Raw genomic sequence first — 60,948 nt, 5'->3', positions numbered from 1 at the left:
TAAGAACACCTAATATTTAATTTCTAACAAAAGAATTGCATAAGATAAAGGAAAAAAAACTGAACAAGATATATCGATGGCTAATAAATTGAACATAAACAGAAGATATAAATTTAAGAACTCCTTCGAAAAGATTTTAAAAAATGCATGGACAGATTAAGCAATCAAAATTTTGCAAGCATAAAAGATTACATATTACTTATATAGCATCCCGAAATAATTTTTGCAGGTAAGAATGCATGAAAAGCAATCAAAACATGTAAATATAATTGGAATCACAAGCAATATAAGTTGATCCAAACGTTCATGCTTGCAATCACTAGAGTATTTAAAACTTTTCATCAAGTCAGGGAAAGTTCAAAGTGAAAATTACACGAGTAAGTTTAAGCCGAACTTGAGCTTGATTACTTAATTTCAACTGTGATTAATTTAGTATTAGACAAATTTTGGCTCCAAGGACCCTGAAAAAAAAAAAGTTCCTAGGTCTAGTTACTTCACAAAGAAACACACCTTGGAACTATTTTGCTTCTTGTCAGTAAGGAAGAAAAGAAGAGAAATGGAAATTTGGGTTCTTCAAGATTGAAGACAGCAATGATAACTTCACGCATGATAGATTGAAGAAGAAGAAACATGACATTTGCGAAGAAGCCTCGTTATCTTCCTAAACTCCAAGACACGATTTTACTATAATACCAAACCACAGCTTTTTTTTTTCCCTTCCTTTTCTCTTCCAAACTACCAAACTAGGCGTTGATTTCAATTGCAATGTTTCACCCCAAGTGATAGACATAGATATAAAATATTAAGATTGCTAAACTGTAAGAAACTCGTAACAGTACTGAGTACTCAGTTTGGTTATGGCCACGAGCGAATTTACATAATATCAAACTTTGGGGATAACAGAACCAACATCCTCCTTTTTCTCTCCTCTTACTGTAGAAAACAACACTGCATTTACTCATTTCAAGCCTTTTTTATTGTAGGCCCCGCCCCCGCGGCGCCCGAAGGTGGGGGGGTGGTGGTGGGTGGTGTGTGCGTGTCATTTGAACTGCATTTACCATCAAAGTTGGAATACAGATGCAGGGATAGAGGGGGCACTGAGCCATTCTGAATCCAGAATGCTTGTCAAACTGAACATTAAAGAAAGAATGTGCTAGTATTCCTCAAGTATCATGCAAGTGACAAATATAGGTTTTATCTTGCATACATTGATGTATCAATCACTTGACAAGCCAGAGAGATGGGGAAAAGAACTTTTGGAACTATTGCTTCTTGACAAGTCTACTAGCCCCTACGAGAGGAGACAGCACAAAATTGAAATGTCTCGACATCAAATAGTGTTTGCTTCACTAAGTTTTTGAGCAGCCAACATCTTTGTCAAAAAGGCCTTCAAGCTGGTAGCTCTAGTTTTACATTATTCTTCCAACTGCAGCAATTCACAAGGAAGAGTTAAGTTATTTTCCCTGTCAAACATCAAACAAGCTTGCAGGTAAATGCCTAAGCTGGAATTTCACCTTTGGAAGTAATAATAGAAGAAATCAGCGTAAAGTGCAGTCTGAACAAGCCCTGCTACCCAAGCTGCCAGGAATTAACCATCAGAAAGGTATTAGCTTTTCACAAACAGAGCAACATAAAAACCCAACTGAAATGCAATCAAGCAAGGTATGGTTAGACCTTGTGCTTGGACATGTTATGACAAACACAGGAAAAAGAGCAGGGGAGAGAAAGAGAGACATACTTATCCAGTGGACATAGTGGGGCTCAGTGAAATAGCGGTAAATCCAGTTCAGAATGTATAAGCTTCGATAAGCTCTGAAACAGAAGAAGACCATAAGCTAGGTTTTAACCTGAACTTCAACGAGAAGATAAAATTCAAGACAACAAGTAAAATAAGAGATCAGAAAGCCTCTCATAGGGAAAAAAAGAAAGAAAAAAAAACTCAACTTCATTTCTGTATGGCCATTTGTATAAATGCAATGCACATAAAAAGTCAGAAGCAATAGAAGTTTGACAAACATTTAGATGTATGTACTTCATTTAAGTGAAGATCATCTACACATGAATTTCTCAACAAATTTAGAGCCCCAAAAAAAATTGTCTTAGCAAGACCAATAGCAGCTAATCCGCTCAACCTCAATGAAACAACTGACCAGCACAAGATGCACCTAAAGATATAAAGAGACAACGACAATTTTCCAGATACAACAAGAGGTACAGCTTTAACTATCATAAATGGGAATTTGAGAATGCTATATTACCCAAGGAGAAAAACATATTGCCCAGTCAGGTTGTCAATATTTCTTGTCCTTTGCAACAAGACCAGCTGAGGAAGGATGGCAACAGCTTCCAAGAATATGGAAAAGGCCCACATTACCTGAGGTAACATATCAAGCAAAATTATATAGTGACATACAGTGAAAGCGGAAGACACAAACATATGTCTAGTTACCAAGAAGAAAACATCTTCACCGGATACAAGAATTCTAACATTATCACATGTTAACGGCAAAATGGAAGCACCAATACCTCCTTGAAGTTAAACTTTTCATGTATAACCAGAGCCAAAAGCAAACATGGTAGCACAAGGAAAAGATGGCGAAAAGTGTCCTGATCCCTATCGTAAGATCTCCGGACAACCTTGTGATGCCTCATGTACCAGACAATTGAGAAAGAGCTTCCCAAGAATATTAACTTCATTATGGTATTGTATAGGGAGATATAGTCTGTAAATATGTCCAAGTAACGAGTAGCAAAGACAATAGCATAGAGCTCCTGGGTCTTCAAAGAAATGCCTGCACATTTTGTAGGATGGCAACAATCAGCAAATATATGATAAGGGAACCAGAAGAAGCATGATAATAACAAACTGCAGCATAAAATGCAGAGTTGCAAATGCCTTGTGGAATGCAGCAGGCATGTAGATCCAGGTCCAAATTCCACCCAGACATGTTCCATGCAACGGGCTTAAATTGACTTTTCGACACAACAATACTTTCCATGTATTAAAAAAAGAACACATGCATATCTTAGTTCCTGGAAAAATTAAAGTTTTAACTTTACCGTCAACTTAAGAGCGAAAAATTCATCTGAAGCAATAATGGAATTCTTGATAGTCTCAGGTTTCTCACGTTTACCTCTCTAAACAATAATGGATTCATGAGAAGTACATTTGTCCTAACCACATAGTAAATTCCTTCTGCACACAGTTTATCTTTTGCTTCTTGGCATGATTGGACCTCTCTGACAACAGAGAACAAAAATCAATATTCCATAACACACTCCAATTAAATTCTAACTCATATATAGTAAATCTGAACTGATCTCATCTCTGGCATGCAATGTTTCCTTACTTAAAATCTACCTAACTTTTTAGAATACCCAAGGAAGAAGAGAACGAGAAAACTGGAAATGAGGGAATAAAGAGATAGCAGTCACTGTATCCAATTCACAGCTTTCAAAGGATCGAAACTTGCTTTATACCGTACATTACATATCTTTCTGATAAAATGTAGACATTACTCTAGGTAACAATTTACAACAATTTTTTTGTCATTCTACCAACTCTTTTCTGTGGCATTTTACCAGCTCTTTAACACTATGTCTATGAAGCACATTGTAAAGAATGATAAACTTAACTATCAAGCAAAGTAATCCCCCTGTGCATTACAAAAACAACAATTGTGCTTGTTATTAGTTCCTCAAAAACCACTTTCTTTCCAAGCCCTACTTGAGACAACTGAGTGAGGACCAAGGCAGAAAATGGAACCACATGACCTATAAACTTCAGAAGGGACGCATTCCTGAACAAGTATAGAATCCAAAAGGCAAATTGGAACTCAGGAGATAGAAAAATAGTGATATGAGAACTGAATAAAAAAAGGATTCTATGATTGGCAAATAATTGATGTAAAATGAAAAATAGGAAAAACAAAAGCTAGAAAATAACTACATCCCAAAAAGTAAGATGCACAAAAAAATGTAACTAAAAAGTTGAATGAAACATGTAAATTTTTAATCTTTCTTGACTTTTTCGAATTTCTTTTTGTGGCCTTCCTTTGCATTGGTTAATTGGGAGAAGGATGTCTACAGGTGTGTGTTGGAGGTTGGAGGAGCAATCAGAACTTTTGAAGGTCAGCATAGCAACAACTGAAGTCGCCCCAAAAAAGATTGAAGTGTACCCAACTTGCTTGCTATATGGATTAGCAACTAGTAAAAGTACTATCAAACTGTCTTAGACCTAAAAGAAACCATTTTTACATTTACTATCGACCTCGGTATCATGTTAAAGTGTCTTTATAGCTGTTCATGACTTCCAAGAGCCCCCCAGATGAATTCCATCAGGACCGTATTGCAAATATCACCAGATAAAACAATTATTAGCCATTTTACACCTATAGCAGCTATTTGTAGTTCCACTTATTTCCAACGCATTTTCGTCTAAACTCCAAAAACAATACGTTATCCTACCCTCCTTAAAAACATACTTCCAGCTTAAACTCCGAAACCTTCTCAATACCCAACAAGAATACACTAACCACTACCAAGCACTGCACAAAATAACCTTAAAATCTCAGAAAGAAACAATCTTTACCCTCACTGACCTCAAATCACTTGATTACAAAAATCACAGCTTTTTCCAGCAAGCTTTCTTCGTGTTTAAGCTACCATCAACCACTACCTTCCCATTTAAACCAAACCCGCATAAAATATACCAAAACCCAGTTCCCAAGTTACCTCATTGCCTCAGAAATTAGTTAAATCTTAACGTGAACAGCTTTCCAACAGAAAAAGAGAAAACCCAGATCAGAACAAAAACAGAAGGAAAAAAAAATCCATGAGTCACAATTTTATCAATGCAAAATCACAACTTTAGAGCTAATATACACAAAAAAAATCCGAAATACACCAAAAAAAAAAAAAAGAAACCCCCGTATTTCTACACATAAATGTGCAGGGTATTGCTTCGGGGGAAGGAGGTTGAAAAATTCGTACCAGCACAGGATTTGATTGTGTGGATCTTAAGAAGCAAAACAAGCACACTGGCCAAATGGGTCATATCCCCCGCTAATCTGAATATATTCATCTTTGCAATTCCCTCTATTCCCAGTGGCTTCTGCAACCCTGTTCTTTAGAATTGGATCAAGCAGAAATGTGTTTTTACCAACCTTGAATCTAAAACCCAAGAAAGAGATCTGCAAAGTTGCTATCTTCTCTTAAAACAGAGAGATCTCTGTCCTAAGTCGAGAAAGAAAATCTTTTCTAGTTCTGGTTAATGGTAGTTATGGCGCATCCCTATTTAAGTTGAAATTTTAATGTCTTATGTTTAACTCGTAAAAATACTTAGTTGTATTTCTTTTTCTAATTGACTGGTACATGAAATACTCTATTTGTATCTGCTATCGTATCTATTCAAAATAAATAAATTATTTGTCTTGCCTAAATTGCTCCCAAGTTTGTCAAGTTTAGGATTTCGGAAGTTCTGCCCCAAAATTAAAACTTATTAAAAGATGTATGGTTGTAAAGATTTCTCAAAATTCCAATTTTCAATCCCTTTACTTCTCTAAATGTTGGTAATATGTTTTATGGCGAAGAAGTGGAGTCCTTAACAAAATGGTTGTCTAAGTAAAGTCACCATCTATTAAATTTGTTTTAACTAATGAGCTATCCATACTTTTTTGGCTAAAAGAAAGATTAGAGATGCTAAATCCACACTCCTTCCTCATAGGTGCATATTTTGTATAGGTTTTAATTTTAATGATGTAAGTCATAATTGCTGATTTTATAAATTATGAATGTACTGAAAGTTTTGAATTTAGAATGGAGAGATATGCATTTAATGCATTTTAAAAGGTTTTTGTATATCTTAGACATATATTTGATCCCTTATGTGAATATCAAAAAGTTATCAAACAGATCCCTAATGTAAATTTAAAAAGAAATCAAATATTTCTAACCTAACAAAAAATGATTATTTCTCTTTTTCACCTAAGGGAGACTCCAAATCTTATTCAGCATAAGAACAAAAGGAGTGGTTAAAAGTCAAATAAAGAACCTCATGCTCAATTAGCAAATATTCTTACTAGCTGAATTGAGTGGTGGAAATAACGATTAATTGATGAACGTTAAAGAACAGAAAAAAATGGGAGAATTTTATAAAGATTGGAAGAGTAAAGCTAATTTTAGGAGACTCTAAAACATTGGGACTGTATTTGAAATTGAAATTTCTGCTTTGCTGCATCTTTCCCTTAAAATGTTGTAATTTCCACGTGGGGTATGTATTTATGACCTATGAAGCTACTTTTGCGTGTCGTGTCCAATGGGATCACAATTCATTGCAAGCCTAGTACTCCTTCATTTTTGGGCAAGAAATAAGACTCAAGGCTTAGGACTATTATCTTTGTCTTTGGATTCCTATTTGCAAACCTATTTGATAAAATTTAAAATTTAAAATTTAAAGTTTGAAATTTATTAAATTGCTAGATTTTAAAATATTAATATTTTGAATATATTTTAGATTAAGTGATAAGTGAATAATTTATCATTTATTACTTTGAACAAGTTTTTGCCTATGAAATTTAATGTCATTTAATTAATTTAGATATTCTATTTTTTATTACTAAACGCGTTTAAACATATTAAAATTTGAATTTATTAAATTTAAATATTAAATTAAATTATCAAATCGGACCTAAGAAACAAAGGTGGATTAAAATACTCAGGCTAAACAATGTCACCTTTTTTAATCTGCCAAATTCCTCTAACTTTTGCTAACTTTTTTGCCCCCAAAGATCAATAGTGATTTCTACTACCCTAATTCTTGCTAGGTTATACTAGAAGTTCTAAAGTTTAGACCAAATGATTGCAAGACAATTTTTTACAATTTTTTTTTATATTTGCAGCTTTACTTTATATGACTGTCAAGCTGGAGTTGACAGTCCAATTGTTCTTATACACGGACGAGGGGCCTGGACGGTTGTCAGAGACAACCGTCCCAGGCAGTTCACGGCCTGGATGAGGCCTCAAAAATTTGTGCGGCTCAGATCACGTCTTGTAACTCGATTTTCACGCCGTGTGGGACCCACAAAAATATTGTTCTATTGTTACTCGCTGTTGTTCTATTGTTACACCTTGTACAGATGATGTTACACCATGTACAAATGGTGTTACACCTTCCGGAGCGGTTGTTCTGACAACCGCTCCAGCCCCGCGTCCCTTATACACGGATGCTGCAGATTTTATTTACACGGATAACTTTAGATAACTAACACAGCTTTGAACAAAAATCACGCATCTTGTACAAAAAAGTCTATAATCTATTGAAATTTTATAAAATTGTATTAGCAGGATTCTGTAACCTCAAAATGAACATCAAACAAGTTGTGTTTATTTTAACAGTTTGAGAATTTTTTTTAATCCCTGTGGAGACGACACTGTTAAAAAGTTGTGTTTATATTAACTATATCTAACAACTCTTTACCTTTTTTTTTATATATATATTTCCCTCCTGATGTGACATCTATGTGCTGAAAATATTTTTTATAAATATTGGGATCGAATTTCTATAAGGATTTTTCTAACAGATGATGAGCACTTATTAATACTACTATTAAAGGCACATCTAATATGTGTGTAGTTTAGAAATCATTATTAATTTTTATGAGTATATTAATTTGTTTTTACAAAATTAAATTTTATATAAATTCTTCATGAAAGATATTGTACTTTATTAGTTATTTTTCTTTAATACAGTTATAGTTAATTTAATAGTTACAATATTTATGGGAGTTGTGAGAGATTATATTAGCAAATCTGATCAAGTGGTTAGGATAAAAATTAATTTTTTTAAAGACAAAATTAAAAGTTCAAAAAATGACACAGAGTATCTACACATTATTGTATAGACATTTATATATTTAAATTTTATTTAATTTATCATGAATATATATATACACACACAACCTATTATATAAAAAGAAAGTAGAGTTATTGTAGTAACCTCACCTCAATGAATGCCAAGTAGCTCCCCTTCATTTTGACACGTGTCACATTTTTCTTTTGAGGAAGCTATCTTCATTTTTTTTCTTTTCTTCTTTTTCCTTTTTTTTTTCTATTCACCTTATTTCCTTTCTCCTTCTTGCTTAAAGACAACTAAAAAATCCTCATCTACATTGCAGCTTCCTCATTTAGTTTCCACTATGTACTCCCTTCTTCTTCTTTTTTTTTTTGGTTTGCTTTTCATTCTAATAGTTTACTCTACTTTTTTCCTCTATTGGATTAGTTAATGCGTTTTCTTTCATTTGTATCCATAATGAACTAACTGAATGGTTTTGTTGCAAGAAATCAAGGATGGGTTTGATATTTCCTTTCTTACTTAGTCTGCTAATCATGATTCATGATCTTCTACTCTTACCGTCTTTCTCTGGTATGTTGTAATATTTTTTTTGTCATTTTTTGCCTCCTGATTAGAAACCTTTGCTTCTTTTTTTTCTCGTCACTTGCTCCTTCATTTAGCTTTTTTTCCCCCTAAAATAGGTAAGTTGAAGTTTGTATGTGATGATGTGAATACTTTTTGCCCCTAAATCTAAGGAAACATGTTTTTTTTTGCAGTTTTTTATTTTATTTATTCTAAAATTAATTTTTGGCCTTTTTTGGGTTTGAAAGAAAATTCCCTAAGGCTGACAAGAGGACAGGTGGTAATTACATGAAGAATCTTCAGGTTGACAATGAAAGAATTGTAACTATTTTTTCTCTCATAAAATAATAAATGCCATTGTATATATTCATTCCAATTTTAATATTTTATTTATTAAAATTATTATTTGATAATAGGGTGATAGCATTAGAATGGGGAAGGAAGAATTTGACAAGTGAAGGTCTAAGGTAAACGATGATTTGGAAGGAGATAATGAGGCCCGTGGAATTAAAAATTAATCAAAGCCTCTTAATTTATGGATAGATAATTATATTTTGATATTTTGATTTGTATAAAGTTTCTTAATAGTGAAAAATGCATATTTACTGGATAAGATGAAAGGTGTGTAAAATAATTGTTAGGGTCAGCAATTTAGGATGTGAAGAAAATATTTCATATCTCTTCATTTTGAATTGCTAGCTTGTATCCATGATAAATAGTTTATTTTCATGGTTTTTAATTTTAGCAAATAATAGCCTGAGAATAAAAGAAATGTAATATTAGATTTCAGAATTTTTTTTAAACCGGTTCTATCTGACTTTATACTTTTATCCTTTTTTGTTGTTCCAAATGGTAGGTAATGTAATTAGAGTTTGAGATGATTTCTAGGCGTGGAACTAGACATATCGTTACTATTTGGTTGAAGGATTTGGTAATATTTTATCGATTTAATTAGTTGAAATGAGTGTGGCTGTCAAAGGATTATAGTTGGTGGCAGAAGTTAGCATTGAGACTTTCAACTTAGAGTGTCATTCAACAAAATATTATTAGAAAATTTAATTTTGATGAAGAAAACATTTTTGCAATCAAACAAATTGTTGGTTCCGAATTTGTATATGTAGATTTGGAAGCATGACAGTTCATATATTTTTTTTAATCTAAAATTGCTATTTGTATTCTAGAGCTGTTTGGTGAGACAATGAATATGTTTGGATTGCATAATTTGATTTGCCTAATTTAGTCCCAAAAATAAGTTTTCAAAACTTTGTTTGGACACGTCAGTTTTCTTACACTTGGTTTGAGAAGCATTTGGCTTTTAAGGTACCCACCAACTCTGCCAAAACTTTATTGGAGTAAGGGTTCACGTGACTGGTCAGTTTGTTTGTCTAATTTCCACTCAACTGCATAACTTGCCAGACACATGAAACTTTTTCTTAAAATTAACCCGTTGTTATCAAGAGCACTAAAGAAAAGGTGAAAAGTCCGACGGCCAGTGAACGCTTGCAGTTCTTTCGTAGCTTGTGTCGCCAACCTGTCCAATCACCGCTGCAATTTTTAACCCCTTTGAGCAGCCCTCTTTCGACGAGAAGCACGGTGCCAGTGATCCAAACAAGCAGTTGTCAAACCATAGCCTCAAAAGCCAAAGATTGCACACCTCAATTCTCCATTTGGGTTTCGTTTGACACGACTACCAAGCTTAGTGTCTGTCTGACTATCGTTCATGTGATAACCCATTATTCCTGCTTGCTAAAGGCCAAATTGAATTGCATTCCGAAATAAGGTTCCCCAATTGAGAACGAGGTTCGTTGTCTCTCTTTCTAAAATGCGGCATCAGCACACCCCTTACTGGGTATGCATCAGCCCTAATTCATCAAATTGGATGAGTTGTTAAATTTTTTTTTGCTGCCCGTCTATTTTGTTTTGAGTTGGGCAATTTAGGCGTCATCAAAGGAATTTTTTATTTTTGGTATAATTTTTATTTTAACACAGAGTAGTAGCATAGCCAAGTTCCTCGAGATTTTCGTCTCCCTTCCTATTCGGTAACGAAGAACACAAACTAACGAAAGCTTACTCGTCGAATCGGAATTGGCTCTACTTGTCTCTAGTGTAGCCCCTCATGACCTGCATCCTCTTAACACACCTTGACATGGAGTAAATGCCCAACAAGCGTAAGAGATCACTATTTAGTCCACCAACTCCCGCTCGTGCATCTGAGGCTTCTTCCATCCACTCCGTCACAGACTCGAATGACTACATCGAATCCCTAGTTAACTACTTCAGAGTAAGTCCCTATGACTAATAAAACGTGCATGAACGTGTATTGACGTTGCATTTTCATGGTGATCTCTTCAAATTTAGGCCCTGTAAATATTTTCAAACATCCATGTGAATTCATCCTTTACTCTATTGCTTGAACATGGCTAATCCTGAGTTATTTGTGCTGTTCAATATGTGTTGAACTTTTTGGAACTTCTTCTATTACATCCACATTTAATTTGTGGCATGGTATTTGCCATTTGCTACCGGAATTTCAACTATGAGACTTCAAATTACTACTTGGTAGTTTATTTGTTATGTATGGCTACGTGTATCCAAAAGAAAAAAAAAAGTTTTTAGTACGGTACCAAAAACAAATTCGTAGAGTGATAGTTAAGATATTTATGATGTCTTCAACTTTATGATCACTAAAGCTCGCTCTGTCCTAACTAAGAAGCTCTATACCGCCAATGTACTTCAAGATAACTGCAAGAGAAGTAGCGCACAAGGTCAAGCTTATAGGTGATGGAGTATATTCTTTTATTCACACTTCATAGTCTTGTAGAGCTAAACCTGGAGTAGTTTAAAATGGCTTAGAACAAATATAAAGATTATACATCTTCTTTATTATAAAAGGACAAGTATTTTTTAAAGAATTTACAAGAATTAAAAAAAAATCTAAAAAGCGGTTTAAATGTGCTATAGTGCCTCGATAACTGCTGTAGCGAATTTGTAAGGTTAGTCATCTAACTTTAGCATCCAGATTGTCGTTTTGATAACATGTAAATTTGAAAAAACTCAATAAGTAGATGTACATGCACGTATGTGCCTGTTTGGTTAAGGCAAAGATTGCATTTAAATGATCAAAATGTTATAATAACTTGGAATGACAATCCTTAAATTTGATATATAAAAGCTGCTTGACTATACAGCTCCATTGATGCTGTGATTGGAAAAATAGCATGTAATAAAAGTTCCGAACTATGTTGAAATTCTTGGATTGTTTTCAATTTGTTAACAATCCAAGAATTGCAAAGGCTCATTGGAATGAAAACATGGGGATGCACTTCTGTATGACATACGTTGAATGGAAAAAAAAGTGGAGAGTGGAATCTAAACATTGCATCTGAAGCCAATTGGATGAAACTTGATACACACCCCAATTCCACCTGGGGAAAGTAGTATGGCTGAACTGTCTACGATTCGAAGTACACGTGCTTGAAGAGGATTTGGTGTGCCTTTGCCTAGTTAAAAGGTTTGCGACTCTCGTCCGAAACTGGAATTGGTTGGGACGAGAATAGGAGATGCTTCTTGGCCGATGACTCTTAGTGGACCAATTTGCAAATAGTAAAAACCCTTCCAACGTCTTTCTTATTGAGAATGGAACTTTTTTTGATGTTTTACTGTTGACACTTAATACACTATTGTGCTTAATATTAATTGTTAGTTGACTTTCTACTTGTTTAAAATCTGATTTTTGGCTCCCATGGTTCACTTCCTACAATAATACTATATACTTTTGGCTCCTATTCGTTGGGTTTAATAAATGAGATTATAGGGCTCAATTTTGTTAGTTTCTTTTGAATAGGAGAATCAGGATTATAGGAACTTTAGATACCATCAGTGCATCAACAAATATTCGATACTATCTGAGGTTTTGGAAGGAGAAATTGCCACTGGGGGCCAAGTTGTTTCTTCTGCAGTTTCGCTTTTACTTGTCGCTCGACAAAATCGACCTAGTCATTTAGGAGGGCAGTCAAGTTCGCAATTTAGTGAGGAAATGTTCACTGGTGGGCCAAATGCAGAATGCTATGAAGAAGCTCCTAAAGTAGGAAGTAAGCGAGCTTCAAACAATCTAGGGGCCATGATCTCTGTACACGGATCTCATTGAAGCAAATCAAGTAGAAGTTCTGACAATCCTTTCGTTGAGTATGCCAACTGCTCTCCAACCTAGCCTCAGAAAAACTATTGATTAAGGATCACCAAGAAACCGATTTTGAGAAATTCGATATTACAATGGCAAATCAGGTTGTCGACTCGTTCGAAAGCGTTCATAAAGGGAGGAATCTCACTGCTCTTTCACAATTGTAGGACGACAAGTGGCATAAGACTTTCCTAACTATGGCATGCAATCTTCAGGAGTACTAGCTTAACTCTCTGGACATTGCTTCGCAAAAGGGCTCAGGGGAAGAGTAGTGTCATGTATGGATACCTGTGCATCAACATGAAGAGAATTTTCACTGCGCTACTAGGATTAAACAACCTTCCAGCTTTTCTAATCTTTTTTTTTTCATGATGTGGTATGCTACTTGTATTTTAGTTTCTTCCAAATGGGGAAAGTTTTTTTGGTCAATTTAAATTTGACCGAAGTACTTGCTTGCCTGCTGACTCCTCTCCCCTTATTTTATGTATTGATTCAAAATTAGGGGACCAATTCTTAACCATGACTTGCCTGTATAAGATTTTTCTTATGTTTATTGAGCATTACTATGCCAAGTACTAGGCCAAGTTTTCTGGATTACTAGCTTTAGACTTTTGTGCACATTTGCGTATATTAAATGAATTGCACTATGCAAAGTTTAAAAGTCTATACGAATTACAAAAGTTTTGGATGGTAGGTTGTATGTGTATAAGGTGATGCAAAATGATCGACAGGGTATAGAAACCTTTAAAAAATCAAGGTTGTATATGTATAAGTCTTGGAACCCTTTTGAAGATTGAAGTGAGGACAAAATGGCCACCTTCCCATGAATGGAAATACGTACTCTCATAGCAATTAAGGACATCTAAATGAACTGATGTCTGGAGGGCCCAAATTTACTCATCAACCAAATTTATGACTTCAATTTATGTTCCATGAACAGGTTACTAACCAATACGTAACTCCCCAGTGCCGATTGATGTTTTGGACTTTCGTGCATAATTGCAGATTGAAGTGAGTTGGTTTGACAGATGGTAGATGTTTGCCTTTTATTTTATTTAAAACTGGTTTGTATAGATTTTTGCCATAGCATAAAGAAATATGACAATGCACAGACTGAACAATATTTCCATGCTGGCTGGACTGTCGTGCAGCCTTGGCAGGAGTCTTATCTCTTCGATACCAATTACTAAGTGGTGCAATGGCGGACAAGGCATCGTGGAGACTGCGTATATTCGCTGGTACTAACACAGATGAACAGCAAGGTTACTCTATTCGCTGAAGCAGTAAAAGGAATCACAGATTTTTGTCTTTATAAGGATTGACCGCTTGGTGAACTGATTGCTCTATCCCTCAACCACTTTAGGAACCAAACCCATAGTTAGTAGTATATGCTGGTAGTTTCTTTTTTTGCCATGCCAAAAAATGAACGCATGCCGTGATGGCCATGCGACTAGCTCGTCCTTGGACAAAGATGATCTTCTATTTACAGCTGGTGCTGCCCTATTGTTCGAGCCAACTGCAGAAGCATATGGAGACCAATCCAAAAGGTATCCTGTAGGACATTAGCATTAACTGGCCGACAATGAGTTGAAAAACTGATATCAAGTCACCACACGCGAATTATGAATGCAACAAGGTTAAGTGTAGATTCGTTTATGAGATTGTGTAACGTATTGTCCGAATGTGTATTTGTCCCCCAGCATCATCAGAAAAAGGTTACGATAAAGGAGGCACTTGTGATGACTTTAGTTATAATGAGCCATAATATGCGGATGCTAATGATTGCGGACCAATTCAACCACTCGTTGGAGACAATGCATCAGAATATTCATTAAGTCATCGGAAGTCTATGTATATTCACTCAATTCATCATCACTGCAAGGCGCTAGGATGAAGTCCATCCAAAAATTCTGAATGACAGTAGATTTTATCCATAGTTTGAGATATGGCTAGCTAATACACCTGATTAAGTTTGAACAGTTGGGTCTCAAAGAATCTTTATATATGTTTTTGTTATTATATGAGTAGCGTTGGGATTGCTTTTAATAAAAGAAATCTAACAAACGAAATGATAAATACAATAATGACACCACTGGAATGTGGTAAAGAATGAAGCAACTATTACTAGTCTATGCATATAATAATGGCAGCATGCATATTGTTCGTAATAATTGAAGTAATAGTTTAAAACATCTCAATTACTTTTGAAAGTTAAATTCTGGAATTGGTAGGTCATGCGAATTTTAAACATAAAAATTAAGGATTTATCTTTCCTACACTGACAATGTATACACTATCAGTATTGGATGAATGACAAAACCAAATTTGAATTTGAAATTCAACTTTTGCACACGTGTCATGAATCCAATGATGATAGTGTATACACCATCAATGTAGGAAAGATTTACTCAAAAATTAAATGTACAAGGTAATTTGAAATAATACTCTAGTTTCGGCCAAAGATTTGCCCTTCAAGATTCAACACATAATTAAAAGTCTTGCTCTAAAAGTCTCCTTTGACAAGTATGGATTAAACCTTTCTTGGATGAGTAATACATGGGATTTGTCCTACAAGTGCTTCGATTCATATTGGATATATATAATCTTAATATTGTATATCCTTTTTTTATTTTACAAACTAAATGCGGAAAACTCATTGTAGTAAGATGAAAGAAAAACTAAAATGGCTTAGAACGCAAAATAAAAATTTGAACTAGCTCCATGATGTCAAACAATCATTAAAGCATTAATATTATTTGATGTCCTCCTTTTTTTTCATTCATGCTAATATATGAAAGGGTTAGTCAGGAACTTGTTTAATTTTAAATTTTTTATGGAAAGTATGGTGGAACTTGTTATTTTAATTTGATAAGTGATTTGATAAGTGATAAGTGATTGGCTGAATACATCTAATTTCGCAATGACTTCAATTTCTGTTTAAAGGAGGCATTTAGAGCCATTGACGGGACACATATACATGTTTCTGTCTCAAGTGGACAGCAGGTGGCATATACTAATAGACACAGAGTGCAGTCACAAAATGTGTTGGCTGTTTGCGATCACGATATGAGATTTGTATACGTGTATGCAGGTTGGAAGGGAAGTGCCCATGGTGCTCGTGTTTTGGATGGGGCTCTGACGCGCCCAAATCATTTCCCAATACCCCCCTGGTATACGAGAAAATCCATGTATGTAGATTTAGCATGAATTTTTCAAAACTAATTGGGCCCAAAAAACACATTTATGATAAGCAAATACTACTTGGTTGACTCTGCGTATCGAAACTTGCCCGATTTCTTATCACCTTATAGTGGACATCAAGCGGATGTAAGTGGTCGGAGAAGGGGGAAATTTGCCATTACCAAGGAACTTTTTAATTACAGGCATTGTGCTCTACGCAATGTCATAAAGCGAACCTTTGGTGTCCTTAAGAGAAGATTTGCTATTTTACGGGACGCCGTGCCAAACTACATAATGACTACTTAGATAAATGTAATTATTGCCTGTTGTGCTGTGCACAATTTCATTAGAGATCAATAGTCGAATGACCTTTACTTTGCAAACCCTGATAGAGGAGATCCAGATATTCACGGTGCAATTCTTTCCTATCGAGAGATACAGCTTATGCATTCCCTCCCTTCTGTCGCCGCCGCCACCGAAATGATTGACCAATGGATTGGTATGAGAGATGCAATGGCGGTTCATATGTTCAATGCTTATAGAAATACACACCATCGTTAATGAAGAACCATAAAAAATATCCATGGACATTCGGGCAATGCTAGGGGGAAGGCAAGGCCGCTCGACAAAATTGTCCGTTTTTGTTAATCTTGGCAAACAAACACGACTAGTTATAAATATTATGCATATTTAATCTCGACAAGTCTATCAATGCATGGTTATACTCTGTTTGTGATCGTGCATATCTGTAACCTCTTGTAATCAGTTCATGTTTGTGGCTACAAACCTCAATTTTGGAGCCACAAACCTAGGTACTACCCAAATCATGCTAAAACTTTTTTAATTAAAAACTCATTTGCAAATGTAGAATGTTCTGGGTCTTGTCAAGAAATCCGAAAATTTGTTTGAGGACAACAACTACAAATCCCAGGGTAGTAACCATTCGTTTGACCAAAAATGGGTGTGGTGTTATGGCCAGTATCAGTTCAGACTTCAGGTACAAGCGTCCAAGATGAGTCAGCAAGGAAATGAGCAGAGGAAATGTGATCACAGAGGAAGGGTCACGTGACTGAGCATTGTTACAACAGAATTAGAAAGTTAGTTATTGGGCGGGAAAGTTAGTTAACCAATTGCAGATCACTTCTTGTGCTGAAGGCTGTGATCTGTATAAATAAGGGGTCTGTCTTATGGAGAGGTAGCTTGATTGTAATACAGATCTTCTTCCTCAATAATATCTCAGTCTTTCTCCTTCTCCCTACTCTCTCCCCCCTTTTCTCCCTTATTCTGCGATCACCTCCTTTACCTTCTTCTATCTCTTTCTCTAATTCTTATCATTCCATTCTGTGAGCTATTACATGTGGCTGAAATTTAGGTGGTCCCGCAGCTTTGTTACCATACTCCCGGTCTATCCAGCTTTCTGTCAACACAACTATCATAATTGCAAGTCTTTTCATATAGATTAATGAGGGACATATGTTCAAAAAACCCACGTCATGGAACTCAATTTTTCAACGGAAATTATGTAAATCTGGGGTATCCAAACAGACTCATGTTCTCACCTGTTTGTAATGCTATTAGGTAGGATTTAAATGGACTGATTAACTAGCTTTTTCTCTCAAAAAGAAAGAAAAATGTGCAAGTTTGTATGTTTTATTGATGTTGAAAATTGTAATAAGTCTCGGTGGCTCTCTAAGTTTTTTCTAATTATTAAAACGTTAGAAACATTATGGCCATTTTTGTTTAGTTACAACTAAAACTATACTACTGTTAAATCGATAATGCACTCATAATGAATTTGCTTTCTCTTCTGTTTGGTATCATTATGTACACATAAAATTCGTTAAAATTTTTTTGTCCAAATCACAATAAATTGAGAACTAATTTCATAGATGAAATTTCTCTTAATAGCAGACTTTAATTATTTTGATATTTAACTTTTCTCCTATGTTTTTGTTCATTATGTACTAAAAAGTTTTGTTACAATGTATTCAACTAAACTTCTAGAAGCCTTGATTGTGCCTTGCACAAAGATACCTCTAGTGGGTGTGCCTGTATATATCTCATCGATATTTATTAAACTATTTTTTTTTTGTACAAAATTAACACATTAATTTTCTTTTGGGACAAAATTAACAGGTGAGGTCTCTCTCAACGAGGAGCCACGCTCTTCGGATCTGTCTGTTGATTTGTTTACTGCAAGTACAAAAACAAATCTACATCGAATTCGGACAGAATATCCCATTTCAGATAAGAGATTCGTCATTGCAAGAGTAGTACAAGTTGGGCACACTAAGAACGAATTCACATTCACAAAACATGGCCCATACGAAAATCAGTCACCAAAGGAAGCGCCTTCACCAGGAACGGCTGTTCACACTGAACGAGGATTCCCATGTCTCCTGTATTTTTCTCGAACACAGATTAGCTGACATAACCGCCATTTGCCAAATTGCACAAATCTCGTTTCCATCCCTCAAATTCTCACGCCATCTTCGCAATAAAGCAGTTCGTTTTGTTTACTTTTTTCGAAAAGTTTTAAAATTTCTCATATTTTCGTGCGTGTTTTACAATTCTAGATTGAACCCATTTGGTAAATGTACTTGTAATTTAAACTTGGTTCAGAAGTTTTAACGTTTAGCAACTTCGTTGATGCCTGTTTTTAGCGTTTAGGAGGTTCTTTTCTTCTCAAGACTCGACCTTTTCATTTGTGACACCCATTTTTTCCTCTCTTTTTCTTTGTTTCATATCTTTTTGATTGATTTTCTGCCTTCTTTTGTCTTTTAGGAGGCTCTACTCTTCTCAACTCTTGATTTTTTTTTGTCACGCCTATTCTTCTTTGTCTCTGTTCCTCAGCTGTTTGATCAAATTTTCTATGCATAAGTTCTTGATAAGGACGGATTAACTGTTGCATGCAAAGTCTTGAGATGGCTTTGCTAAAAGGGAGAGCTCTTGTTGGGTTGGCTGTGTTTCTTTTGCTGAACCTTGTGCAAGTTGATGGGAGAATTCCGACAACTCTAGAAGGACCATTTAAGCCAGTGACAGTTGATTTGGATAAGAGTTTTAGAGGGAATGCAATTGATTTGCCAGATACTGATCATAGGGTGCAGAAAAATGTTGTAGGTTTTGAGCCTGAACAAATTTCAGTCTCCCTTTCTTCAGATTATGATTCAGCTTGGATTTCATGGATTACAGGTAATTTCATTGATATATGTATGTTCTTGGTTCTGTCTCAATCTAGTATTTTGAAGTCATTTAATTTGTCTGTTTGGAGGAGTATTTAGAAATTGATGAGCTGGAAAAAAATATTCTAGATAAGAACAAGAAGGGAGTTATGGAAGTTTATTGACTGCCCTTTTATAAGTTGATGCTTTCTATGTCTTCTTGAAAAGTTCGAATTAGTTGTGACGTAGGTATCAGTGAGAACTTCAATTGGATTATGAATTGATGTTCATTTTTGAGAGCTACAAGAGAAGAACGCATGTTAGTAGTTAGGATACGTAAGGATGAGCCTGATTTTTGTTAGATGAATCAGAAGAGAGTGTTATAGATGTTTGTTATATCAGTATGATCCTCTCAAATGTGATATTATTTGTTTGCAGGTGAATTTCAAATAGGTGACAACATCAAACCATTGAATCCCAAGACTGTAAAAAATTTTCTATACTATGGGAAATCAAATCTGTTCTTGAATCACAAAATAAAGGGTGATTCATTAATTTATAACCAGCTCTATCCATTTGAAGGCTTGCAGAACTACACCTCCGGGATCATACATCATGTCCGACTTACAGGTGAATTAACAAAATTTAAAGTTACAAATCTGGGAGCAACAGATCATTTCAGCTGTAATGCTTATTTCAAACATAGAATTTTATAATTTTTAGTTGGATACATAAGAAAGGAACCGTCCAAGCTTTATGATTGGATTCTGAGTCCTGTCACATGATTGTCAGCCACATCTCAAGGTCAAAATGTAATATTGCTGGAAGAAGCTAAATAAGGTTCTGTAGCTGGTTCTCAGACTATCTGTCCTGCTGAAACACCCATGAAATAAAGTCAGGGTTTACGTGATGTCTGAGTAAAATATATGCAAGGTGCCCTCTAATAGGATATTGATTGGTTTAATGCCCTGGCATGATTTTAGAACAATGTTTTCACATAACTTGGTTGTGTTAAATTGAGTGGTTTTAAGTTTTTGATCTCTTGTGTTTCTCTTGACTTACTGGATTTCAACGGCAACCTGCCATTGTATTCTTAGTCCGGAAATACAGCCTGGTGATGTTAGGCAAGTCTCATTTGATAGTTTTGCAGCTTGCAAATGTGCGTAATACATTGTTGTTAAGTTTCTTTTCTCAACAATGATTCCGAGACACCTTCCACTTGGTTTCAATTAAATTGAATCAAGCCAACTGCAACATCTAGTTTTTCTAAATGGATGCATGGGTCCAATAAAACCAACCTAATCTTACTTTCAGTAAACATTAAATGGTTGTACATTTACTAGAATCTATTTTAAATTCACATTGTATGTACTTGTTTCTATTGCTACTAATTGCATGCTTTCTTTAAGTAGAATAGAGGAGATCAATTTTGCTCTTGTATTGGTGAAAACGTTTTTTTTTTCGTATGATGGGATTGGTTTTGTGCCCTGCAGGATTGGAACCCAACACTGAATATTATTATCGATGCGGAGATCCTTCAATACCAGCAATGAGTGATATCTATCAATTCAGGACTATGCCTGCTTCAGGTCCAAAAAACTACCCTAGCAGAATAGCAGTGATGGGAGACCTTGGTCTTACATACAATACAACTTCAACTGTTAGCCACTTGATAAGCAACCAGCCTGATCTTGTTCTATTGGTGGGGGATGTTTCCTACGCCAATCTGTATCTGACAAATGGAACTGGCGCTGATTGCTATTCTTGCTCGTTTCCTGATACACCCATCCATGAGACCTATCAACCTCGTTGGGATTACTGGGGAAGGTAGCTTTAATACTTTCGTCCATTGTACTTATTGTTCATGTAATAATGAGGCAAGCAACAGAAACTTCCAGCATGAGTAAAATAGTGAACTAGCTATCCATGAGTAGAATTATCTGCTCTTCTTTTGCTGTCAGTGCAACTGGTGCTACTAAAAGAGACCAGAAGCCTCATACACCTAGTTTGTTGAGTAAGAATGTCTATTTCTATCATAAAGAAGGTTGATTTCTCTCAAAATTAACTTCTGGTTTACAGCATTACTTGCAATTGCTAGAACTCTTAATGGTTATTGTGCACATCACCAGTTTATTTATCGCTCAATCCATCTTTAGTCTGTAATTTTTGCGAGTCTTTTTTAGACCTAGACTATTCCTTCCCTTTCTTCCCTAACATTCATTAGCTTCTTGTAGACTTCTACATTGAACAGTAGAAATTGTTTCAGTTTTACTTCACTCTTTTACCGTCTGTGCAAGAGATATCTTTCATAATTGTGCATTAGAACAAATGTAACAGAATATTATATTTTTGCAGGTTTATGCAGCCACTAGTGTCTAAAGTACCACTAATGGTGGTAGAGGGAAACCATGAGATCGAAGAACAAGTTGGGAATCGGACATTTGCAGCCTATAGTTCTCGGTTTGCATTTCCATCTAAAGAAAGTGGATCTTTGTCTACATTCTACTTTTCATTCAATGCGGGAGGGATACATTTCATAATGCTCGGTGCATATATTGCATATAATAAGTCAGGTAATTGATGAGATGCATTCACGTCTATCTGCTTGCTTGGGCCTTTTTTTGCTACTCTTTGATTGCCTCATGAAATTTGTCAGATTATGCATATTCTGTATCTATGACATGTAGTCACTTTTTCATCAGCAATTAACTGGGATTTTTTTGTCTAGTTTTATGTCCAAAAGAATGTGAAGTAGTTTTATAGCTCATCTTTAACTTACTGAATTTCAGCTGATCAATACAAATGGTTGAAGAGAGATCTTGCAAAAGTTGACAGAAAAGTCACTCCTTGGCTGGTAGCAACTTGGCATCCTCCATGGTACTCAACATATGTAGCTCACTATAGGGAAGCTGAATGTATGAGGGTAGAGATGGAAGAAATACTGTACAAGTATGGTGTTGATATAGTCTTCAATGGACATGTAAGTATGTAACAGTCACGTGAGTGCTTATACTGTAAATGCCAATAAAGCTATTCTTCAGCTTTATCTTGTATTTCTTTATAGTTTTTGTAATAAAAATTAATAAATGTGGAAATAATCATCTGAAATCTTACTGAAACAAATTTAATTATCACATGCTGTATACTTTTGCTGGTGACAAGCCCTTGTTGTAAATCCTATACCTGGTTCATTTGCTCCATCCATATTCTGGTCATTCGTTCTAGCATAAGAAAATCATCTTTATCAATTTTCTAATGATTCTTCTTCAATCAACATTACTTCAAATCATTGAACAGTTCCTGTTCTCTATTTTATTAACCTGGTTAGACCTTTGTGCAATCTCATAGCCACAGAAACAGCAGTATCCTGTCCTCCACCATTGCTGCTGTGTTCACAAGCATATATTGTTTAGGCTTATCATACAAATTTTGGTAATTCTTTCCATTAACTACTTTGAGCTATAATTACATTATGCTTTTTTCCAACATAATTAGTCAAACTTCATTGATTCGTGACCAAAAAAAAAAAAAAAGTTCAGTGCTATGTTAATGTAATTTCATTTACTGCAATCTGTAAAACAAAATCCTCTTCATGCTTTAGAGATCTCAATGAGGCTTTGTTTTCTTTTTTTGTGACTTGTTTAAACTATAGGTTCATGCCTATGAGAGATCAAACAGAGTCTACAACTACACACTGGATCCCTGTGGGCCTGTATACATAGCAGTTGGTGATGGTGGTAACAGGGAGAAAATGGCTATTAAACATGCTGATGAACCAGGGAACTGTCCAGACCCATCCACAACTCCAGACAGCTATATGGGTGGATTTTGTGCTTACAATTTTACATCAGGTCCAGCAGCTGGAAAGTTCTGTTGGGATCGACAGCCAGATTATAGTGCATACAGGGAAAGTAGCTTTGGACATGGTATTCTAGAGGTGCAACTCTCTCTCTCTCTCCCTCCCTCCCTCTCCCTCCCCCTCAGATACTAGTCCAAAGAAAGCATTACAACTTATTGACTAATAATTAACTTCAAAATGCACCAGCTAGAGGAGCCATGAAAGCTAACCTGAGCAGTCAATTGTACACTAGAATTTGCTTTGGAGAACTATATTCAAATATTATCTGGAGAGTTGGAGGCAAAACTTGTTCAGTTAGTATGATATTTGGATGCCTTGCTCTAGGGAATGGGATCTTTGTCTTTAACTGAAATAGGATTCTTTTTTCTAAGTTATATCAGTTTATTTATATTCAAGCTGAAATTTGTACCTTTTGGTTCGTTGAGGGAATTTTTGGTTGGGATACCAAGACTTCCAACTGTGAACATTGGAGTCTCATGTAGTTGGGTGCTTTTCCAATCACTGAAATGAAAAAATATCCTGCTTTTTGGTGCTTTAATACTCTCACAATTAACTTAGTATCTCCTGTTGAGGATAGACCGTAGGATACAACTTTGGAGAAGGCAAAAGATGACAATATTTCTTCATGTAATCTGCAGGTGAAGAATGAGACACATGCTCTGTGGACATGGCACCGGAATCAGGATATGTACAATGAAGCCGGTGATCAAATATACATTGTGAGACAACCCGAGAGATGCCCAGTTGAACCAAAGGTAATTAAGCTTTGGAGAGGAGGGAGTGTATCACACTAACTGGAATGCTATTTCTGGAACATTAATTGAAATATAGTTCTTACACATAACTGATTAGACATCTTAACTGATTGAATGGGGAGTCGAATGGTAAATTAAGGCCTAGACTTTAATATGTCAAGACAAAGGGGGATATGTGGGTGGGGATACACAATATAGTGCATGAAGAAGCAGTATTTTTTCTATATTGATTACCAAACATCAGCAGGTTAGTTGCACACTTATTTCAAATAATTAGTGCCAAATTGAACAAAAGAGAACCTTGATTTGACCCTACTTCAACTAACCTATAAGCTACAAACATGACTATTTGTTTAGTTGAAGCAAATATAAGCAGTTTGCAGATTCTGATTTTCGTTTCCATCTTATCTTTATATTTTCTCATCACTACATTTCTTGCTTTCTCGTTTGCACTCAGGTCTCTTCTTCAGTTGAATTCTAGATATTGAATTCAATGCCAGATGAACTCCAAACTTGGAGCATGTTAATTCCAATCTTTGCGCTTCAGTATTTTGAAGACGGCTTTCATACTATTACTATATAGGATGATAGGAAGATTAAAAGAAATTTACAGAGTTATCCATGTTACAATTAAATGTTGAAGAAGGTCCTCTTCTAGTTTTCTTGCTACGTACTTGAGAGAAAATGTGTGTGTGTGTGTGTGTGTTATAGGAGTTACGGGTGAAGCAAGAGTTGTAAACAGGCAAATCAAAGTATTGAGGTCTCACTTGACTAAGAGAATATGAATTTCCTATTCTAGTCGTACTGCACTCTTGAAGATGAATTTTGACCCTCAATGTAGTCTCTTTCAAAAGCACCAGCTTATAAGTTGGATTAATTTTATATACACAGTCGGTCGGTATATACACCATCACCATTAGATATATAAAACATATGCAGAATTTGAATTTGAAATTATAATTTTTATTGTTTTCATGGTTTTCTGTCAACGATTTCGATACGTCGCTCTGCAAATATCAAACAAAGAAAACACTCACAAGCCTTGCTCTTTTTCGTTTTGGTGATCACCAACATTTTCCAAGAACTTCAGTGGATTTTTTGCAAGTTGGTTTAAGAGGATGGAGAATTCAGGAAAAAGAAGGTGGAACTAGAAATCACAGATTGCCGTAGTGAGAACTCCAATAGTTGAATTGTAGTCCAACTAAGAATGCATGAATTAAACTTCTCCAATTGGGACCAAGGCTTGAAAAGAATTAAGCAGCCAAAAGAGAACATTACATCAAAAGCCTTAAATATTTTTTTGCTACAAAACTGCTGAGTGGCTGAGACAAGGAGCCTCAAACCTAACAAAACTTCACTAACCTAGTCTTCACAATCACTTAAGGCCCTGTTGCTGTTCTCTCTCAGGGCAATATTAGGGTTCAGAAATGAGAAAGAGTACAAGCAAGAAAGATGAAAGAGTTAAGGTAGTCGCAGTAGAGGATGGTAGAGAAGCAGCTTTAGAATTCTGTGTTGCAGGAATTCCACCACCCAGCCCTGGTCTCAAGCCTCCAACGTTGTTTAAGGGTTTAGTCTCCGGTGGTGGTGGTGCGCTCAAAGATGGACTAGTGATTGGATTGGTTGGCATACCGCCTACGGTAGGTGGTCCTCCTGCAGCGCTGCAAGTTTCAAATCCAAAGCATTGCATTGTAAATTTAGGCTGTAAAAAAAGGCCAAAATTTTTAACAGAAAAAAAAAATGCAAGTGCAGATACAGCAGGTGCAGAGGCAGATGAGGAGTTTGAGAAGAGAAAGAAGTGAAAATTCAAAGAAGACTAGCCATCGAAACAAATTGAAGGCCAGAATCTTAGTTCTTTGAATGGACAATAATATGCTCTGCACTCCAACCCTTGAAGCACCTTTCAGAAATCCCCTTGGCCAACTTGCCATCTTTTCCTTTCCAAAATTCCTTGCAAAAGAGCAGTGACAGAATAGAAGAGAAAAGCAGATGCCGAAAGGACCACCTAGAAGTGCATCCCAAGATTGTAATGCAAATTTTCGGGGAAAATTGCCATTCTTCTCTATTCCCTTATTTGCATTTGGGATACTACATTATATGATTCTATGGTTTAGGTTGGTGTTGATCCAGATAGAGGCAATGCTTGACATGATTGAATGATTAGATGTTGATTCATCATCTTTTTAAGCCTTCTCTTGTGTGCCGATTCTAAGAATGAATAGGACATCTGCCCATAAGCTCCTTTTATCAAATTAGCCAACTTCTCCTCTCCTCTTTCAAACCAGGTCCAAAAACATAAGAAACTCTTATACAGCAATATTACGAGTATATAAGCAATTCATGTATGTAGTGGTTTCTGAAAGCTTCTGGTTGGGATCATCACTCCATCACCCTGATTTATAACACATTTACAGATGATGGTTTACAAGAAAAATTGCTACAGCAGAATGATAGCCGTCAAACATTCTCTTTGTATAATGTGAATAAATATGATACAATCTCTTCTATGTAGATCACTAGCTAAATTGCAGGCTGTGGAAACTTAAGATTCTTACCCTGAATAAAAAAAAAAATGAATTGGAAGAATTTACAGATTCCAAGTTTCTGATTTTATTATAAATTACAAGTTGTTCCTTGAAAGGCATTGAATCCAATATTTTAAGGGTCTTACCTTTACAGTCTTGATATCCATCAGAATATTCTGCTTGAACGTTTAAATATAATACGTTCGTTTCTTGAACTTTTCCATTCATCTAATAGTCTTTAATTATCAATATGAATGCTTAGACAGTTCTCTGGCCGTATTTCAACAAGATTAAGGCCTTGTTTCGACAGCCATTTTCCGCCGGAAAATTGCGTCGTTTTCCGTGATCACATTTTCCTATTATCTTTTTTCCTTACATGCATCAAATCGCTACAGTAATTTTTCTACAAAAAATTCTAAAAATTGCAATCCAAACACAACCTTAAGCTTTCGTCTCTTCAACATTTGTACCTTGTACTTGATTAGTTATGCTGGAAATTGTGATTTCTTTCTTTCCTTAAAATTTTTTTTAAGAGAAGGGTTTTGGGTTTTGGGAGGGGAGGGGAGAGGAGGGGAGGAGGGGGGGGGGGGGCCTTCACAATCATCAGATTAATGCCCCTGTCCCCACCAGTTGAACTTGGTTTTGAGGGCAGAGATTGCAAGCTTTATCCAGATTGCTGATTTTGTTGGTTAGGAACTTAGGATAATTAAGTTTGAATTTGATCCTTTTAAGGGCCGAAAGCACATATTGCAAAGCTTAGACATCAAATAAATTACGACGAAGATTTACTTGTATTGCAAGCTAACCTACCTAAACATAAGTTACCTTTACATTTGTCACAAAGATTAACACTGTATATCACCTGCAAGTCCTCTTACTTTTTTGAAATCATTTTATTAATACAACTTATGTCTCCTGATATTATTATAGTATTAAGTTAGATAAATTTTATTTTAGATCCTTCAACAATAAATGTGCATCCATTTCAGTCCACTTTACATTTTAAAATAATACAATTCTCCCACTTCAATATAATCATTGACTGAATCGTCAAATCGAACAAATATAGTTGGCAAGAATGCTCAAAGTGGCATGGAAGATTTTGTTAGTTTCAGCACAATGATTATACTGAAGTGGGACAAATTTCATAATTTAAAGTATAAAGAGTCCATAATTCAAATTTAAGGACTAAAATAAGAAAGCATCTATAGTTTAATGATCTAAAATAAAATTAACTGCACTAATTTTAGCGCCAAAGCCCAATTTCACTAAATGGTGGCAAATTTCTAGAAATAATGCTGAAAAAAGATTATCACAAAAGTGGGGTTATGTGGAAAATTTTTCTCGTTTAATATTGCCACATTTGATGAATGCAATGACATTTTTTTTGTAATTTTTTAAAATGTCCTCAATGATTTTTTTAAAAAATTGTGTCATCCCATGTAATTAGATTCGGCGACTAAAAGCAAGATTAATTTTTTTTTTTTAAAAAAAAGTAAGTTTCAGCACACAAAGTTTTTTTTTTTTAACTATTAGAGTCACCGCATATATTTTTCTTTTTTTTTAATCCAAGGAATCTAATTGTTGATCAATGGCTAAATTCCCTCAATATTCATGAGAATGTCGTTTGGGAAAAAAAAAAGAAAAAAAGTGAGCCATTGATCAAAAGCTTTTACAGTCGTTGGATGGCCACAAAACATCTATATATAGCCCCAATTCTGAAGTTTGAATCCACACCATCTCCATTTTTGCCTCCATTTCTCTCTGCCTATTCTGCTACTCTGCAACTCTCCAAAAATAGGGAGAAAGAAATGGAAAAGCAAAAAATGAGGATGCTACGAGTTCAAGATTCAAAATTGAGAGTATATATAGATGTTTTGTGGCCATCCAACAACTATAAAAGCTGTTGATCAAAAGTTATCTTTTTTTTAATTTTTTATTTTTTTCAAACAGTATCTCATGAATATCAAAAAAATCTAGCCTTTGATCAACAGTTGATCAATAGTTAGATTCCTTGGATTAAAAAAACAAAGAAAAATATGTTGCCGCATCTCTCTAATAGTTTTTTGTTTAAAAAAATTTGTTTGAGTCACTTCACATTTTTTTTAAAAAAAATTTGTTTGCAATGACTCAAAAAAATTTTTTTTTTTTTTGCTAAAAAACCTTTGTGTGAGTCACCTTTTGTTTTAAAAAATTTAAATCCTGCTTTCAGTTGTCGTACCTGATTACTTGAAGTAACACAGTTTTTTTAAAAAAAAATTCGTTCAGAACATTTTAAAAATAAAAGGGGACTGTCATCACATTCGTCAAATGCGGCAAACATTAGCAAAGAAAAAACTTCCTAGCATTCATCAAATGTGGCAAACGTAAAAAAGAAAAACCTTTCTCACATGACTCCACTTTTATGATAACTTTTTTTCGAGTATTATTTCTAGAAATTTGCCTAAATGGCCAATATGACTAAATGATGAATTGGCCACCACACATTTAATACTTTTTTAATCCTTCTCTTTTAAGTGTAAGTGGAAGGGATCGAATTCGATATCTCTCCCTTGCACACCATTCATCAAACCACCCAATTCGTCTCTCCTCCCTACCGCACATTTAATTTAACTCTTCTTATAGAATATAAGACTATAAAGTATAAATCCACCATTTTAAGTCAACAGCTAATTCCTCAAGCTGTAATCCTTTCAAAAAAAGATCGAACAAATATGGATGTATAGAGTTCTATTCTTGTTCTATGCCCATCGTGCCAAGCAATTTTTTTTTTAAAATAACCAACAAGCTGTCATGCTATACCGACAACTCTTTTTTTTTTTTAAAAAAAAAAAGCAAACATGGCTGTTGCGCTTACATGGCACGATGACCCAAAAAGTTAAAATTCATGTTGGCACGATGGGCAGAGAGAGAGAGAGAGATTCTATTGTTTAGAGAGAAGGAGAAGAGAAACACGAAAATAAAATTTTAGAGAGAGAAATGGAGGTGAAAAATTGCTACTTCTTGCAAAGTAATGCAAGAGAACACATTTATATAAATGGTTGAGAGCCGGTCATTGATGAATGTTGGATCAACAACAAGAAGTGACAATAACTTTTTTTTTTTTAAATCTTTCAGATTTGTCGCGCCAACATGGCATGATAGGCCATAAAAAATTTCAACTTTTTGGACCGTCGTGGCATGTAGATATGACAGTCATGTTTGTTTTTCGAAAAAAAAAAAAAGTTGTTTTTGGCGTAGTTATTTTAAAAAAATTGCTTGACCCGTCATGTTATGTAGACAAGACAGGTATAAAATGAGAATAGAACTTTACACGTTCATATTTAGCCGATCGTTTTTTAAGGGACCACATTATGAGGAATTAGCCAAACATACCGCGGCAGCAAAGTTGTGTAGCAATATCAACAGCCACAAGTGCTGGATTGAGGTGATTTTTTTTTTTTTTTTTTTTTTGCAACGATAATATTCTTATAATTTAATCTATCATAATCTAGAAGGAGAGAGAGCCGATGGAAGTAGAAACTCTACTAAGGCAGTCACAGAAGGCAGCCACATATAGTGACATGTGGGGTCGATGCTAATTTTGGAATCAGGTGCTGATGTGGGGTCGTACCCCCCCTTTCAAGAAGATCTCAGCCGTGCAAATTGCCATCTAAACAATAAGAACCATCCTGCGGTCTAAGTCTAACGTTGAAGACAACACAACCCAAGAACCAACTCTGCAGTAAAGCAGGCTACCAAAGCCACGTTCAAACAATCAGCCACGTCATTCTCGTACACATGTACACGTGGAAGACATCCATTGAATACGTCCACGTGAGAATGCACAATGGACAAACACGAACACCTAAGCATGCTATACAATGTACATCAGTCATGAGGCGCTCGGTGCACCCCATGATCCATCGGTCACCTTAGAGTCAAAAAAGTTAATTGCATGACCAAATTTTTCCATCAAATTTTAGAAGCCGTTTGAATTGCAATTTTTTAGAATTTTTATACAAAATTTACTGTAATAATTTGATATATATGATATAAAAAATGTGTTTACGAAAACGTAGAAATTTTTTGGTAGAAAATAACTTTCCAAACAAGACTGAAAAGAAAGATAATGTATAAAAGTTTCACAAAAAAAAGATGATAAAAAATTGTATTCATAAAAAACATAAAAAATGTAAAAATTATATCGTAGAAATTTAATGTATACGAAGAAAAAAGATGATTAAAAAATTATATTCATGAAAAACGTAACAAAAATTTTGAAAAGAATTGCAATCCAAATAAATGCTTATCCTTTTGAGCCAGGATTTCTTTTAGACTTAAAAAGGGAATAATCTTGAAATTGTTACAAAAGATTATTATGTGGGATCGATTTCTGAGTTATGAATATTAATAACTCGTGAAAAATGATATTATTAAAAGTTTAATTTTAATATCACAGCAATTTTTTTTTTAAATAATCGACAAATTTACTCCTTTTAACTCAGATCAAATGTTACTATGATTTTGACTTAGAAGGTGGTAGTTTGTCATTTCAACAAAAATTACTGTGACATTAAACGGTTGCAATCTCGAGTATGTTTGGATTGCATAGTTTTGAAATAAAATAATTTACTTCAAAAATTCCAATCATCTTTTTATCTTTCCAATCACCTTTTTATGTCACATACATCACATCATAAAAGGTTCTACAATAATTATCTCAAATAAATCATCCAAATAAACTCCTATCCAAACAAACCCTAAAATGAGTCCTATGTCTAATAAGCCACAAATGAGTCCTATGTCTAATGACAGAAACAAGCCAGCAGCCAAGATTGAGGTATCATATGAGCCTAAAATGTTTTGGATTCAAGTTTTATGGTTGAGAGAAGGATAGTCTAACATCTTATTATATTCGTAATCTTATTTATTTTTTGTTAATTGTCCAATCCTAATGTTGGCTGCTCTACTTACTGGATTTGCAAAATGGTAAAGAATTAAAATACAATTTGAATTTGATTATTGTCTGCTAAGCTAAATTCGTTCAAGCATACCAGTAAACCAGTATATCTAAGAGTTTTCTACTAAAATTTATGCTACAACATCCTACGGAATTATACACTGTATAATGTATAAATACCAATAGAATCAATTTATGAAAACACTAAAAAATTTAGAAAATCTCCCCTACTATGACCAAAAAGAAACAGTAAAGATATACATCTTCTTATATGTAAGAATAATTAAGTTACCAAAGAAAATACCTAAAAAATTAAAGCTTAAATTGGGTCTCTAAATAGTAGTAACAAGACTACATCACAAAAAGAAAGTATCAAAAGAATAAAACAATTCATGCTTTTAAAGAAAAAACTGCAACTATGCAACTAAAGATAGGACTCAAATCACAGAAAGAGAATGAAACAAAAGAAAAGGAGAAAAAGCATACCTCGGAGATGATGGATAAACACAAGATCCGTAGCCTAAAAATCCAAAATGAAGAAAAGAACAAAAAATATATATATAAAATCAGACACAAATTCCCAAAAGAAAAACATATATACGCATGCAACCAGTTATCTTGAAAAAGGTCGGAGAGAAACAAATTACTTGGATCAGTTTTGGCTATGGTGGCGGTGCCAGCAAAGCTACAGGATCCTGGAGCCATGGCCCTGCGCTGGTAATAACTATTGAAGGCATAAGAAGCATGAGCAATGAGAGTATTGGGAAGATAACACAGCCCAGTTGATTGAAGAGGTGCACAATCTGCACCAGCACTGCAAGCATAGTCCAGTGCTGTTTGCAAAGCTTGATCACTTGCATCACTTCTGGCTACACACCATGTTGCTGCCGCCACATGGATGACTAAACTGCTGCTGATGAGTAGTAGTGCGTGTAGTGTGTGTATTCTCATCTGCACCACATTAGATGATGGTGCCATGGATTTTGTTAAGAGGTGGGATTGTAGATTTTGAGGTGATAAAGGCAAAAGCAAGGGAGAGTTTTTTTTTTTTTTTTTTTTTGAGGGTGGGGTAGGAAGAGAGAGGGTGTTTGGGGGGGGGGGGGGGGTTGCAGAAACAGAGTGCAGTGTCCAGGAGCAGAAGCATAAAGAATCTGAGATGTTCTTTTATAAATAATTCTGTACCTTTTTCTTTTTTAATTTCAGTTTGTGTTCTTCCTTTTTGTTCTTTTGGTTTGCTTTTACTTTTTTGTGTTTGAATGAGATGGGTGAATATCTTTTTGGAGACTGGAGAGTGAATTCAGATTCCATTCGAATTAAGGTGTTCTCTTTTGTCTGTCTCTAGTGGTCACAGGAATTCTTTATTTTATTTATTTGTTTTTCTTGCAGATAGGAAGTTGTCTGCTTGAGAGCAGGTCAAATTCCAAAAATTAACAAGTTTATTTACTCCAAGACAGTTTGTGTATTTTTAAAGGACATTTCTTAATGTGTTTTATCAAAAACTTTCGGATGCGGCGTTTTCGAAAACTTTTCTTTAAAAAAAAAAAAAACTTTTCACACAAAAAAAAAATCATCGACTACCTTCAACATTCCAAATCTAACCCTGAAATATGATTTTGGAGACTGCGATAATAGTATTGAATTTGGCCAAAAATAACTAGAAAATTATGAAATAAACATTGAAAGTAATGGGAGGAGGGGAGAAATGTGATTGGTGGTGATGTGGAAGGAGGCTGGGCAGGGAGGGGGAGAGAACTGGAGAGGGAGGGGTAGAGGAGGATTTCAGTGGCAGGGCAAGACCGGAGGTGGAGGTGAAGGGTGGAGGTGAGGGGAGGTAACCTTTTGCATATCAACATAGGTTTATAGATATATGAGATGTCCTTCAAAAGATATAGGGTCCTTTTGCATGGTGAGTTTTTTGGATGCTTATATAAAATTTATTATAATTCAATGAAGAAATTGTAGAAAAATTTTTATACAAGGTGTGGTAAAAAAATTTTTTCTTTCTTTTTTTTTCCTTTCTTCTTCTTTCTCTTTCCCCATCGTGGGCCACCGGCTGCGGCCACCATCTTGCTTTTTTTTTTTTCCTTCTCTCTGCTCCTCTCTCCATTCTCCTCCTCTCACAACTAGAGGGGAAGGGGAGCAAGGGGAGGGAGAGAGAGGAAGAAGAGGAAGAGGTGGCAGAAGAGGGGAGAGAGAGGAGGGAAAGGAGGATAAGAGAGAGAGGGAGGAGGAGGGAGAGGAAAAGGAAAGAAGGAGGGGGAAGAAAGAAAGGGTGGACACCGGCGCATTAGGTTCATTAGAGTGCAGGCCAGTAATGGTGGTTGAGATGGGGGAAGAGGAAGGAAAAAACAGAAAAGAAAGAAAACAAATTTGTATGTTTTTAGATATTTTGAAATATGTATATTAAAAACTTTTCGAGTGTGTTTAGAGAGTTCCGTAGACAAAGTTATAAAAAATTTGTCTATTAAAAATATGACAAAAAATTCAAGTGCCAAACAGACCCAAAAAATAATTCCGTTGACAAATCAGACTTAAAAGAAAAAACAAAAAAGATGTCATTGATATTCTCTAAGAAGATAAGATATGTATAGGGCTTTCTATAACAAAAAAGACATTCTTCTCTCAAAACATATGTCAGGGTACCTAGATTCATGCAACACCTCTTTTCTCCTGTTGTTCATAGTAGAGATGTAATCGAATCGAATCGAACTTGAGTATCGCCATACTCGAGCTCAACATGACTTGCAAGAAAGATACTCGATCTCGAGCTCAAGCGAGTAGCATTATTGGAGTTAGAGCTCGAATTCGATGTATTGCTTATAGAACTCGAATTCGACTCGTATGGGCTCGAGGCAAAGCGAGCCTTATCCAGCTCGAATAAAAAAGATTTGGAAATTTCATTTTTCTTGAAAAATTTTAAGCAAAAAGATATTATCGCCCTTCAAAAAATTCCATACAACCTAAAACATTTCGTAAATTCAACTACTTTTGTGGACATAAGAGTAATTTCATAATAATAATAATATATTAAAAATTTAAAATTTAAAAACTCGATAAAACTCGACGAGCTTTCGAGTCATGCTATTGGATACTGAGATTCAACTCGTTTGGCCCTATCGAGCTATTTGAATTCTACTCGAGCTCGATCAATCTGAATACGAGTCGAGTTTTGATCAAGTTTCTTGGTTCGATTACAATCCTAGTCCATAGGCCGGTTAATGTCCCTTAAAAAGAAAACAAAGTCCTTTAAGAAGTACTGGGCTGCTTGATTCCTTCAGCCCGACATTGTTGAATGTACGGAGTACTGCTTCTTCAAAATTTCTTTATTTGCTGGCTTTGCCTTTTGTGCGCGTAAAACGATACTCTGTAATTAATGCACAAATGAGGTACAACTTTAGGTTGCCAAGAATACTTGCAAGTTGCAACTATAAACACAGACCAAAAACAACAAGAAGAAGAAGAAGATTTCGTAGATTAAATGAGTAGAAAAATAAATACCTTTCCATGTCCAAGGTCGAACTGCAAAAATTCATCCTCACAGTTTTCCACCATTTTGGCTAAGCTCTTTAAATTCTTTATTGTAACACAATTGAAAGAAAGAACCTGTACAAATAACAGGATTCAATGATAAAATGAATGAGAGTCTATGTTAATTCAAGTAATAGATGTATTTCTATTTAATCAAGTAAAACAGTTCTTTTGGGATAGCTCTCAATCTTTGGAATGTGGTACTTCCATAAATAATATCAAAAAAATAGTAAAACTCTATCATCTAATAATCACTGTTATTCCCATGCTTCCATGTAGATTCATTAAGTAACATAATGCTTTGATGATATATCAAATATAGCAAACAGAATTCCGTCGATCTAATTCACAAACTTACAGGATAACTATCTTACAAAATATCAAGATAAATAATAGTGAAATGTCCTTTAGATTTATTTGTGATCTTTGAGGAACTGTATGAGGTGAAAATCTCATGAACGGTTCTATAATAGTGATGGGAACAGCGATGTTATCATCGACTATGATTATCTAACAATTCAAATACAGTTGACACAGTTGAAGCGCAGTCAAAATATGGATTTTAGGGATGAAATTTATGGCGTCAACCTATAAGATTTATCATTTTTCTAATTTCTTCTTTAGCCGAGTGTGAGAGATTGCCTTTTGATTTACCAGAAGCCGAAGAAGAATTAGTAGCAGGTTTCCAAACTAAATATTCAGGTTCTTTGGTGTGTTTGTCACTTTAAAATGGGCTTAATGAAATTATATATATGCAATTTCTAATCACATCCATATCTTTGAAGTCATCCTTGTCGTAGGCATCATTTATCTCTCCGGAAAGCACCTGCTAAACACATATAGGAAAATCCGGAAATTACAAATGCTGTGACATTGAAAATTACTGATTACTCTTGACCACCATTTCTCCCACTTTATTGCGATATTCTATTTCTTTATTTTTATTTTTTAGGTATTTTCACTCCTCAGTTTTTAGTTACTCAGGTGAATCTTTAAAATTTCAATCGATCAAAAGTAATTGTTGAAAAAGTTTTAGTTACTATTTTGTGTTTGAATGAGATGGGTGAACGTGTTTTTGGAGAGTGCATTGAGACTCCATTCCAAGGTGTTCTCTTGTGTCTGTCTCTAGCGGTCACAAGAATTGTTTAATTTTCTTTGGGTAAAATATCAAAAAAATTTCCTGTGATTTGTCAAATTAATATTCAATTTAACCCTCTTTAATTTTAAAATCTACGCTATAATTCCCTGTAATTTCAACTAAATTAAAAATTAGACAGAAAGTATTCAATCTAACAGTTATACATGAAATATTAATGTTGCCCAGCATCCATGAATACAAATGATGGAGGAGGACATGCATCCACCTTGCTTCAGAGAGTTTAAACTAATAAGCACCATCTTAGTATATACAGGATGCGTTCAATTTAGTCTAACTAGTTAGGCTTAGAAGAAAATGGTGGAAGGAAGATTAATTATTTGTGAGTGGAAAATTAAGAATTATACTGTTGCTCACATCCCAATCTGCTAGAACATCGACACCACTATGGTTTACTTCTCTCAAATTACACATTATTTGGTTTTTTTTTTCTTTTTTGACTGAGATGTATGAAGTATCTTGCAGGTTAAAATTGGGACCCCGATTAGAAATGAATTTCTTCTTCTTCTTCTTCGGTTTTATGTTTAGTTGCTAATCTTTCTTTGATTATCTACGGTCTATCCAACTTTCTTTTACTTTTTGGTCAACTACTTTTCAATGTTATTTTATTCTTGTGCGCATTAATCTACAATTTTGTTTTAGCTGGCTTTTTGAACATCATCAGAAATGAATACCTCATTCATGAATATTAAAAAAAAAAAAAAAAACTTATCCCTCCAAGTTAGACGTTGTAATACCTTAATTTGCATTAATTAGTATAGCAAATTCAAACAATCTTGTGGCTGAATAGGGAATCAATAATCAAGAACTGAGTTAAAGAAACAATAAGCAAATTTTGACACTCTCCTAATAGATTAAGTAACTTAGCCCTCAGAGCGTAGAGGTTTCAAGTTCAAATCTCTCTTTTTCCCTTCCTGCTTCTTAAATCTCATTTCTCTCCTACTGAAAAAAAAAAGTAAAAAAAAAATAACTTGCTGCAATAACATTTCTAATATATATATATATATGACACAGATGACGCTACATAAATACTTTTGTAAAGAGATTCATTACACGGTAGTTATTTGTCGCGTAGATATCATTTATATATTAGAGTAAAACACAATGAACACTGAAAAAATTGTTACTTTTATATCGTGTAGAGAAATTGAAAAAAAAAGAAAAATTAATAAAATTGTTCATATGTGTATAAGCACCAGTTGCTGTATCGAAGATCATAACCAAAAACAAAAAAAAAAAACAAAACAAAAGGATGAGATGATCATGACTAAGAAGTCTCACAGGAAATCACCAACTCTCTGAAAGTAAGACTTGGCTTGGGTAGATATGATGCACTTAAAAGAGAGAAGAAAATCCTTAATTGGCAGCGGGCTTCTTGATTTCCTTCAGGAGATCCCAGACATTAATTTCTGAGTGTATAGAGTGCATCTTCAGAATTTCTTGATTTGATGACTTAGCCTTTTGTGTTTGTAAGACAATTTTCTGTGTTGGAGAAGGAGAAAAATTGGACTTTAGTAGATTGCCAAGATGACTTTCAAAACAAAGAGAAAACAAAAGCAATTGTTCTGTAAATTTAATTATTACCTTTCCATGTTCAAGTTCAAACTGCAAGAATTCATCCTCACAGTTTCCACCTTTTGGGCTAGTTCTCTGTAAATTCTTCACTGGCATACCATTGAAACTAATTAACAGCCTGTGAAACAGAACTCAGGCTATAATTCAAGTAACTAATGCAATGCATTATGAACTAAGAGCTTCTTCTCATTTTCAAATGCAGAATGAGAAACCAAAACACTCAAAGCAGTTTTTTCTTGCTTTTTTTTTTTTTTGGTCTTAAGCTAGTTTTGAAAAGCAGATGTATTTTAGACTTGAGACTTTTAGAACCATTGGAAAATGGTCCCTAAAAGAATGACAATTTAGCATCAGTGGAGACGATTCTAATGGAGAAAAATCTAATGGAGACGATTGTAATCCAAAGAAGCACAACTAAAACAAAATGAGAGAGTGAAAAAAAAACCCAACTATATATAGTATTTATAGTTCTTCTAATTCTTTATTTCCATGTGGTGATGTTTGTTGAGTAGTTTCAAGTTCACTATTTTTTACTATGGTTTAAATCCCAACATCCCAAAAAAGGTTCGAATGAAAATGCATATATGCACTTTTGCATATTACCTCCATATCTTCAAAATCATCATCTGTAAGCACCTGCCAGATATAAAAGGAGCAAAATCATTAACATAGCACTTGAAATTACTAGTTGTTAATTACTTGATTGTCTTGACAAGCACAATGATAAATTTTAGCAAACTTCAAACAGGAAAATACCCGTGAAAGTATTACAATCTCTTTGTCTGGAGATTGCATCAGTTCAGCAAACTTTGCCAGCATCCGCAATGGTGTATGCCCTCCTCCACCGTAGTGAAACTGGTAAAACATAAAAAGTAAAGTAACCATAACAAAGTTTTGGTTAGGGTAATTTTTTTTGGGAGAAATTGTATATGGTTTGGAATTAAGGTGGTAATAGTAATAATTTTCGTTGGTCCTTCCCTTTCTATTTGTGTACTAAGAACAGAATAGAAGTATCTTGTCCTACCCAATAAATAATAATAATGCAAAACTTCTGTAAAACAGTCAAGACTTTAGCCAACCAATTATAACTAATAGTACGTATAATTTTAAGGATTTTTCTAACGGATGCTCATACGGCACTCGTTAATACACTTATCATTCACCTAACCTATCATGTATATATATATACCAACAATTATTATCTTCTCTTGCATATATGTACATTTCTTATTTAATCATACCTACCCTCGCTTGTATTTATTTACTTTTCCTAATTAATTTTATATTTTAAAAAACATGACACTTGAAATACATGTTAACAAGTGCCCATAAGGCACCCGTTAGGCAGACCCTAATTTTAAAAGAATATTATGATTAGAGGTTATTTTATTGTAATTATACCCAACAAATACTAAGATAATGGAAATCCTCTACCCCTATGAATATTCATGAAATTCAGTTCAACTTCCTAAACCATATTCCTCAATCTTGCTAGGGTTTTTGGTGCAAGGAGGAAAATATGCATACAATTTCCAAATGACGCAACCAGGGTGATCAAGAGTGCAAACTAGAGACCTAAGGTGTTAATTTTTTTTTTTTCAATATATACAAATGAAGTTGAAATGCAGGGGCCTAATAAATGTGGATGTGTTCATTAACATTATAAATTGAGAGTAATCTAGGGATATCAAGGTTAAGAAAAAATCCATTTAAAAAATATATTGCGACAACAATTTACAGTTAAGAGAATCTAATTTTGTTTACTTTATTGTTTTTTGACGAAAAAAAAATTTAATTTAAAGCAATAAACTTAACTTAATAGCTTAGCTAATGTTGCTGGTCAAGATTGAGTATATCTCGTTCTTGCACAGCTAGGGGTATCAAGGATCACAATTAAACTGAAAATAATATAACTTTCAAATTTGATTTGTTATTTATTCATAGAATTTAAAATTGTCTTTGAGTTAAAATGACATTTTATCAAGTTAAGCTCAATTGGAACTCAAGTGACTTTTTTTGTTGCTTTTTTACATGAATTCCATGACTTTCTGCTTATCAAGCCAAATTGGGAAGAGATATGCTATCTATGCCATACTTATTAATTATATATTGCACACTAAATCTTTGTTTCATTGGGTTGTGCTCTGTCTAATGTTTGACCATTACTTGGTAGATGAGATATTAATTTATGAACCAAAAGGCCATTGAATTTGACAACAGAATTTGATCAAGGTACTAAAGGGGCGCTTGGTTCTTGCTTTGGAATTGGAAAGGGAAATGGAATGATGGATAAAGGGCCCATTAATGAGGGTTTTGGTTAATTCCTCCCAGTTTGGTCGGAAATCATGAATGACCAAATTTTAAAGTATGATTCCAATATTTTAATTTCCATTGCACTGGACCAAGAGCGCAATATTGGAATTATTGTAATTCCAGTACCAAAACCCCTAAACCAAGCGGCTCCTAAAACTTCCACGTCTTTATGATATTTGGGAACAGAACAGCTTGGTGGAGGGAATGGATTTCAAATTAGTCTGCAATATATCATTGTAAGCCCAGAATAGTGGAATCAGTCATGAGGACTAGAGCTCGATCTGATACAGATCCATTTTTAACATAAAATGGGTACCAAAAGATACCAGGGGAAAAAAGAGTTAAGGTCTTTGGGGTCTGCAGCCTGAACAGAAAGATCACTGGCAACCATTAAGGTGAATTGTGTGCAACGCAAAATCAGCTCAACCAAAGGCATACAAGGCGAAATGATCAATAAAACTTGTATTCCCAAATTGGGGCAAGAACGAATATGGATCCAAAATCAGGGCCAATAGAAAAGAAAAAAACATGGTTTTCCCTTGATTAGTACATCTTTTAAACTCATTTCACTTCAAAAAAGAATTGTATTGGATATTGTGTAATTGTGGTTTAGACTCTCTCTCTCTCTCTCTCATATGGTGCGTTGGTTGCACCAAAACTCTTATAAGAAATGAACAAAAAAAATGCAAAATGTTTCAAACTCTTTCATAGAACAAAATGTAGGCCTCTGAGTGAAGAACTTCTTCCAGAGAAGCCTCACGCACGTAAACATCACTGGCATGATACCACACATAATCTCCATTCTGACTTTCAGTGTTCCCACTGTTCTTCATGCCTCCCCTCACATATGCAACATAGTGGCCTCCCCTCATTGATCCCATATGTTCCACCACCCCCACCAAATTGTATTTGTATCTGTCCCTCTCCATGCACCTGTAGGCAAAAAAAAAATTTAAGGAGCAGTCAGAAGATGTATTGTCAGTGTATTCTGCCAAATGAAATCAAGTCCTGAGCTTTCTAACCAGAAAGACCATAGCAATAAAAATATTAGTAGCTGTGACATAAAAATCAAGCATGTAGACTCACAAACTAAAATGCATGAAAAATCGAAGTCGAGCATAAAATTGGACAACCACAGATATAATCAGATATGGTATAACAAGATCAGAGAAATAATTAAATCCAATCTTTCATTTCTGACAATATCTTATTGGAGAGTTGCATGGCAGCATCAACAGATTCTCATAAATAAAAATTACATAAGATGGATCTTTGCCAAGAGGGCATTGTTCTAAACATTTACAAGTTCTTGCAATTAGTGACATTCCTCTATTTACGCGATGATACCAGCTAATCAACTAGCTCTGCCAGATGCTAAAATGCTCTACACTGATTAGTCATCCAGCATATAGTATATTAGACGTCCAAACTAACAGTTAGGGAAGGATGAGTAGGTGGTAATTGAGGTAACGTAGATGCTTTTACTTCCAAACTAGAATCAAAGATATCAGAAAGCACTTATTCCTTTTCCATCTGTAACCAAATCAACAAATTGACTTCCCGAAGTTCCTTGCAAGGATGATTTAAAACTACTACTAGCAATGAAAATTCAAAAGTTGTACTTCTCCTGACTCCAAAAAGAGTTAGAAGACAAAGTGCAAATCTAATTTGACATTCATGAAAAAGTTTTTCCCCTAAGTTCAGCAATTTTTGTTCAGCAGTTGAATCTCTTGGTTCAATTAAGACCGAAACAGAGGAAATAATTCAAAGTCTTCCAGTTATAACTCTGGAGTGCCTCTAATTTTGGTGCCTTTCGAGATGTCCACACTTTTAAAATTACATGACGTGTGGTGCTTTACATGTTATCTTATCGACGGAAAGTAAAGCTCTTGATTTATGAGAAGATACACCTAGATCCAATTTTGTGTGCTATACTTTATGGCATAGCAAAGGTCTTCACTTTGACACAAAGTAACAACACAAGTACAGTTCCCTTGTAATTTTCCTTCTAGCATATTTTCACTAAGAATTGAAAAACAGCAACAAAGACTCAAAACACGACAACAAAAAATGAAGCAGATAGAATATTTCAAGGATTGTCCGTAACATAAAACAAGACATTTCATTGGAGCTAAAATTATCCATCTGTAAGACCTAAGCTGTTGAATTTTTCCATAAGCACAACCAAGTTACATACATTCTGACTTTACAGCATCGGATCATTATATAAGCAGTAAACATGCAGTTGAATTGCTTCTGCTGATAGCATGTCGTGCTACAATTACAATAACTCCACTGGTAATTGAATTGGATTAGCGTTTTGTTGCAAGACACAAACAACGCAAAGGTAGCTGGAGGATTAACCAAAATTAGAAGCTAAATGTACAAGGATTAACCAAGTATGAGAAGGAAAGGAAAGGAAGACAATGGAGGAAAAGAAACAGAACTCCAAAGAGAGGTCTACAAGGTCTTAGCCAGAATTCCACTTCTTCTTGGCTAGCTGGGTACTTTAATGGTTGCCAAGTATCACGTGAAGCCAATTATTATAACCATAGATAACTATTCTACATAGTTGAGGTGGCCATGCCAAGTATAAGTTTCAAACAAAGCATAGGTTAGTTAGCCCAAAATGATCCTTAGATTCTCTAAGCCATACAATCATGTTCTGCCATACATTTGATGTCAATAGCTTGATATCACATAAAAAAACCAGTTTTGATTTATTTGCTACAGAGTCCTGATGTTCACCTTCATCCACTGAAGTCCAAGAGTAACAGCTGTTAGTGAGACATCTTTACAGTCTATAACATTCCTAGTTTCCACCTTGACTAGTAAAGCTTAAACCAAGTCCTAATTCTGGCAATTTTCAATAACTACTACTGTTAGTCAACTGGCAGCTGTGTTCTTCACTTCTTTCTTACATAAAGTTTATTGAGTACAACTCTAAGGATGCATATGTGTGGTTGCACATGCACTGACTAATAATCAGACAAATAAACTGATGAAAGATAAATCGAGGACTCCACCTTTTTCCTTCTGGTCGATCCATACCTAATCAGCATTTTTCCTAGGTTTTACAGTTTCCAAAAATGATGCCTGGTATCTGTTATGATCTCAGTCAATCATCCCAGAGCAACTCTTTCCTAATATATCTGAGAAAAAAGGGTTCTAAAACCATAAAATGCAGCTCATAATCAACCTACTTCACAATCTCTATAAGAAAGAAACCAAATACCTTTCAACTCTGGATACCATAAAACCATTTGTGCTGCATCCAAAGCACAACTGCTGATTGATAATGAGCTATGCCTAGAAATATCTCCTGCATCTTTATTGAAAATGGAAAGGAAGCTAAATAAAACAGAATGATAACAGATTCAGGTGATATAATTAGCTGGGGTTATCAGCTGAGGAGCAAGTATTTTGGGGAAAAGACGGCAGAAAATGGCAGAGAAAGATGGACACAAGCACCTAAAGGCATAATTAGCTTCATCAAAGAAAAACTGTGACAACCAAGCATGTATTTTGTGTATCACATCTCTTTATGCAAAGATGACCTTAATATTACTCACAGATCCAATGGACCCTTACAAGGCAATCTCAATTCTCAACAGTCTTAGCTTTGGTAAAGTCTCACTTTCCATAAACCAAAAGGCACCTAAGCACAAATTTTCTGCTCTGGATCCTCCAAGAAAGAAAATTCATTAACCAGAGATGGATCATATAGTTACGATATATGGATACAAGTACAACAATGCTTCTTTTGGCTTCCCTGAATAACCAAAGCAGGAACCTATACATATCCTCCAAGTTATAGTCAACATGCGAACAAAGAGGGAAACAGATGCATATTAAAAGAAAAAAAGGGTAAACACTTAAATGGTCTCTAAACTGTTGGCACGACATACTTTTGCAACTAAACTATGAGGATTTCAAATCACCCATTGAACTCCCAAAAAAAATAAGCTTCCAGCCTTCTCTCAATTTTCACTGTTAGGTCCATCTTCAGTTATCATTGAGGAGATACATTCATTTAAAGAAAAGCAAAAAGTATAAAACCAATTGCTCCTTTTTCCTTCTTATTCCCAAATCCCACATCCAAATAAAGAAACTCCCCACCCCCCCCCCCAACCTACCTTCTTCTCCACGAATCCTACCCCTACTAACCCCCAAGCATGTACTCATGCCACTTCTTCCACCCTACTACAGCAGTTTTCGCAACTTCAATGCTGCCATTTCTTCTAGCAAAACCCCAAACAAGCATATAACCAACAATGGCGCAGAAGCAAGCATACCAACTCCCTAAATCTGATAGAATACCCCACTCACCACACTAATTGCTTTCCTACACAACAATCCTCAACGCTACTTCTTCCTCTCTCCAGACCACCAGCAATACCAACAAAGAATAGATTCTGACATTAATTTTAACTTTTCTTTCCATTCTGTGTCAAGATGACCAATTAAGGCAATTTTGCTGGGGAACACTGGAGAAGAACTTCCAGTCATTATCCATTGAACAAAAGGACAGAACCTTCACAAGCCTCTTTTAACAGGCCAGTTTTACACTTTATATTGAAGTCAAAACTATCGAATTAGAATTTCCCTATTGTTATTTCACTCTGGACAGGCCTATCGAATACCTATCTGCTGCTAGATCATCCTCTCTGAGGGTCTGTATCATCCTTCTACCTCATGTAAATATTCAAAGATTGTATCCTCCTAAGTTTAGCATAGATTCAAGAGCTATTTCTTAAGTTTTTGTCATGCTCCATTGATGCTTTTATATCATGCAGTTCCAAAAATATAATGTCTCATGCTTTTCCAGGGACCAAACTGAGTTCCCAACTTCACTATTTTTGAAATTTCAGCTAATCCATCCACCCTACAAATCATTAATCACTGAAACTGAGATCCTAATAAAAATTCCCAAACTGATTTGTAAAGCCCAAAAACTGAGAGACCGAAAGAGACAGCAATAAGCGTTGTGGAACTTCTTTAACTAAAACAATTAATTGTCTTCTGTGAGGAGATAGAGAATAATGCAATTAAAAAGTCAAAAGAACATGCCACCAGCCACACCAGAGTAAAAGAAAATGAAAGACGAGTGAATAATGATTTCTTTAGCAACAAATTTGAGTATTGAATTGCACCTTGGATCCATGTATGACTTTAAATCTATTGTACGGTCGAATTGCACATAGCCATTCAGTTTACTCAAGCGCCCTCGAGCATCTTGACTGAACCTTTTCAGATGGATTGTTAGGATAGGTGGTGCGCTATTAATTAGGATTCTCTTAGTGGCATCCCTCTCAACTTTTTCTGCATTCTTCTCATCATCCTTAGTCTCTTCTGTTTCACATTTACCAGTTCCTGTACAAAATTTGTCCTTTTGAACTTTACCATCAGTGCATCTGACATGGGAACCATCATGTCTTTTGCAGTTGTCACCCAATTTACATAATGTCATATCCCCATCAGAAGTTCCTGGCAGACAAACATTTGCGAGGTCTGCGTCACATTTTTCACCTTCCATGCTGGAATCTACTGAATTCACTTCAGCATTCTCACCATACATGACATTCTGCTTAACATCAGTCTCTGTACTGTGTGACGGAAAGCTGTCATCAGATGGGTCAACTGTCTCATTTTTCAGATAGCCATTACATAGATGTCTCACCTCAGAGGAAAAAGGGCTGCTATCCTGTAAAGGTGACAGACCAGAGGCACGTGTAGCTTTGCCCAATTCTGTCATTTCTTCAGGCCAAGGGTTCAGAAGTTTCTTTCTTGATCTGATTTTTTGTTCTTGCAAAACCTTTGCACAATTTTCACATTGCCAAGCATGTTCATTTTTTGAAAGAAGCTCTGGTTTTGTGAAATAAGATAAACAACTCTGAACAGAAACTGGAGCATCAGTGTTGTCAACCTCATCTGGCTCAGACTCACTGCTGTTTCCCCCAAAACCAGCATGTAAAACTTCATTTGTCTCAGAAGCATTATACATGGATGAGGGATTCATACTAGGGCCTGTAGCTTCAGGCTCATTAAACAAGTCACCAAAACCATCAAATTCCATTGAATCTTGTTCACAACCTATAGCTGATGAGAAGAAATCACCATCTGTCTTCACTATGTCACAGGTATCTTCTTTATATGGAAGCAGAAGAACTTCAGACTCTTGAACAAGCAATGGAGTTTCCTCTTCTGAAAATTTCCCCAAGGAATCAACTCCAAGATTTAAATCTCTAGAGCAAGTCAAAGAGCTGAGTTCTGAGCTATTCTCCCAATTAGCCTCACTATGCATAGTATCAGCACATCCAGAACTGTCAAGGACTACTTTCTCATCAATTTGTGAGGCCATATCTTGTGCATTCAATAACTTCTCTTTCCCGTGGTGAACTAACTGCATCTCATCACGAGAGCAACATGCTGTATCTGTAAATGTTGAAATATTATCACCACATGAATCCAAAGAATTTTGCAATACTTCATTTTGTACAGTATTTTCATCTGCAGAACCATGATTGATTGAAAGGTCATCCATTTGAGAAGTCATGTTATCATTGTTTGAAACTGTATCTGCCTCAAGAAAGTCCAACCAGGTGAAATCATCTGCTGGAATTGGTTTCTCGACAATACTTTCAACAGCTTTGTTGGACTGAGCATGTTGATCAGATGACAGACAGTCTGCAGTTATGCTCTTGGTATCAGCCATAACACTTACATCAGTAGCAGAACCACCAGAAGAAACCACATTTTGTTCAGGAATATGTACGCTAGATTGTGGTGTGCTAGAAGACTTTCCATCAACATAAGCATCAGATGTACTTGTAGATGGTAAATCATTTGTATCTCTGACCATTTTAGGACGGATCCTTGCATTTCTCCTCGGAGGTGGTTTAGGTTTTTTGGCTCGATTCACTTGCTGGACCTTTTTGGAAGGAGGCTTTTTCGTTGGAACTGGTAGTGAGAGATCCAAATAGGGCTCATAGACCAACGAAGAGTATCCGCATTCCAAGCAGGTAACTGTGCTTGAGAGTTGACCACCAAAGATGGCATCGACGAAGGTAGGATCTGAATTGCCATCTTCCTGGGAAGATTTGTTCCGGTTTTTTGCACTCAGTTCTTCAGTAGACAAAGCATCAAGCAAGCACCGAAGCAATTCATGACTGTCTTGCTGTTGGTATCCTCTAAATTGAGGCGCCTTTGCACAAACACAACCAAAGAACGATCTAGGATTTATAACATTTCTCAAGCCAGAATCTGGGTTGGTCTCGGAAACAAGCTTCTTGAAAGCAGCAGTAAGGGGTCCAAAACAGCCATCCAGTTTGAAAAAATGACCTCGTACCCTATCCAGTGCCAATAAATTCTGCATGACAGAATTAAAGAAACAGGTGTTCCCTAAATTAATCAACCCTCTAACTACATAACTATCCCTACCACCTGAACCAACTACTGCAGACTTTTCTGACGTTATAGTACTTGTTACACTGCCACTTCCAAACCAAACATCTTCTGCATCCAAAGCAGCACCGTCAGACCGCCGTATTTTCATCATCTTAACAACTTCATGTAATACATCTTTTTCTTCAACACCATCTTCTGATTTTTCAGCACCAATTAAAATATTGCAACGGAAACACCAACGAAGTTGAGGATTTTCAAGTTGGATGGCTAATGAATGATGGTTCTGTTTAGCATGTCTAATGGCATGGGTTTGAGGAGTTGTTGGCAATCCAACACCTCCACACGAAAAATGGCCACACTCCAAGCATACCCAAATGGCCTTAGACTCTGTTCTCGACTCTGCACCCCCCTTTTTCTTTCCTTGTTTAACTTTCCCCTTACCCCCACGTCTACCATCCCCACCATCCCTACAATCTTCACACTTAAATGATTCTGAAGACCCAAATTTAGCAGAAAGCTTCTCTAAATTCACACCCTTATCAAGATGTGAGCATACTCTTTTATCCTTTAAAACTACAGTAGTTCCGTCATCAGTGGTTTTATCAACATTAGCAATAGTGTTCTGCTGCTGAGAATTAGTTTTTGCAGAAGCAGCCGAGACCCGCTTATCCTTATGACCACTTCTGGGATTCTTTTTAGCCTTTTTCCCCATTATTTCCTATAATTAATCCAAGAAAATCATGAACACATATACAAAGCACCAAAAAAATTTCACAATAAAAAAAAAAAGACACCTAATCCAAGTCAAGAAAAATGATCCAAAAACATGCCAAACCAAACCAGCTATAAACTCAAGCATACAACTAAATGCAACAGAAAACAATACTTGGCTAATAACATCACATAGTAAAATCTTCGGACAACATGAGCAGAAAAAGGGGCCAATTTAAAAAATTAATAAAATACTTAATAAGAGGAAATATGGCAAAAAGTTAAAAGAACCCATTAAAGATTAAGCTTTTCTAGAGAAGCCCAGCTGAAGTTTTTGACTGAATAGAATACCCAGGTGCAGTTGAGTAAACAAAACAGGAAAAAAAAAAAGGTGAATACTTTGAAGCAGTGAAATGAATGAATAAATTTAAAAAAAAAATCACCTGAATATATGGAGAAAAAGCTAGGGATATCTTCAAGAATCTGCAATGTATGGGAAGCTACATGCGGTGGGGAACAAACAAATAAAAGTGGAAAAAAATGGGGGAAAACAAAAGAGGAAAATGGACTGTGGTCTGAGGGCTTAAGATCCTAGACTAGCAAAGGCAGCTGTAACAGTAATAATCTTTTATAGGAGGTTTTGGGGTGAAATCTTTTTAGTCCCTCTTCTCAGTGGACTCGGGGCAGGGACGGTTGCAGTGCAACCGTCCCTGACAAATTTCCTCTTCATCAACAGCGCGTAACTTCTTTTGTTCACCGTGTAACTTTTTTTCCACAGATTGTATTTTCACAACAGATAGTGGTGGGCCCCACACTTGGCACGGAAATCGAGTTACCACTTGTTATCTGAGCCGCATATTTTTTTGAGGTCCAATCTGGACCATGAACCGTGCAGGGACGGTCATACTGATGACCGTCCCTGCCCAAAATCCCTTCTCAGTTTTCTCTGAGGGAGAAAATAGAGGTGACAAAAGGGTTTTATGCGTTTTTGAGGAGGTCAATATGAGTTCTTCAAATTTGGGAAAATTGCCATTCTTGAAGATATTGAGGAAATTAATTTTTAGAGATTAAGGAAAAGGAAAGAAAATATGTGTTTTGTTTTATTTTACATTTTTTGGGTAAGAAAATGTGTGGCTATATTTAAGCCATTTAAAAAAGGTAGTCCACTAAAAAGGTGTAAAAAAGACTAACAAATAAAACATGGAAGGAGGATTTGAGAAATTTGTTATGCTTTCTATTTTGTTTTAACTTCTAAGTTAGGGAAACTAATTAATTTTATTCAAAAGAAAGTACTATTCTATAACAAAAGGTTTTCAATTTGGGCATGGAATGCATCCCAACAAAACATGGAATGATTTGTTGTTAATGGACACCTGGATTTGTGGTTAATTTGATATTTTGGGCTAGTCAATTATATTTTTGCCTTGCATACCTATCAATTAAGCTAGTCAATCATAGTCTTGTCATTATTGATTGATGAGAAGATTCTTAATTAGCGCACTATCAATTTTTTTTTGTTAATAAGGGCACTATCAACAGCAAAGGTGGTGGGAAAGGCTGAAGCTTGTTTTATTGTTAAATGGAGAAGATTTTAGATTTGACTATGCTTGGTCTGTTAATTCTATGATTAGTTGGTTTACTAACCCCCAAAGAAAAAAAAAAGACAATATTTGAAATATCCAAATGTTTAAATTTACATGTATTAGAAGCTTTTCAAAAAAAAATTATTGTCCAGCATGCCAAACTTCTAAACCAATGGAGTAATTCCAACCTCACATGTTACTCCTTGTCAAAAAAAAAAAAGGAAAAAATGAAGAAAGAAATAATCACCTATTAGTCAATAATTGACATATGTAAACTAGTTGCTATATTCCCTTCGTTATAATAAGAGTTATCTTTGGTTATGCATGCACACTAAAGTTGCCTTTATCTAGTCTATTTCTTTCTGTGTTTTTTGAGAGTAACAAACAAAAAATCTAGTCACATAGAAAAAATGTTTTCTCCAAATCCGCCACAACCCAATTTTTCTTAAAGCTATGACCTCCATTATCAAGAACATCCAATTTACAAGCAATTAAGACACGTTATATTTTCAATGAAGTTACCATTCAGGCCAGTTTGCGAGAGAGGTTATACATAATATTAAGTAGAATGGTGAAATCCCTCCCCCTATTCTTTTCTTGACAAAACGGCAAACTTTCATTAGTGATGGCTTGATATTATAATAGAGTCTAGGGGTGTAAATAAGTAGAGTTTAATCAAATGGTTCACGAGTTTGCTTGGCCAAGATTTGAACTCGAACTCGTATTGATCGATTTCGAGTTTGAATTCGAGCAGGTCGAACTACTTAACGAGTTCGAACTCAAGTTCAATATCTAAAGTTCGAAAATTCATCGAGTTTAATCGACCTTCATGCATATATGATTTTTAAAATTTTTTATTTATTAGTGTCAAATGTCTATTTTTTCCCTTGTTTAAAATGATATAAAACATAAATTTATATTAATTAAACTTGATTAAGTTCAATTAAACTCAAACTTAGTTCAATTGGGTTTGATTTGCTCGAATTCGAGTTCGATGAGCTCGACTTCAAATAAGGCAATACAAAATCAAGTTTAAATTCGAGCTCAACTTTTAAGAGTTTAATCCCAAATTTTTAACTCAAAGTCATTTTTAACTCAAAGTCGATTCAACTCAATTATACTCCTACAAGAAACAACTAAAATAGGCAACTGTCCTCTAAATCATTAAGGGTATAAACGAATCTAATCAAGTCAAAAACCTTAGTATTCAAGTTTGTTTGATTATTTTAACGAGTTTAAAATTTTGTTCAAATTTGACTTTTTTTTTTGGTTGAACCCAATTTAAACAAGTTTTTTAAAATCAAATTTAAAAGTTATTGAACATAAAACATTATTCAAACTTAGTTAACTATTTGACGAACCAAACTCTTACCAAACCGAACTCAATTCGAATATCGAATGGTTTGATCCTTTTTTCAACCCAATAGATCACACTGTGCAAGCTTATTGAACCACCCGGGGAAGTTCAACTTCCACCTAACGTTCTTGACAAGTTTGGTTGCAAACTTAGCTAAGCTATGACTGACATGATTTACTTAGCTAAGCTATGACTGACATGATTTCCACTTCTCCTAATAAAATTAACCAAAAAAAAAAATTCAAATTGAGAAAGTAATTAGAGAAACATTCAAATCCCTGGCTATATTGAATTAGTGTTTTACAAGAATTTGAATAGATTGAAGTAATTAGAAGCAGTGTCTTTCTATCAAAACAAAACAGCAAGAACGTGGAGAATGCCTCCAGTATATGCCTTGAGTGACGGAATGGAAAGGATTTATCAATGGTTCAATTTCCCTACAATTTGTTGAAACAAAATGAGTAAAAACCTATTTTAGAGAATTGATGGATCAGCTTCTTTTACATCATCTCAACTGCTTTATGTGCCTAGGACCAAAGAATTTTCCTAGATTTCATACCTCCTTTTTTTCCCCACAAATTATCCTTACATTGCCAGATGGCTACCTGAAATAGTTGATCGATCATGTCCAAAGGTATAGAAACTCGAGGGTCATCCATAAACCATGGCCCGTTTGGCAAGTGAGTTTTTTTGGTATTGTCTAAAATTTTACTGTAACTTATTGTAGAAGTTTTTAAAAAAAATTTTGAAATGCGTAAATTTTTGAATATACTGTAACTAAAAGTTTTTAAAAAACTTGTAGCAGACAAATTTGGTAAAAAACTTGCCTTCCAAACAAGGCCATAATTTAGAACCCTGAGAAAAGCACCGTTAAAAAAGCTTATTAATACTAAGGGCCTGTTTATCTCTTATCGTTTGGAAAAAAAAAAAAAAACTAAGGGCCTGTTTGGAACTTGGGTTTTTATCCAAGTTTATCTCCTACTAGTTTTTTAATCAACTTTAACTACAGTAATCTGAAAATCTTCTTAAAATTTTTTACCTATACACTTCAAAATATCCAAAACACACCAAAAAAAAAATTCCCTTCTCCTTTTCTTCTTCTTCCTTCCCCACCACCACCTCCGTCGCCGACCACCACCTCCGCCACTGGTTCAGGCGTCGATGACCTCTTCCGGTGCCGGTCTTTTTTTTTTTCGTTCTCCCTCTCCTCCTCTTCCTCCCCGCCATCCTTCCCTTTACCCAATTTGGTCCTCCCCCTTTTTTTTCTTTCTCCCTCTCCTTCTCCCTCTCCTCCACTCCTCCTAGCGACTAGATCGGCCAGAGGGGGACGGGAAGGGTAACGGGGGAGAGGGAAAATTGCAAAAAATAAAAAAGTTTCTTTTGCTGCTTTGTCCGGCAAGGGAAGGAGAGGAGAGGAGAGGAGAGGGAGAGGGAAAATTGCAAAAAAAAAAAAAAAGTTTCTGTTGCTGCTTCATCTGGCAAGGGGGATGGAGAGTTGGAGGCGAGGGAAGGGGAGAGGGAGAGAGAGAGGGAGAAGAGGGGTGGCGGGGGAAGGAAGAGGAAGGGGAAGAGGAGAGGAAAGGAGAGGGAGAGAGGGAGAGGGAGAGAGGGAGAGGGAGAAGAGGGGTAACGGGGGAGGGAGAGAGAAAGGTGACGAGCAGGAAAGGGGGAGAGAGAAAAAGCAAAAAAAAAGTTTTATTTTGTGGCTTCATCTGGCAGTTTCGGAAGAGGGAACAGGGGAGGGAAAGGGGAAGGGGAAGGGAGAAGAATCGGGAAGAGAGGAAAGAAAAGAAAAAAAGGAAAAAGAAAAAGAGAGAAAGAAAATGAAAAGGAAAAAAGTTTTTCATTTTACAAAAGCTTTTCTACAACTTCTACAGTCCCCGTTTGCAAGGTGAGTTTTTTTGGTATTTGTCTAAAACTTTACTGTAACTTATTGTAGAAGTTTTAAAAAAAAATTTTGAAGTGTGTTTTTTTTTAATATTTTGAAGTGTATAGTTTAAAAACTTTGAAAAGTTTTTTGAGGTTACTGTAACTAAAGTTTTTAAAAAACTTGTAGTAGATAAACTTGGCAAAAAACTTAGCATCCAAACAAGGCCACCCAAAAAACTCACTTGCCAAACGGGGCCTTAGGAGGTTGAAACTACTTGTTCAAAACCAAAAGGATTGAAAACAAGGAGGTTGCTCCAAAAGCAATACTTAAAGCTGCAAAAAGGATTTGAGTTGGACTCTACAAGAGTGAAAGGGTATATAATGGAACCCCATTGTCCATCCATCTCTAGAGTTATTAAACTGCTCAAATTAAAGACGGTTAATATACCTTTTTAGCTCATTTTAGAAAAAAAAATCATAAGACATCTTTGTGATCTTGATCGAGGGAAGATAGTCCAAGTCGATAACCTTAATTCAAACTCAAGTAAATATCTCATATTAATTTGTGTTTTGGTCGCTCCTAAGTCCTAAACATGAATAATCTACACTCTCTCGATTAAGAATAAACTCACTCCGCCCAAATTCAACATTTAATTTTCGTTTTGCATCCTTGTTGGAGGACTTGAGCAAAAACAACGGAATTATCTAAGGCCATTTTAGTCATTTGACCTTCCATTTGATGTAAGCATCAAGCCCAACACTAATTTATGTAGGGCCAACAATTTTGGCCCATTTATTAGTGGACTAAAATAAGCCTGGCGCGTAGTTAGTAGGTAGACGCTGGACAACTTGTTACTCAATTGGAGAAGCAGACTTTTTTTTTTTAAGGTAAAAAAAATAATGTTATTTTTTTTTCCCAACAAACGAAAAAAAAAAATAATGTTATGGTTATTGTCATATTGGCTAAACTTGTTTCGTTTTCTGTGAACTTATTTTTTTATTATTTTTTTATCTCACATATATTAAATAACTATAACACATTCTTTTTTTTTTTATTTATAAAATCTCTAGAAAATAGCAATCAAAATGGGTTCTACTCAGACTTCAAAGTAATAATAAAAGTTAAAAATACCAATACCAAAAAGCAAAGAAATAATTACCTAAAAGTACAACTAATAATCCCTAAAGATAAAATTAGTATTCCTTAATAGTGAGCGCTTACGTGGCAAGTATTTTGGCACTGACAACGTTAGAAATTAAAAAAAAAAAAAAGGGAAGATTCGATGCTTCGGTAATTATCACAATGTAGACGCTGATGCAAAAATTGTACACACTAATGTAGCTAATTTAAACACTAACAGAACATGTAAAAATACAATAACATTATATTGTTTGTTGAAATTTGTGCCCAAATTTCAATCTCAACCATCCAAATTTACAATTATCCATCTCCCGCCACGATCGCAGAGGAGCTGAATCCTTCAAATATTCAAACCAGGCCCATGTGGCCATAGACGGGTCAGGTTTGGAGTCGAAAGGCTCGCCCAATTCCTAGTTCCAAAACTATGCCCAAGCACGGTCCAATCCAAACTACTTTTAACTATTTCAACCCCAAAAAACACGCACTAAAACACATAGTTGACAGCTCTCATATTTATTTTTCTTCCTCGACGTAGACTTTCTTCTCCGGCGACTTCTCCGGCGTCCTCACCATGACTCATATCCTTTAATTACGCTTCTTTTTTTGATTAATTTCAATTTTATGCTGCATTTATTCATGAGTATATGTGAATTTTGGGAAATTTCTTTGACTGGATTGGGATCTCACGCGGAAACCAGAGGGAGAAAGATAGGGAAAGATCTCAGGCAAGGACTGGTGGCAAAGGCAAGAACAAAGATGATGGTTTGACTCCTGAGCAACGCCGTGAAAGGTACTAATTCTCTCTCTGTCTCTCTGTTTGCCGCCTTTTTTCTTTATGTCCAATTTGCTTCCTATACTTTCCAATTTCTGGATTCGGAGTTTTGTTTATCTGTAATTATTAAGTTCCTGTCTTTATAATTATAGTGGTTTAACCGTGTTTGCTTATGTTAAGATTTTGAAAGATTGGTACTCTGTTGGATGAATTATGTGTGTTATGAATTGGTGTGTGTATAATTTTCCTTTTTGTTTTCACGCCTTTACATGGATAGATGTTTAGTTTGATTTAAGTTAGGTTTATGTACTGTCACTAGGATATTGGAACCTTTTTATTTTCTTTTTGGTTACTGGGACTCCATTGCCTTTGTAATTCGGATAATTAAATATGCAGCTAATGGAGTGCCAATAGCGCTATCTTTATGTATTTCATTAGTTGGAGTAACCATGAAAACAGGGTGAAAGAAGGAATTCTTAATTGTTTTTTTGGTAGTTGTCATCTTTTAAGTGTTAAGCTTTTAAGGAAAAATTTAAATTTTCTGGATTTTTTGGGGTGGGTTGTGGGGAGGCATCCTCGTAACACCCCTGTCGGTCCATCCGCACTTCAAAATAAGGTAAAGTTAGATGCTTTTGTGTTGGTTTGATGTGAATGAACATGATAATTTTCATAACCATGTCGGTGTAAGCACTAGTATGTGATTTTTGTTTGTTTATGGTGTGGTTCTATTAATTGTTTGAATTTCCACATGCTGTATGTTATTCGTGACTATTATGTCTGAGACTTAACCTGGGTAATTTGATTTGCTTTCTCCTAACTCTTTAATTGATGATCTTGTAGAGATGCAAAGGCACTTCAAGAGAAGGCTGCAAAGAAGGCAGCGCAGGCAGCAGGGGGCAATGATGCTGGAGGTAAAAGCAACAAGAAATAATGAACTCTCTTGTTATTAGGTTTCCTGATTGTCTCTTACTTTGAAGAGACCCTCGTTTCCCCTTTTTATTGCTTTACATATTTGTGTATTTTCTTTTGCTACAAGGTCTCTGTTCTGTATGATTTTCATAAACACTCAATGTGCAATGTAATCTTAATTGATACTGTAACGTTGATTTTGGTGCTTGTGGTCGATCTTTGTGTTCTTGTTTGGTGCACCTGAATTTTCTTTGATGATCCTCTTTTAACCATGTTCATGTAATCTTGTGAAACTGTTAATTCCAACTTGCTGGAAGTCAAACATTCCATTTGTTAAAACTTATGGACTCATTTGTCAGTTGAGTGGTCCCAAGTCAACCTTCATCCACATTGTACTTGTATTTGAAGGGAATTATTGTACTTTTCTTTATTTCTTTTTTTAATCTGAATGTCTTCTACTAGTAGAGGATGGTATACCGTTTTTGGAGACCTCGTCGTTGAGTTTGCAAAATAGTGGGCATGACAAAGGATTGGTGTACAGTTTGGCACTCATTTCATATGTTATTTGGGGTGTCTCAAAGATGTGCTGCATAACTTGGATCTTTTTTTTTCTACAGTTGGATGTTGAAATGAGGCTTTGATGATGAGCCCGGCCAGACTTCTATTTACCATAAAGTGTCAAAATGATAACCAAAATTTCAGCTACTTTTCATAAACAGTGAAGTACCTGAAATTTGTTTGACATAGCTATAATTGAGATACTTGAATTGCAGTGCTCAAAGGTTAAGCTTACAATTAATCTTGACATTCAGGGTTTATTTAATCAGCAAAAGTCAATTGACAAAACTGATAAAAGATGAAGTACCTTTCTGAGATAACTTGGGGGTTAGTACACTTCTAGTAGTAGGGTTTCTCAGGGTATTCTAGTCCCACATCGGGGTTGGGGGTTGGGTTAGTTGGGTAGATAAGTCCCTGGGACTGCCTCAAGAGTTGCCGGCTTTTGAGGTTAGTTCTGGGATTAGGTTTATTTAATCAGCAAAAGTCAATTGACAAAACTGATAAAATGGTTCAACTTTTGCCAGTTGGAAATAACTTTTTGGGAAATGCATTTCTTTGTCCTCATCAGCTACCTGCCCTATTTCCGTGGCTCGTTTTGGGACTCAACACTATTTCACAGCTATTAGAATTTTTTTTTTTGTTGTACGAGTTAAGAGTTTAAAAATTCTGTATATTCTCAATCATAGGCTTGGGAACATGCAAAAAGTGGGTGAGTGATACGAGCTTTTTGAAATGCTTTAGCAGAAGATTAAGCGGTGATCTGAGCTGATATAGTTGATAGCTCGTGTTGCGTTCAAATAAGTAGCTTACTGCATATCAGTTCCATCAAGTGACATGATGACAAACTGATGATTTTTACATTAGGTTTCTGCTTTTCTTTGTCGTCTAATCATTTAAATTCCAGAATCATGAAAGTTTTGCCCATTTAATGTCGTATTAGAATAGCAGATTCTGTTGATGCCATTGGTACTTGGTTTTGCTTAACCGTATGGATGGCCACATACTGACAGCTGAGTAGGGCTTTAAAGGATTTTGTCACCTAGGAGGCAGTAATTGCTTGAAAATGTGGATGCATTGCAACTTATTTGAAGTTGATCGATGTGAGGAAAAGTGTTATTTCAGACACGAGGAAAGTTGATTAGGTCACTCGTGGTTTTTGCTGAATATTTCGCTGATGCTTTCTTGTAAAGGCTTGCTTAGTGCTGGTTCAGGGACCTCAAGTTACACATGAAGATACCATTTGGCTAGTGTAAGGTTGTAGGCTAAGAATATGGATTGTTTACTTGTATATACTTTACCTAGGTTTGAAGGGTTTCAATTGATCTGTGAAGAGAATAGTCCAAGGAGGTTGTATGGTCCGGGTCAAGAACTGATGAATTGCTGTTGTTGAGGGAAATCGAGTCTTGTGTAAGAATGAATGGCTTTGGACTCTATTGAAGACATCTTCATGTCTTCAATTTCTACTATTTAATTTTGTATAATCTACAGTTTCTCAAATAAAAATTACAAATTATTCGACAATTAGGGCCTCAAAAGTTAATTTCTTAAATCCTTTTGGGAGTAGCCATTAGCCAATGTAAGATGAGATCCTAACTTTGTGCACTTCTCAAATGCGAAATTTCTCCGAAGTGGTAAAAGTTAATTCTCAATTGGTGGACGTCTTTATCGCAACTCAAACTAATTGGTTTCTTTTCTCCACGCTTTGCAAAATGGCTCGAGCATTAATTTTTGGTTGAGAGAAAGCATCAAGTTAAATTAGTAAAGGCCCTTTCTGGTTTACATCAAAGTCTAAATGTAAAATTTCAATTATCAAATTGTCCAGTTTCCCCCAAAGAAAACGCTTGTGATGTGCATGATCAAGAGAGTTACGAAAATTATCAGAAGAAAGAAGAGCCTTACGATGAAGTTTCTCAACTAAAATATGTTAAATACTTTTTCTTAACGAAAATTAAAGTTTAAGAATGGATTGCAATTTTTCTTTGAAAAATTGTTACGTTTTTCGTGAAAAATGAAAAATTGCTACGTTTTTCATGGATATATTTTTCAATCACCTTTTTATCTCATATATATATATATCAAATCATTACAGTAATTTTTTCCACAAAAAATTCAGAAAAATGCAATTCAAACAAAACCAACATAAATAAGGTTGAACCCACCATTTAAGAACCACTTTATGGGGAGGACAAACTTTACTATGGTCATTGAGCCGCTTGTGGGTTGTCCCATAGCCACAAGTCGATCAATAGCCAGTTTAACTTGCCAATCGGGGACGTGGTGATCTTAAAGCCTGTTTGACAAAAATTGGGCATCAGTGGCATGTTCACTGTGGACTTTGTTTTATGGGTGATAATTTGAACTTCTTCTTATTCTTTCAGCTTAATTTTCTTTTGTTAATTTAAGTTCTTATTTGCATAAATCGACTTAAATTCATGATAAAGTTGGAAGTATATTCTGACACTGCTGGAATCATCCCTAGTTTTCTCTTTTTGATTTGAAACTTTTAAGCAGCAATAGGGTATAATCTAATGAGATGGTCTTAAAAGTATATTCTATGCTTATCCAAAAAGTTTCTCCTAAAATGCGGGTGGAGAATATCAAAAGAATGGCAATCCATAGCTAAAGCTCAAGAATCATACCAAGTCATATTTAAGTACTTATTTCAAGCAGTGGATGCATCAATGGCGTAAATTTCGCCAATTTTTTTTTTGCTTAATTATTGGAGAAAATTTGGAAATGGGTAAAAGATGTTAGATCAGAAGCTATAAAGGGAAAAAAAAAGAAAATAATTGTCTTGCAAACAAAAAAAGAAAAAAAAAAGAGGAACATGTCGTCGTATGCGTTTAAATCCAAAACTCACCTTGTTCTCGGTTGTTTTAAATTTTACAAAATCTAATTATAGAAATTGATCACAGAGAATAATCAGAATCAGCAAAAACTACTCTTTGGGCGATTATAAATTTTAACTTTTTGGTCATTAAAAAATTTATAATTAGAATATAAAAGTAACCGAGAACATTACAAAAATTGATTATCCAAAATCAAAATCTATAATTAGTTAAAATAATCAATCGAGAACAGGGTTTTAGTACATGTCAAGGTACAAAACTTGAAGATGTTGACTAGAATAACTTAATTAATCTATCATTTGACAATGTGGAAGTCTTTAAAGGACTGATTTGTTTTTCATTTCCATTATTTGCTACATGATTCAGTCAAACTATTATTTGTGATTTTGGGTAGATGGAATAGCATTACTTGTTACATACTGCTTCATTTATTTATAGCGACTAAACAACCTTATGCTTGGAGAGTCCTCAGGTCAGGCGACTTTATTCAATGAATGTGTCTTTTTCATGCAATATTTTACGTATGGGTATTATAGATTCTTGGTCTTGTTGGTTTTTTTTCCCCATTTTTTGAAGTTGTTCAGAATATAACTGAACATGATTCTCCATTATGTTCTAAGAATTGTTATGCTATTTCTCATTTTTTTTCAATCAAATCTTTTTTTTTTAAAAAAAAAAATCAAATGTAGAAGCTTTCAAATTCTGTCTTGTTTATTTCTTGAGTCTTTGTTTTTTTAACTTCCTTCGTTTATGGTAGAATGAATTTCTCTCGTTGTTCATTTCCATGCAAGCTTTTTCCATTATTTGGCGTTGTCAAAAATTTTGTTGCAAAAAGAAAAACACCAATTTGGAGAAGCTAAAAAAAATATATATATATTTTTTTGGTACTTTTTGGAGGAGCTAATAAAGCCTGGTGGTGCTAATGCCACATTTCTCAGTCCTTTTTCTCTTGGTTGACTCTTATTTCTATTTCTATTAAGAAATATAGATCCCACTATTATCCCAATCCCCTTTTCTCTTTAGGACAGTATTTTCGAATTCTTGAGAAAAATCCCTACATGAATTTTTTGGAATTGTATTTTCTTAAAATTCAATTCTTGTCATTTTCCAAGCTTTTTTATTTGAATTCTTGGACCAAGATTCATTATTTTACTTTCAAATATATACATACGTTCAATGTATATAATACACAGGCCTCTTTGTCATCTTTATTCATGAATGTGGAATTTTAGACATGCAATGCATCTCTATATTCTCTGGAGAAGATAAAAATAAAAATAAAAAATTCTCCAATAGTGAAGGACAAAGCATCCACCACTAAAGCGTGGTCCAATATACCTACATATTAGCTCAATTCATGACGTGCCATCCACGCCACTTACAAAACAATTCCTTTAACCAACTAAAATAACCATTCCAATTTTCCTCCATAATTTAATTTCTTTTCTACCAAGTCCTAGTTAATATACAACTATTATAAGTCTACCGACCCTATAACTAGGCTTACACCATGGGCCACTTACAATAAATAACAACACATCAATATCTAAAATAGAAATGTTCCTTGAAATAAAACTTTTTGCATAGTACTTTATGTACTATTGTACTACTACTAATACACAATTCTACCAACCCTATAGCTATATAGGCTTACATCTACAGGTACTAATATAAGAGCTTGATTATCTAAAACAGTGGTGGGCTCTTTTTTCTTGAAAGAAAACCGTTTACATGTATGTGTGTGTGTCTCTATATATATATATGATTAATATTTTATACACTGACAGTGTATATATTTTTATCATTGGATGCATGACACATAATTTAAATTTAAATTTAAAATCCAAATTTTGCATATGTGTCAATCATGATAGTATATATACAGTCAGTATATATAAGATTTACTCATATATATATATAATTTATTTTTGTAATTTGGTAATCAATTGGAGTGATGGTAACTTATTGGCTACCTTTTGAGCATACAACTCTCTTTGCAAGTAACATGGACAGGGTGAGACCAATCCTCTTATAAGTATTCTTTAAAAACAAGAAAGTACACGACATTATGCATTAAGAGCTTACCAACTAACTAAACTTTCTATTACGTGAGCTATCCCTTACTTAAGTGTTTGTTTGAGTCCCTTTTCTTTTGTTTTTCCTTTCTCATAGCCGCCTTTTAAATTTGTGTGGTTAATGTGGCCATTAGCA

The 60,948-nt window shown here is 35.0% G+C and overlaps 4 protein-coding genes across 10 annotated transcripts; 1 reads left to right on the top strand and 3 right to left on the bottom strand.

Moving 5' to 3' along the window:
* Window positions 1-1,093: 1,093 nt before the first annotated feature.
* On the bottom strand, window positions 1,094-5,355 carry LOC113736346 (ER lumen protein-retaining receptor). Of its 2 annotated transcripts, XM_027263269.2 has the most exons (7): window positions 4,993-5,355; window positions 3,135-3,240; window positions 2,527-2,792; window positions 2,259-2,374; window positions 1,739-1,812; window positions 1,515-1,578; window positions 1,094-1,426 (listed from the first exon to the last, which is right to left on the bottom strand). In XM_027263269.2, the coding sequence occupies exons 3-7, from the start codon at window positions 2,695-2,697 to the stop codon at window positions 1,390-1,392; spliced, it is 462 nt and encodes a 153-aa protein (XP_027119070.1). In that variant the 5' UTR covers window positions 2,698-2,792; window positions 3,135-3,240; window positions 4,993-5,355; the 3' UTR covers window positions 1,094-1,389. The 2 variants fall into 2 exon arrangements, with proteins under 2 accessions (XP_027119070.1, XP_027119069.1); XM_027263268.2 differs by lacking the exon at window positions 3,135-3,240 and having other exon boundaries at window positions 4,993-5,354.
* A 12,686-nt stretch (window positions 5,356-18,041) lies between these two features.
* Window positions 18,042-24,371, top strand: LOC113736440 (purple acid phosphatase 15-like). Its single transcript, XM_027263402.2, has 9 exons — window positions 18,042-18,174; window positions 18,627-18,965; window positions 19,373-19,564; window positions 20,428-20,761; window positions 21,290-21,507; window positions 21,724-21,914; window positions 22,587-22,871; window positions 23,432-23,548; window positions 24,006-24,371. Exons 2-9 carry the CDS (start codon window positions 18,683-18,685, stop codon window positions 24,027-24,029), a joined length of 1,644 nt encoding a protein of 547 aa, XP_027119203.1. The 5' UTR covers window positions 18,042-18,174; window positions 18,627-18,682; the 3' UTR covers window positions 24,030-24,371.
* Window positions 24,372-24,756: 385 nt separating this feature from the next.
* On the bottom strand, window positions 24,757-32,091 carry LOC113737806 (PLASMODESMATA CALLOSE-BINDING PROTEIN 1-like). Its single transcript, XM_027264977.2, has 3 exons — window positions 31,660-32,091; window positions 31,499-31,532; window positions 24,757-25,206 (listed from the first exon to the last, which is right to left on the bottom strand). Exons 1-3 carry the CDS (start codon window positions 31,988-31,990, stop codon window positions 24,963-24,965), a joined length of 609 nt encoding a protein of 202 aa, XP_027120778.1. The 5' UTR covers window positions 31,991-32,091; the 3' UTR covers window positions 24,757-24,962.
* An 8,054-nt stretch (window positions 32,092-40,145) lies between these two features.
* LOC113737251 (ubiquitin carboxyl-terminal hydrolase 2-like) lies at window positions 40,146-48,419 on the bottom strand. Of its 6 annotated transcripts, none has more exons than XR_011842448.1 (5): window positions 48,143-48,419; window positions 44,735-47,706; window positions 42,817-42,909; window positions 42,608-42,733; window positions 40,379-40,514 (listed from the first exon to the last, which is right to left on the bottom strand). XR_011842448.1 is itself a non-coding variant. In XM_072084621.1 (3 exons), exons 2-3 carry the CDS (start codon window positions 47,698-47,700, stop codon window positions 40,277-40,279), a joined length of 3,204 nt encoding a protein of 1,067 aa, XP_071940722.1. In that variant the 5' UTR covers window positions 47,701-47,706; window positions 48,143-48,416; the 3' UTR covers window positions 40,146-40,276. The 6 variants fall into 6 exon arrangements, 1 of the variants encoding a protein (XP_071940722.1); XR_011842449.1 differs by having other exon boundaries at window positions 42,608-42,684; XR_011842450.1 differs by having other exon boundaries at window positions 42,817-42,903.
* Between the last annotated feature and the right edge of the window lie 12,529 nt (window positions 48,420-60,948).

Source organism: Coffea arabica, chromosome 3e (assembly GCF_036785885.1).
Source record: "Coffea arabica cultivar ET-39 chromosome 3e, Coffea Arabica ET-39 HiFi, whole genome shotgun sequence".
NCBI classification, from domain to species: Eukaryota; Viridiplantae; Streptophyta; class Magnoliopsida; order Gentianales; family Rubiaceae; genus Coffea; species Coffea arabica.
The sequence above is the reverse complement of the archived record's forward strand: the minus strand, read 5'-3'. Positions and strand labels throughout refer to the sequence as shown.

What these genes read in the sequence shown, in the direction of transcription:
- LOC113736346 (XM_027263268.2), bottom strand. Translation starts at nt 5,083, where the DNA reads ATGAATATATTCAGATTAGCGGGGGATATGACCCATTTGGCCAGTGTG. An exon ending in CAATATGTTTTTCTCCTTGG is followed by an intron (nt 1,813 to 2,258) that starts GTAATATAGCAT and finishes CTTCTGTTTCAG; the next exon opens with AGCTTATCGAAGCTTATACA. An exon ending in CCACTATGTCCACTGGATAA is followed by an intron (nt 1,579 to 1,738) that starts GTATGTCTCTCT and finishes AATTCCTGGCAG; the next exon opens with CTTGGGTAGCAGGGCTTGTT.
- LOC113736440 (XM_027263402.2), top strand. Translation starts at nt 18,683, where the DNA reads ATGCAAAGTCTTGAGATGGCTTTGCTAAAAGGGAGAGCTCTTGTTGGG. An exon ending in ACATCATGTCCGACTTACAG is followed by an intron (nt 19,565 to 20,427) that starts GTGAATTAACAA and finishes TGTGCCCTGCAG; the next exon opens with GATTGGAACCCAACACTGAA. An exon ending in TATTGCATATAATAAGTCAG is followed by an intron (nt 21,508 to 21,723) that starts GTAATTGATGAG and finishes ACTGAATTTCAG; the next exon opens with CTGATCAATACAAATGGTTG.
- LOC113737806 (XM_027264977.2), bottom strand. Translation starts at nt 31,990, where the DNA reads ATGGCACCATCATCTAATGTGGTGCAGATGAGAATACACACACTACAC. An exon ending in CATAGCCAAAACTGATCCAA is followed by an intron (nt 31,533 to 31,659) that starts GTAATTTGTTTC and finishes TTGGATTTTTAG; the next exon opens with GCTACGGATCTTGTGTTTAT. An exon ending in GTTTATCCATCATCTCCGAG is followed by an intron (nt 25,207 to 31,498) that starts GTATGCTTTTTC and finishes TGAAACTTGCAG; the next exon opens with CGCTGCAGGAGGACCACCTA.
- LOC113737251 (XM_072084621.1), bottom strand. Translation starts at nt 47,700, where the DNA reads ATGGGGAAAAAGGCTAAAAAGAATCCCAGAAGTGGTCATAAGGATAAG. An exon ending in AAGTCATACATGGATCCAAG is followed by an intron (nt 40,515 to 44,734) that starts GTGCAATTCAAT and finishes TTTTGCCTACAG; the next exon opens with GTGCATGGAGAGGGACAGAT.